The following is a 72,089-nucleotide window of genomic DNA, read 5'->3' as shown; positions in this document are numbered from 1 at the left end:
GGAGATCCAACCAGTCCATTCTGAAGGAGATCAGCCCTGGGATTTCTTTGGAAGGAATGATGCTAAAGCTGAAACTCCAGTACTTTGGCCACCTGATACGAAGAGTTGACTCATTGGAAAAGACTCTGATGCTGGGAGGGATTGGGGGCAGGAGGAGAAGGGGACGACAGAGGATGAGATGGCTGGATGGCATCACCGACTCGATGGACGTGAGTCTGAGTGAACTCTGGGAGTTGGTGATGGACAGGGAGGCCTGGTGTGTTGCGATTCATGGGGTCACAAAGAGTCGGACACGACTGAGCGACTGAACTGAACTGAACTGAACTAGTGCTAGGGGTTCACTTCAATGATATATATAACATCCTCAACTGCAAAGAGGCAATATCTTAAACACACACTCTTTGACTCCAGAATTTTATTTCTGAGAATGTATCCTAAAGCAAGAAAGTAAAACATAAATTCGCACAAATATTTAACTATAAGAATGCTCATTATGATACTAGTCATAATAACAAAGAAAAAACAAGCCATCTACACAGTCTGCTTCAAGGCAAACCATTAAGCAAAGTGTGATTCATAGAAGAGTATCATGCAGCTATTATAACAAAAATATTCAATAACAAGAAAGATGTTCATGATATAGAAAGCGATTAAAGAAAGGTTATAGAACATACAATATTTAGAATTATGTACATATTTGATAAACTATAAAGGTATATATCAAAATATTATAAAATTATGGCAAAATTGTAGGAGGCTGTACTTTGTACCTTACTGGTAAATTCTGAAATATTTATAATAAACAGTTACTTTTGAAATGATTTTTTTAAATAAAGTTTATAATTCAATCTTTACTAAGATATTATTAACATAAAGAGTGAAAATGTATCAAGACAATTCTTTTTAAAGTATTCTAAAAAACTAAGATAAAACAAATATTCAGGTGGGTTTTTCTCAGCCTACTCTCAGTTTTTCTTTTTTACTAACTCGGTTCTTTATATATCACACCTCTGCATCCATTCATCCGTTAACGGATACTTAGATCATTTCTGTATCTTCGCCACTGTAAACCATGCTGCAGTGAACAAGGTAGGCACAAACATCTGTTCAGATTAGTTTTGTTTTCTTTTTTTCTGATAAATATCCAAGAGTACGTGGTGATGTAAAGAAATAGCCAGAAAAGCTGATTTGGTCAAAAGCCGGTTAGGCACTTTTCTTAATTTATAGAGAGAAGTAATGAAGTTTTCATCAGTTCCTGCTATCCTATTCATGTTTGTGTGTAGGAGATTATTACTAACTCCATACCCAGTGGTCTATCCCTAAGGCCCTGAGCTGATGGCCCCAAACACCTTCAGAGGAGAGCCATGGGGGCCTCAGTGGTCTGACTCCCAGTGGGCACTGGCCACGGAGAGGCGGTGTCTTAGTCCATCTGGGCTGCTGTAACAAACTATAACAGACAGAATGACTTACAACCAGCAGTTACTTATTTCTCACATTTTGACAGCTGGAAGCCCAGGGTCAGCGTGCCAGCATTAGCCTTTTGAGGACAATCCTCTTCTGGGTTTCAGAATTACTGCATCTTCCCATGGCAGATGGAGAAGGAAATGGCCACCCACTCCAGTATTCTTGCCTGGAGAATCCCAGGGACAGAGGAGCCTGGCAGGCTACAGTCCATCAGGTCGCAAGAGTTGGACACGACTTAGCGACTGGATCACCCGTGGCAGAAAGAGGGCACCAGCTCTCCAGGGTCCTGTTATAAGGGTCCTTCCACAATCATGACCTAATCACCTCCCGAATGCCCCAGCTCCTAATGCTGACACATTGGGGGTTAAGAGTTCAACATAAGGATTTTGGAGGGACACAAACATTCAGTCCATTGCAAGCAGGTTCTCTCTCCAGATTCTTTCCTAGTTAAAGACACAAATGTTTCTGTCTTGTTAAACATTCTACATACCCAGAGTCAGCCAATTAACTGAAAAGCTGAAAACCACAAGTAGAATTTTTAGCAGAGCAGTACTTTAATAAATGAAAAAAATATATAGCCTAATGCTCCTTCTTACCACCATCATTTCCAGTATGCACACTTTTATTTTAGGTGAAAAAAATACTTGAGGAAAGGGGATGAAAATTGGAACAAGAAACGAGAGTACCTTCAAGGACACATGTCTGACCCTGTGACCAAAACCTAGAGAATAATCTCCCTTCACCTCTATGCCTAGCCCTTGACTACCAGGATCATTCTAGGCCCCCTGCCTAGCCAAGGCTTTCTCCCAGGGAAGTTCAGGAAACCCCTACTCCCGCAGCAAACAGTGGCTACTGATCAGTGCATTAACAATTTAAAGGTAATGAACAGTCAAATCTGCCTCTTTCTGAGCTCTCTCTAGGCGCCAAACAACGAGCTAGATTGTCTGTCTGCTGATCTCATTTGGCTCACAACGATGCTATGGAGCAGGGTCCATAACTGCTGTTGTCTGTTGTCCCTATTTTAAGGCAGAAAAAAAAACTGAGTCTCAGAGATCTCAAATAATTCATCCAAGATCTCAAGGCTACCGAGTGGTGGACCTGAGACTCTTGTCACCCTCCCACCTCCCCTCTGTACCCTCCTCTCTCCAGTCTATCTTCTGGTCTGGCTGAGCTGGTTGTAGTTCACCTGAAGGCACCAGGCATTTCATGTCTCTGTGCCTTTCCTGAAGTTGTGGTCCCTGTTCAGAGAGTCCTGGCCTCCCACCCCCTTGTTTGGCTGGCTGACTCCCACTCATTATGTAAGACCAGGTTGACAGTTCTGCATTCACGAAACCCTCCTAAACCAAACTCTCAGATTAAATCATTCTTGACCTTCTCCGGGCATGCCACAACCATGCTTATCTCTAGGTTTCATAGATACGATTTTCCCTCCACCAAAACAGTCTTTATTTACATGCACACACAAACACATGTACATGTGTGCTCATATGCACGCACATAAATGCCTCTTTCCCCTAATCCCACTTCTCCTTCAGGTATCCTGCAAGTCTGGCACTCTGAGAAATCTTCCCTGAGCCATGCCCACAGCCACACACATGGGACTTCTTTCCTATCACACCGTCCATACCGGTTTGTCATCGTTTCTACATAACAACTGAACTCCTTCAAGGCAGTGACAGTCTCACCATCCTCGGGTAAGAGTCAGGCACATAACAGGTGTTTAATAAGTGTTACTTGAATAAGTGAATGCTCCCTCTATCTGCTTCTTCTTATTTGTGCCCCTAAACTATGGAAACAAAGAATTATGTGTCCCAATATCGTGTTTCCACTTTGGTTGAATAGTCATTGAAACCAGAGGTCTCACGGTTTTATGGTAGGAAATGAAGAATCCTGAAATTCTTCCCAGGACTTCTTTTAAGAATGAAACACTCTGGGGTGGACAATATCATTTTTCCAAAGACTAGAAGAAACCTGGATGGGGGAAGGTGGAGAGCAATAGTCAAGAGGAAGAAAGATCTTACTGAAAATTAAAGCTATTATATATCCAATAATCATGAAAAGGAGCTTATTTCCAGGAAATATGAGATATCCTCAAATATACATATTTGCATATTTAATATATCTCATATATGAGATACTCCTTCAACAACAAAGGTTCATGGTGATATAATTATTACCTTGACATGAAGATGTTTTCTTTGTTTGTTTGCTTTGGGGAATTGTATTTACTCACCTTGTATTTGTCATGCAAAATTAAACTTATTTAATATGCTTATAGGGCTTCCCTGGTGGCTCAGATGGTAAAGAATCTGCCTACAGTGTAGAAGACCTGGGTTCAATCCCTGGGTCAGAAAGATCCCCTGGAGAAGAGCACGCAACCCACTCCAGTATTCTTGCCTGGAGAATCTCATGGACAGAGGAGCCTAGCAGGCTACAGTTCATAAAGTCGCAAAGAGCTGGACACAACTGAAGCAACTTAGCACGCATGCACTCACATACCATGCTTACAATCTCATCCATCTCATCTTATTTAATCCAAATGGTAATTTAAACGGCCCAAGTTCTCTTGGAATCAGGAAAAACATTTGCAAGTTTGTTCTTCTTTAGTTTATGTAATTAAAAATAAATTACTACATATGAGTCATTTTTCAAACTCAATGTAGGTTAATATCAACAGTGATAAGTTACGTTGAAAGCATGAACCCTTGATATGATGTGGTGAAAATGACACTATCTCTGTGGTTTTCCTCCTCAAAACCTGTAACTCTAGTCTAATCATTAGAAAAATATCAAAGTCCAACGAAGGGTATTCTATAAAACACCTGACCATTTCACCTCAAAACTGCCAGCATTATCAAAAACAAGAAAAGTCTGTAAAGCGGCCACAGCCAAGAGGAGTCTGAGGAGATATGATGACTAAAATGTAATGTAATACCCTGGATAAGATCCTGGAACAGGGGAAAAAAAAGCATTAGGTAAAAACTGAGGAAATATGAATAATATATGAAATTTTGTTAATAATCTTACACCAATAATGGTTCATTAATTATGGCAAATGTACCATACTAATATAAGATGTCAGTAAGGGGAAAATTGGTCATAGGTATATGGGAACTCTTTGTACTTTGTAATTTTTCTGTAAATCTAAAGTTATTCTAAAATTTCTAAAATAAGTATTTTTTTAAAGAAACTCAATGTAGAATTATAACGTTTTTCTATGTCTTCTTTTTCTTCCCATTCCAAAATGATTGCTGTCCTGTTCTGCTTCTATCCTCTCTTCTTTTCCTTCCCAGTTTTAATAAGCACAGGCCTCAAGCAACTCCCCCAAGTGATCCTATAAATGGCTGGCAGCAACAGGCTGAGAGCAGGTGAGTACAGATGGTAGGCTGATTGGATTAATGATCCAACTTTTCATGCTCATGTATCACGCCCTTTGTCACGAGCTTCTTAGTTTATTTCTCCACTCCTTGAATCTGGGCTGGCCCACTGACGTGCTTTGGCTAATGAGATGTTAGCAAACAGGAAGCAATCAGAGAGTTGAAAAAGGGTTTGAGCATTTCAACTTGATTCTTCTATTTCTGCCCCTGCCATGTGACCTGGCCTGAACTAGACGGCTGCTGGAGGATGAGAGTCATGTGGAGCAGAGCAGAGGCATGCCAGCCCAGATCAGCCAGCAGTCAGCCTACTCCCAGACATGTGAGCATGCGCCCCCAAGACCAGCAGAGCTACGGAACTGACTCACCGCTGTCCACAAACGCCTGAGCAAACCCAGCCAGGGTCAAGTCCAACCCAGACCATCTGAATCGCACTGACTCCTGAGCTAAATAAATATTTTGTGGTTGGTTGTCACATATTTTTGTGGCAATACACAGCTGATGCAACACCAACTAACATGCAAATATTGGTCCATTTCAACTGGAAAGAGATTCCTTGGTAGCAAAGACAGATGAATGGAAATTCCAGGAACTCCTTCCCCAAGAAGAAGAGAGCAACAGCATCCCATGACCAGGCCTTTAATTACCAATCCTAGCTTCATCTCTAACCACTTCCAGCATTTATCCTTATACTCGATATCCTTATACTCAATATACAGCTCCTTCATGTGTAAAATACTGACAATGACAGTATGTATCTCATAAGAGTTGTGAGGCTCACATTTAGGTAGATCTAAATTGCTAAGAATATCTGGTACGTATAGTAGATACTCAACAAATGTTAACCAGTGGTTGTGGTAGTAGCAACAGCAGTAGAATTCTCAGACTGTCTACCCAGGAAGTTCTTTCCACTCTTTTTCACCTGGACAATTTCTAATCCTACTGTAAGCCTCTTGTCATCGCCTCCAAGAAGCCATGCTTGGCCCTGGCACAACCTATCCTTGCACTCTTCCTTTGAACTCATAGAACTCAGTATTCCAACCTTCCCCTGAAGCTTGAGACATGATTTGATTTGCAAACAACCTCTATGTACTAATAACTGCCTTTCTGCCCAAACTGCAAGTTTCTTGAGGACAGAGACTATACCTCATTGTTTACTGAGTAAGGCAAATATATTCAGAGCTACAGACGCTATGCCTCTTATGACCTGGATTAGATTGTCTTGAATCCCCATCACTCATCTTGAGGAAAGCTGGGGCACATCCTCGAGTTTCCTGACAATTCCCAGGGAACTGACATTTTCCTGAACCCTCTGAGCCCCAGCTCCTACCATCAGAATCAGTTCGTTTACACCTTGTCCTGCTTATTGGAGGCACTCCCTCGCTTCCTTAACAGTCGACGCAGGTCTGGAATTGACTCATTTCCTCACTTGCTGTGCATGAGCTCACAGGACCTTGACACGTGCAGCGGACTCTGTGAGACGCTTACAGAGATGACAGGAGTGAGGATGGTGCTGCATGACAATAGCCAAGCATATTGAATGCCATGGTAGACAACCCTGGGCTTCAAACGTTCCTCAGCCGCTGCTTCCCTGCCAGCATCAACCCTCATGCCTCTCTTCTCTCCTCGCCCTCTATACCCAAATTCCTGCCGGCTTGTTACTCTGACTCTTTCAGCTCCTTCTTTCTCCTTATCTCTAACTAGACCCCTTAACCTTGAAGTGAAGAGTCAAATCACTGGGAAAAAAACCCTGATGCTGGGAAAGATTTCAGGCAAAAGGAGAAGGGGGCAGCAGAAGATGAGATGGTTAGATAGCATCACCAACTCAAAAGACATGAATCTGAGCAAACTCCTGGAGACAGTGGAGGACAGAGGAGCCCGGTGTGCTGCAGTCCATTGGGTCACAAAGAGTCAGACACAACTTAGCAACTGAACAACAGCGAACAGACCCCTTAGGGAGGGGTCACTCACAACCCCAGGTGCTACTTATCCCCAGGAGGAATTTATGGGTAAGTTTCTAATTCTCTTCTTACACTGCTACCCAGAACAGCACCAAGTTCATGGTAGGTACCTTATCAATTTAAGTCCAATTTTCAGGAAACATCTAGACAGACTCAGGTAAGAATGGACTCACGTAAGACTTACGAGAAAGGAAACAAAGTCCAAACAACAGACTGAGAGGTTTCCTCATGATTCTTATAAACCTTAGTCTTATGAAATTTTTCATCAACCAAAGGGATGAAATCTAATTGATGCCAAGCTACATGCAATGGAGAGCAGGCATTAAAAGCAAGGTCTTCAAAGTTCAGATGACCTGGGATCAAATTTTAGTTTTCTAAATAACCATCTTCATCACCAAGTAATTAGCTTCTCTGAGCTCCAACATCCTTAGCCATAAAATGCAAATGATGGTACACAGGCCACGGCCTTGTTAGAAAGAGTAAATGAGAAGTAAGCAAACGTCCCACACAGTCCTAGCCCCTAGTGAGTGTGCAACAAGAGTTTCTCTCATCTCATGGGAAGATGAGTCTTCATACCTAGGAATCCCAGGAAAGAAAGACACCCCAAGAGATAGAATAGAGGTCCTATGGTATTCTCTTATCTCTCTCTTATGCATCCAGAATTGTACTAGTTACAAACCACCCTTGGAAGAAATGAAAAAAATGGTTGGTTGCTCAAATCATTTTCTGTGTTAGTGGCACAGATGAGGCTCCTGGTTGAGAAAGGCTGGGATGGAAGGAGGCAGGACTAAGGAGCTGGGTTTCGAGACATACAATATGAGAAGGAGAGTTTCTTAGATTATTTTAGGCCTGGGAGGAAAAGAATGATCTAAAACTTTAAATACTTGAAATTCCCTATGATCACCTCACCTAAGCCTCTCCTATGGTTCCTCTTCTCTCAGAAAAATCACATCAAGGTCCCAACGTGAATGGCAGGTCTCAAGATTCCTGAAAGACTTTTTTACCTTAATTTCAATTGTGGTTTTTATCACAGACCAGTACTATCAGGATTAAAGATGGCACTCATCTTGCAACTTTTAACTTGTGCCAATAACCAAAAAGCATGCTTTCCAGGGAGCTCAGTGAGTGTCATATATGACCAGCGATAAAGCAAGTCCATATATAGGGAGAAGCTTACAATCACTGACAAAATATCAATAAAAATCTCCAATTCTCATGTATATTGTAATAACTTAATCAAAATCTTCGTGCTCATCTTCAACATCACTGTCTTTGTCATCAGTAGAGCCATTTTTTTTTTTGGAGTCATCAAACTCAGTTCTTCAGAGTGTATCATCTGTAATTCTGCTTCAGAACTATGAGCTGATCCACAAATCATACTCACACCTCAAATGCAATCCAAGGCAACAAGTTCCATTTTCAGAATACTGGATGACTTTGTTTTTCTTTATCTTCTGGTGCATAATTGTGATGCTCAAAGCATAAGCACACTAATTCTATTGTTTAATAAAACCATCTGTTTCATTTTCACCCATCACTTACATTCTAGGAAGGCAGAACCCAAGAAAAATAACTGAATATGGTTAGATTTATTTGCTTGTCATTCTAAATGACTACATCATGTTGTATTTGGGCATACAGAGTAATATTTTTTATGAAGTCTGTTTCATCTTACAAATAGCACAAATGTATTACAATATACTTTTTGTGCAGTACAAGTTCAAGCTTGTTAAATTTTTACAATTAATATAGCATACAAATTCTGCATTTTTGCTTCTTAATCTTTGCTTAAACTGTAAGGCCCTCATCACTGTAAATAAAACATGTCTACATCATTCATTCTCCCCAAATACATCTCTCTTGTCTTGTCTTTTTGCTTTCTCATTCGCCACTCTGAAATTCCTTCACTCATTCGTGGAACGCATCAAGCACCTTAGCTCATGAACCCATGAACATCAGAAGAAAGACTGACCTTATGTTGCGATGACTTAACAGCATGGGATTCAAATTTATTTCATAACATTCGTCATTTTCACTAAACTTATGTATGATCTTTTCTTGTTCTAGTTCAAGTAGAGTTGAGTAATTTTTCCTGTTCTCTAAACAGTGTTTAGATTAGGTTCCTTTATCAGTCTCTTGACTTTTCAGATAGCTCTCATTGTGACCAAAAATAGAAAGGCTGGAATGAACCAAGCAATGAAGGGGAATTCAGAACCCGGCCCGGGTCCATGCAACAAGTTCATGCTAGAAAAACGGTGACAAAGAATAGGCAACAAGAGAAACTGGCTAGCTATTTGAACCCTACATGTTAGGCAATTGGGAACCACCAAATAATTTTTTTAGCTGACAACAGACATTAAAAACAAAAATCCACAAGCCATTTAGTATAACATGGCCTTTGGGATCAGAGAAAAGAATGCATTCATATCTTGTCACTTAATGATAAGATCTTAGACTGCTCACTTCCCATAAGCTTCCACTATTTAAATGAACATAATTATATAGACTTCAAAGAGTTGGGGAAGGATTTTAAAAGACAATGACCATAAAATGCTTAGCATCAGTTCAGCTCAGTTCAGTCGCTCAGTCATGTACGACTCTGCAACCCCAGGAATCGCAGCAACCAGGCCTCCCTGTCCATCACCAACTCCCGGAGTTCACTCAAACTCACGTCCATCGAGTCCGTGATGCCATCCAGTCATCTCATCCTCGGTTGTCCCCTTCTCCTCCTGCCCACAATCTCTCCCAGCATCAAAGTCTTCTCCAATGAGTCAACTCTTCGCGTGAGGTGGCCAAAGTACTGGACTTTCGGCTTCAGCATCATTCCCTCCAAAGAAATCCCAGGGCTGATCTCCTTCAGAATGGACTGGTTGGATCTCTTGCAGTCCAAGGGACTCTCAAGAGTCTTCTCCAACACCTCAGTTCAAAAGCATCAATTCTTTGGCTCTCAGCCTTCTTCACAGTCCAACTCTCACAGCCATACATGACCACAGGAAAAACCATAGCCTTGACTAGACAGACCTTAGTCGGCAAAGTAATGTCTCTGCTTTTGAATATGCTATCTAGGTTGGTCATAACTTTTCTTCCAAGGAGTAAGCATCTTTTAATTTCATGGCTGCAGTCACCATCTGCAGTGATTTTGGAGCCCACAAAAATAAAGTCTGACAGTTTCCACTGTTTCCCCGTCGATTTCCCATGAAGTGATGGGACCAGATGCCATGATCTTCGTTTTCTGAATGTTGAGCTTTAAGCCAACTTTTCCACTCTCTTCTTTCACTTTCATCAAGAGGCTTTTTAGTTCCTCTTCACTTTCTGCCATAAGGGTTGTGTCATCTGCATATCTGCGGTCATTGATATTTCTCCTGGCAATCTTGATTCCAGCTTGTGTTTCTTCCAATCCAGCGTTTCTCATGATGTACTCTGCATAGAAGTTAAATAAGCAGGGTGACAATATACAGTCTTGACGTACTCCTTTTCCTATTTGGAACCAGTCTGTTGTTCCATGTCCAGTTCTAACTGTTGCTTCCTGACCTGCATACAGATTTCTCAAGAGGCAGGTTAGGTGGTCTGGTATTCCCATCTCTTGAAGAATTTTCCACAGTTGATTGTGATCCACACAGTCAAAGGCTTTGGCATAGTCAATAAAGCAGAAATAGATGTTTTTCTGGAACTCTCTTGCTTTTTCCATGATCCAGCGGATGTTGGCAATTTGATCTCTGGTTCCTCTGCCTTTTCTAGAACCAGCTTGAACATCAGAAAGTTCACGGTTCACGTATTGCTGAAGCCTGGCTTGGAGAATTTTGAGCATTACTTTAGTAGTGTGTGAGTTGAGTGCAATTGTGCAGCAGTTTGAGAATTCTTTGGCATTGCCTTTCTTTGGGATTGGAATGAACACTGACCTTTTCCAGTCCTGTGGCCACTGCTGAGTTTTCCAAACTTGCTGGCCTATTGAGTGCAGCACTTTCACAGCATCATCTTTCAGGATTTGAAATAGCTCAACTGGAATTCCATCACCTCCACTAGCTTTGTTCGTAGTGATTCTTTCTAAGGCCCACTTGACTTCACATTCCAGGATGTCTGGCTCTAGATGAGTGATCACACCATCGTGATTATCCGGATCGTGAAGATCCTTTTTGTACAATTCTTCTGTGTATTCTTGCCATCTCTTCTTAATATCTTCTGCTTCTGTTAGGTCCCTACCATTTCTGTCCTTTATCAAGCCCATCTTTGCATGAAATGTTCCCTTGGTGTCTCTCATTTTCTTGAAGAGATCTCTAGTCTTTCCCATTGTGTTGTTTTCCTCTATTTCTTTGCATTGATCACTGAAGAAAGCTTTCTTGGAACCCCATGCCCGAGGCCAGGGCTGCGACTGGGAGCAGCAACCCCACGCCCAAGGCTAGGGGCGGTAGCCGGGAGGGGCAACCCCACATCCAAGGAGTGGTGGCTGTGCGGGGGCAGGAGGGCCTAGAGGAGCCATCCCACACTGAAGGTCAGGAAGGGCAGTGGGAGGAGATACCCTTCATCCAAGGTAAGGAGCAGCGGCTGTGCTTTGCTGGAGTAGCCGTGAAGAGATACCCCACGCCCAAGGTAAGAGAAATTCAAGTAAGATGGTAGGTGTTGCAAGAGGGCATCAAAGGGCAGAGACACTGAAACCATACTCACAGAAATCTAGTCAATCTAATCACACTAGGACCACAGCCTTGTCTAACTCAATGAAATTAAGCCATGCCCGTGGGGCAACCCATGACAGGTGGGTCATGGTGGAGAGGTCTGACAGATTGTGGTCTGCTGGAGAAGGGAATGACAAACCACTTCAATATTCTTGCCTTGAAACCCCATGAACAGTATGAAAAGGCAAAATGATAGGATACTGAAAGAGGTACTCCCCAGGTCAGTAGGTGCCCAATATGCTACTGGAGGTCAGTGGAGAAATAACTCCAGAAAGAATGAAGGGATGGAGCCAAAGCAAAAACAATACCCAGCTGTGGATGTGACTGGTGATAGAAGCAAGGTCCAATGCTGTAAAGAGCAATATTGCATAGGAACCTGGAATGTCAGGTCCATGAATCAAGGCAAACTGGAAGTGGTCAAACAGGAGATGGCAACAGTGAACGTCGACATTCTAGGAATCAGTGAACTACAATGGACTGGAATGGGTGAATTTAACTCAGATGACCATTATATCTACTACTGCGGGCAAGAATCCCTTAGAAGAAATGGAGTAGCCATCATGGTCAACAGAAGAGTCTGAAATGCAGTACTTGGGTGCAATCTCAAAAAAGACCGAATGATCTCTGTTCGTTTCCAAGGCAAACCATTCAATATTACAGTAATCCAAGTCTATGCCCCAACCAGTAACACTGAAGAAGCTGAAGTTGAACGGTTCTATGAAGACCTACAAGATCTTTTAGAACTAACACCCAAAAAAGATGTCCTTTTCATTATAGGGGACTGGAATGCAAAACTAGGAAGTCAAGAAACACCTGGAGTAACACGTAAATTTGGCCTTGGAATGCGGAATGAAGCAGGGCAAAGACTAATAGAGTTTTGCCAAGAAAATGTACTGGTCATAGCAAACACCCTCTTCCAACAACACAAGAGAAGACTCTACACATGGACATCACCAGATGGTCAACACCGAAATCAGATTGATTATATTCTCTGCAGCTAAAGATGGAGAAGCTCAATACAGTCAACAAAAACAAGACCAGGAGCTGACTGTGGCTCAGATCATGAACTCCTTATTACCAAATTCAGACTTAAATTGAAGAAAGTAGGGAAAACCGCTAGACCTTTCAGGTATGACCTAAATAAAATCCCTTATGATTATACAGTGGAAGTGAGAAACAGATTCAAGGGCCTAGATCTGATAGATAGAGTGCCTGATGAACTATGGACTGAGGTTCGTGACATTGTACAGGAGACAGGGATCAAGACCATCCCCATGGAAAAGAAATGCAAAAAAGCAAAATGGCTGTCTGGGGAGGCCTTACTAAGAGCTGTGAAAAGAAGAGAAGCAAAAAGCAAAGGAAAAAAGGAAAGATATAAGCATCTGAATGCTTAGCATAGCACCTGGCATAAAATAGGTGCTCGATAAATGGTGACTGTCAAATCATATTATGAAGTCATGTTTGGGGAAAATTAATCTACCAGAGGGGGTTATGCATGAGGGATTAGAGGCAGAGAGATCATCGTAGCTTACAGGAAAGTTGGGAGGATGGGTTGGAATCCTGCAAGGTTTAGGGATAAAGAGGACAGAGGGGCCAAGACATAGGCAAGACTAAGGAGGACCCTGATAGTCGAGCCCCAGCTGATCAGCTACTGAGAGAACATCAGTGCCTCCAGAAGGTGTGTCAGGACAGGGGGGAAGAGGAGGGGAAAGAAAAGCACTACAGATGACCCAGAGAGCCCAGCTAAGCAGCTGAACAAGGAAACCTCAGTGCTATTCAGAGGGAAGGTCAGGATAGGGAGAAGAGGAGGATAAACTTGCTTCTAGATACAGTGGGTTTAAGGTCATGGTGTTAAAGCCAAGGAAATGTTTACTAGAAAGCTGGAAACATGAAACTCTTGGGAGATAAGTTACAGGGAGGAAAAGAGGCTCTGGAACATCTTCCACTGAGGGAAGGATTGAGATGGTGGAAACAGAACTCTCCACAAAGTGGGGCATCTGGAGCATGCGGAGTTGATGCGACAGATGTTCTTATCCATTGGCTTTATTCTGCTCTGATTTTCCTTCCTTCTCAACTCAAAATTCCAGGAGAACAGAGAGACCGTGAGCAGGGATGCTTATCAATGTATCTCCAAAGCCAAGTTCAGGGTTGGGCATGGAGCAGGCTTTCCTTGAATATTGTTCTTCTAATCCATCACACACCTGAAGGAGGGCATGGCAACCCACTCCAGTATTCTTGCCTTGAGAATCCCCATGGACAGAGGAGCCTGGAGAACTACAGTCCAGGGTGTCGCAAAGAGCTGGACATGATTGAGCGACTAAGCACAATCCATCACACATGGGATAAGCACAGAGACCATGACAAGTCCAGGCTCAAGGCTAAACATTTTATGTTCCTGTCTTAAACTCAACAGCTCTTTGAGGGGTATGTTGTTGTGCTATTACTATGTTCACCTAAATGACAGCAGTTTATGCAACACGAGATCTCCAAGATCTTGCAGCTATTGGTCTCTCTGATTATCTGAGGCAGTTCTGAAGCTCTAATCATCCCTTCCGAGGTCTTTGATTCATATACACTAGGGAAATAAATTACTAATGGAAAACATCTTTCAAGACATATAGAGTTTTGCTTGGCAGCAGAACTACAGGCAGCTGGTCGTGGGCAGGGATTTCAGAGAAGGGGAGGATGCCGTCAAAGGCAATGAAATGGTCAAGACCTCCGGAGGACAAAAGCACTGCTCCCCCCGTGTGTGTGACTCCACCTTGGGGAAACCACTCCATTTGCCAGGATTACTGAAACAGGACCCCATTGGGACAGGGGGAGGGGGTCTATCAAAGAGGATTTAGTCCATGTCCTTGATAGAAGGGCAAGGAAGGCACCCTGAGGAGGAAGCCAGGTTAGCTGAGACCACACCTGCTTCTGCAGCCCCTCCCTGCCGGGCTGAGGGCTCTCCAAGCTCATGCCTCACCAGCTCTGCAGGGCTCTCTCCTCTCTTTCATTTCTAGACTCCTAGCCTGATGTTTGCTAGTGCCAAAGTGCCACTCTCATTCCACTGGAATGAATGCCATCTTCTGGGCATACTTTTCAAGTAGAATCAATACTCACCTCTCTTTACAAATGGCAAGAGGGGAAGAGCAGGCAGCCATGGAAAGCCCAAATCTTCTGATCACTGAGAACCAATCACAGTCGGATGAAGCTGTGGTCAGACTCATTCAACAATCAAGCTTCCTGAGGGACTTTCCTCTGTAGGTTTCTAGGCTTTGCAAGATGTTTCTCCCACCGTCACAACAGGGGAAATGATCCCAGCTAGCCTAAGGAAATCAACATTGCATAGATCAAAATGATTGATCCCTTCTACCTACCACAAGAGTTCTATTGTCTGAGCCAAAATATAGGCTTCAGGAAATATCTCATTAGCAACTTCAATGTGGCTGCAGTAAACCACTCTAGAATGGTCCGACCTTGCCCTTGAAGAAGAAAAACAAAAATTTCCCCAGCAACTAGCTGTGCCTCTCCTCACTCCAAAGAAGTATGAAATCATAATAAATCATACACCTCCCTTCAAACATCAAAAGCTGTCCACGGGGTGTAGAACAGAATTACCTGTGTGAGTGGTTGATCTGTAGCTGAGATAACTCCCAAACATAGGGATTTAAACCACAAACCCAAACAGGAAACCACGATTTGAGGAAACCACATACACGCTGGTCTCCAATCGGCTAGCCCTGGAAGCAGGAACAATCTGAGGCTCTTGTCCAGGGCCACTTCTCCTATTGGGCAGCAGTATCAAAGCTGACAACTGGTGACCCAGCTTCTTCTGAAAGACGGGAGAGAAAGGGAGTTCTGACAACCCTAGAGGAGGAAATTGCCAGACCTGGGCAAGGCCTGGTACCTGCAGGAGGGCACACAGTCACCACCCAGTTTTCTCAACATCATAACCTCAGAGCAAGACCTGTGTGTCACCAGACCGAAAGCTGACTCATGGCTGACCAACTCCTCAAAAGCAGGGATCTTGCCGGGCTTGTCCACTGCTGGATCCCCAGCACCTAAGATAGTGCCTCGGGCTCAACATGCACTCGAAAATTTGTTTGGATGGATGAATAGATGCCCCAATTTTGGTTTCCATTTGGTATTAGTGATTCATTTTAGTGAAAGATGCCTGATATATCACTGATCCATATATATCCATCTCATCTGGGGGTGCACATGTGCAGGGTGGTCCATAGGGTGTCCACAACTTTCCTCCCACCAGCATGTCAGAAAAAGTACTGATTAGGGGTCAGATGGACCTGGCCTCAAAGCCTGGCCCTACCTCTTTCTCTCTGGGTAAATTTGGGCAAGTTATTCCACTTCCCTGCACTGTGGGTTTCCATCAGTAAAATGGAAACAGTAACACTGACCTCATAGGGTCTTGGTGAGAATTAAACAAAACGGAGTATATCAAACGATTCACAGTGCCTGGCCCATAGTAAGTGTTAAAGGTTATATGCCACTGCTGGTGCTATATCACCACCAAGGAAGAGGGAGGAAGGGCGGCCAGAGTGGCCACCCTCCTAATGTCTAATGCCTCCATTCTTCTGCATTCCTCTCCAGACATCATTACCCTTCTGCCCAAGTTCCTGCTGGCAGGATGAAGACCAAGCTGTGCATTCAGGATTTCAGAGCCACTTATCACAAACCTTCACCTATCTTTGCCAGTGCTGGGCTAGAGAAGGTTTAATAACTGGTTCTCTAAGGGAAAAAACAGAGAAGGCAATGGCAACCCACTCCAGTACTCTTGCCTGGAGAATCCCATGAACGGAGGAGCCTGGTAGGCTGTGGTCCATGGGGTCCCTAAGAGTAGGACATGACTGAGCGACTTCACTTTCACTTTTCACTTTCCTGCATTGGAGAAGGAAATGGCAACCCACTCCAGTATTCTTGCCTAGAGAATCCCAGGGGTCAGGGGAGCCTGCTGGGCTGCCGTCTATGGGGTCGCACAGAGTTGGACACAACTGATGAGACTTAGCAGCAGCAACAGCAAGGGAGAAAAAGGGGCCTTGATTTGTAGCTTTTGCCAGTTTCCATGGTGTAAATATTTCCCCCATGTCCAATGTCAAACTGCTGAAGATGTGGAGCACAAAGTTGGTAAGCGATGACTAATGCCTATCACTATATTGTATTTTCACCATTCAGATACAACAGATGCAAATTACCTGAAGAGTAAAGTAATCATAGTAACGGCAAAATGTAGCAAAATAATTAAGAAGTGGTGTCTTGAATATTCCCTACCTCAATAGTGGCTGTGTTTCACAACCAGCCTGCAAAATTCCTGAAACTTTAACAAATGGGCCAGTGAGAACTGACTCCAGCACAGTGTTGACTCTGGTCTGCTTCTGCACACAGGAGCAGTATCACCAGAATGGAGTCCAGGCAAATTTAGCGGGCCTGAACATCAAAAAACTTCAAAGACGAGCAAGACGTCCCCAGAATTCAAGGCAAGTTTTAGGGAGACAAATTTGACTTTCTATAAAAATGCCTCTAGCAGAAAGTAGTCAATCTTTGGGGTCTTTGAATGAGGAGATTAATTGACTTCCTAGGTTCAGGGAAAACCCAGCATAAGTCAGTACACTGGAACACCAGAGACTGGATCTGTAAAGCTGGGGTGAGGGAGAAAAGAAGCGTGGGTCACCACCTGCCTCTGCTGCCACGTGGCTATGTATCTTCAGGCAAGTGACTTCATCTCCCACAGCCTCAATTTCATCATCTGCAAAATGGGGACAGTACCTACTTGTAAGTGTGGCTGTGAGGCTGCTGAGCTCATATATTCCAACTGACTCTCTGAACTGCAAAGCATCATAAACACATAAGGCATGTCTTCTCTGTGGGGGATGAGACAGAAACCAGAGTGAGAAAGAGCTGGGTGGGAAGGAGGAAGAAGGCAACCAATTTAGACAGGGGACAATGGAAGAAACCAGGAAGAAGAGGCTGGGAGTAGGAGGAAGATAAGGGAAGTGGGGGTGAGAGAGGGCAGAAAGCAGCCCATTGCATGTGGAGTCATTCCTCAATGTTTTTCCAACCCTCTGGCCACACTCACTGGTTCTGCCTTATTTCTTAATAGTTTCCCTGCTCATCTAGGATGCTTTTACACCATCCCAAACATCAAGAATGGATTCTGGCTTTCCTAGCCTGTACCCTATGGGCTTCCTGACCCACATGTATTCCTTCCTCATCATGGGTGGAATCGTCTTAACTACAGTTGGCATTAGCATTATCTGACGCCCGGAGCTCTGTTTTGACAAAAATCCTTCTTGAGCTCAACCATGTTACTGTCTCTGTCAGACACAAAGCTGGAAATACTGCTGGGCCTTGAATGAGAAAAAAATGAAAATCAATTTCAAATCAAGACAATGGTTTGCTTTAGGGGTGCCTTTGTTAAGCAGGCATTTTCATGCAAGGATTCTTAAGACCCGTCTCTTTCAAAAATACTGCATTCTCTGGCCAAAGTCGGGGTAGAAATGGGACAGACAGTTGATGTTAAGCGCTGAGGCTTTTCAGCAACAGAATAGGCAATTCAGGAGATGAGTGTCTTCTCATTACAGGAAGGACGAAGAAGAGACATCTTCAGCGTGTCAGAGCGGTGTAGAGAATACCCACGAGGTTGGCTTCTCAAGATTCTTCCAAACTTGAGACTCTGCTACAATCATTCAAATATACCAGCCTTGGCTCCCATCCTTCAGGCTTCCCAGCATAGTTTCTTCACCCTTTGGCAGGGCTGTTATGAAAACTGGGACATTCCCTCCCTGCCATAGACTCAGCCAATAGGATTACGAGGAGTAAGCAAAATGGCATTTCTCCTGAGGACACTCATTTACCAGGGTATCTCCAATCTCAACCATAGTTACACTTTATTTTTGCCTTTGAGGCCACCATAAGAAACTTGGGTTCGGAAATATTTAACTTGATTTGACTTTATAGACGGGGAATCCCAGGCCCCTCATTCCATCTCCCTGGCCTCTGCCTTAATCATCTCTCACCTGGACAAGTGCCACCGACTTCCACCAGCGGCCTTCCCACCAGCCACTCTCACTCCAACCCATCCTCTGCATGGGAATTATTATTTGGAGATGCAAATGTAACTGTGTTCCTCCTCTGCCTACAATTTTTCCATAGCTCATCACTAGGAGCTTCTGTGCACAGGAACAGAAGTCCCAGTGAACCTGGTTTCACTGGATCTGTATGACCTGTGCCCTCCTCCTGCCCTGCTTTCTTCCCCATACAGCCTGTGCTGGAGCTGCACCCCATCGCAATTGACTGTCCAAAGACACCACGCGCCTTCCTGCCTTCACGCTTTCAGGAAGTTACTCTCTCTTTTGAGAACAGTGCCATCTGGCCCACCATCAGCCCTACTCCCCTGGTAAAGGTCTCTTCTTCTCTTAATGCCTAACTCAAATACCACCTCTCCTTTAATGCCCTCCCAGAACCACTCAAGCAGGTTCAGTTCCCTCCCGCTTCCCTATTTCCACAGAATCTTGTATTGATATGGACCCTAGTTCTGCAGTCATCGCTCATCTCTGCCTACCTATCTGCATCTCCCAGGGTTGTGAGTGCTGAGATTGCGCTATACTCATCTCTAAGAGCTCCCAGGTGGCTCAGCAGTAAAGAGTCTTCCTGCAATGCAGGAGACGCAGGTTCGATCCCTGGGTTGGTTGGGAAGATCCCCTGGAGAAGGAAATGCAACCCACTCCAGTACTCTCGCCTGGGAAATTCCATGGGCAGAGGAGCCTACTGGGCTATAGTCCACGGGGTCATAAAAGAGTTGGACACAACTTAGCAGCTAAACAAAAAAATCCCCCAGAGGACTGGAAACAACACCCGGATCTTCTCAGAATGGCTTGTCCAAGGTCACACAAGTAGAAGAGGTCCCATGTGAACCAGCTCTTGATAAGCTCACTTCCTCACCTGCTTTCATTCAATCTCTCAGCCCTAATGTTTTCACCTTTCTTAATTTCTTGCTTCCACCCTTTTGTGGATAAAAATCTGACCTGAGCAGCCTGAAGCTCCAACTTTCAGTTTTACTGAGGTGCTCTTCCAAAGCAGTGCACTGAACATCCATGCTCCTCTCTCTGCACCTCCATCTGCCTCAGCGGTTTCTGGATTCTGCTCAGATCATCAAGAAGGCACACAACGCTACCCCCAGTACAAGCTTCCAGAATACTCCTTGGTCTTTACCACTTACACGTGCTGGATCTGGTTATGACCCACCCATCATAAACCATCCAGCAACACCTTCACAATCCACCCTGGTGTGAAGCTGGCTGTCCACAACAGTCCGAAAACAATCATGTTTGCAGATTTTCCTACAGAGAAACTTTAAAGAAAGGAAAGTGACGAAAGCCAAGTATTTTTCCCCAAATATTTTCATATCCATTGCTGAACTCAATCCTCTTCACAACCGCTTATCTTACCCACTTCATTTTACAGACCAACCACCAATCCAGAGAGGGTAGGGCTTTTGCCCAAGGTTGCACAGTTGGTTACAAGCAAAACTACAGACGTCTTCAGGGTCTCCCACCACCAGTTTTTTAAGGTTCTGTTCCGTCTGCAAGGAACAGCCACTCGTTTTCCTTCTTTCTTCTTTCTTTTGGCCCCTCACCTGCCTGCTCTGAGTTCCTACCAACATTCCAGGTACTGGGGACACTGGAGCGACGAAATGAAGTTTCTGCCCTCATGAAGCTTACGTTCTAGTTTCTTATGTAATTTTTTATGGACTCATCTGAGTCACAGGAAATATTTTTTTTTTTTCAGAGAAGTCACAGAAAATCAAAAGAGAATTCAATTCTGACTATTGCGTTGGACCACACAACATATCTTGATGCTTTGTAAGGCAAGACTCTGGCTCTCACGGAGAATGCCTCCAACTAGCATAACTGGATGGTTTAGCACAACTTGGGGGGGAGGATGGGGGGTGGGGAGGGTGAGGCAGAATCTGGTTGTAGAACCCCATATGGTAAGTCAAGGCATACAATTTAAAAAATAACCAAACTCTTTTTTCCTCCCAAAACACACAGTTTGATTTAGGAATGTACTGAATCTCAGCCCAAAAAGAACCCCTTGAATGCTTTAGTCCCTTTTTATCCTCTGGTTTGTTCAGTTCCTGCCAGTCACTGAAGGGCACAAGAATGAAGCTAGGTTCAGTTCTGATTGGTACATGAAGCCAGTCTCTGCCAACTAAGAGCTATGGTTGTACCAGATTATAGATAATCTTATATATCAGGTTATCTAAAATACCTGCTCTGAGTTCCTGTGTGAAACTAGGAAGTTCTTCCCCTTCCCTGGGCCTCTATTTCTCCATATGAGACTAGGTAGGCACCAGTTCCAGTGATGGCTATGGACTCTGCGAAGTTAAATTTTCCTGGACCTCATATTCATGTATTCAGTAGGCATCTGTTAAACACCGCCTATCACTTGTCACTGTGCTGAGTGATATGGACACAGCTGTGACCAAGATGGACTTGATCCCAACCTTCACAGACTGATTCTTTGGAGCAAATTTCTCTTTCTCCCATTCTGTTTCTTAAGACTATACAAGGTATGGCCCTGGTGGAGCAAAAACTCAAAGTCAAGTCTGTTGTGAGATCTCTCTTCAAGGAGCTCTGAGTAGCAGGAGAACATATATATATATCCCATTTATCACAACCAAGGTGGAAAGTGTACAGTAGCTTAAAGAGGTACAGTGAAATGCCACAAGATCAGATTAGAGAAGAGAAACCTATGGGCCCTCTATGATCTAGCAAACATCTGCTCAGATCCAGTTCAGCAGTGCTAAGTGCTTTCATAGATGGGGCCTTTTTGGACCTTCGCCACAGCCACATTGCAGTCCCCACTTTACTGATAAGAGACTTCAAGCACAAGGAGGTTCAAATGACTGGTTTCAGACCAGATTGCTAACAAGTGCTGAGATCCACATCCAGGTCTGTCCGTGTCCATAGCCTTTGCTGGCGTGCCATATGAAGTTCCCTCTTTCGGTTCCAGGCACTCACTAGGGCCTACAGGTTTTAGCACCATGGGGAGCTCTTACGGAGAAAGAACAAAGAGAAAATTGGTTTCCAGTCTCATCATTTTGGTCTGAAAAAAGATGTGATTCTGACCCTACCCAACTTTTTCACACTTGCTGGCATGGGTTTGGAGAGAAAGAATTTGAATCCAATGAAGACAGGTTTGCATCCAGCAGAGGAACAGGGACCTGACAGGTTAAAAGGCACGGAGGGAGCTGCGATTCTCGAGGGGCTCCAGGAGCGGAGAGCGTGCTGGGAAATGAGGCTGGCTAGTGAGCCGGGTGCAGACCACGAGCAGCTTTAATTAGATCTCACTCATTCAATTCAGCAATTTGGCTGAAAATTAGTCTGAAGTCCCTGAGGCCATATCGGGCAGGATGGAAGACGGATGGATATGAGTCTGAATTAGACATTCACCAAAGATAAACCAAGGCTTCATAGTACTCAGATGGTCTTCCAGGTATCAACAATAAGAGGTTTCTACTAATTAAGATAAAATTTTTGTTTATTTTAGTCTCATAATGTGAATGGCATGGCAAGGGGAAGGCTTGGAGCATCTGCAATTTCCTGAAGCTCATTTGTGGTTTTGAGAAGTTAGAGGGGTGAGCATAGCTGAGGGTGTGAGAACACTGCTTAAGAGCCAGCCAGGCATGAACACAAATCTTGACTCTGCCGTCTCCTCGCTATTTGACTCTGCAGCTTCCGACATGTCTCTATCCCTCTACTTGTTCCACGGGAAAGGGGGAAACAACACTGGCCTCTTTCACATAGCTTTTGCAAAGTTGAGTGAAATTATATATGTAAACTTACCTAGCACTTTGCTTACACGAAGTTAACAACAAATCATAACTGATACTAAACGAACGTGAGCTAAAGGGAAAACTAACCATTTATCACTTAGTGGATACCAGGTGCTATATAGGCGTTATTTTATTAATATTTAATCCTCCCAGCAATACTTCTGCAGAGATGTTGTCATCACAAACTAGCATGTTAAGAAACTGAAGTTCCAGGCAGTTATGCCTGATTATTTTTTTTTTAATCATTTTATTTATTTTTGGCTGTGCTGGGTCTTTGTTGCTGAGCGGGCTTTTCTCTAGTTGTAGTGAGTGGGGGCTACTCTGCAGCTGTGGTGTGAGGGCTTCTCACTGCCGTGACTTCTCGAGGTGCAGAGTACGCGCTCTAGAGCAGTGGGCTCCAGAGCACAGACTCAGTAGCGTGGTGCACGGGCTTAATTGCTCCGCAGCATGTGGGATCCTCCGAGGCCAAGGATCAAACCCATGTCTCCTTCATTGGCAGGCAGAGTCTTTACCACTGAGCCACCAGGGAAGCCCTAATCATTTGGTTTTGATCTCAGTTTGGTTGCTCATAATCTAGAGCCCAGCTGCCATGGGTTAAACTCCTCACCCCACCACTTCTAACTTTGTTAATCAACATAACTTTGTAGCTTATAAATTCTCTGATACTCAGTTTTCTCACCCATAAACTGTGAACCCTTCTGCCCACAGCTGTCATAAGAATTAATAAGATAACATAGGTAACATGACCAACCCACACAGACCATTCATAAACAGTGTTATCCTTGTGATAAATTTACACAGCTATGAAGAGGTGGAACTGTAATCTGAACCTATGTCCAAAGCCGAGGTTCCTTCCTCTGTATCACATGCTGGGAAACAACCCCAGTGTGCAACTCTACATTCAATAGAAGATGACATGACCTCCAAAGATGGGGAATTTCCCAAAAGAATCCAGCTGGTCCAGAAGTCTTTCTAAACCCAGCCCCTGCTTCAAATTCCTACTATTAGTTTCATTTCATTAGGTTAAAGCTCAACTAAAAGCCAAATGTTTCTGCTAGGAGGTAAACACATTATTTCTTACTGAAGTGTTACAATCTTATGTTTGCATTAGATGGCTATCAGCAAGCAGGAATCAGGATACAGGAAGTGTAAAACCAAAGACATGTCAAGGTTCAATGAAATAAAGACTCCCATCAGGAGTTGAACAGACATGGGTAGGCTCCCAGAGTAAGGCAGGACAGACTGGGAGAAATAATAACTGATGTTGATTAGTAATTTCTAGAACTCTATTGTATAGGAGAGTGCCTATGGCTAACAAAGCTGTATTGTACACAGAATCCGCCAAGAGGGTGGATACGATGTTAAGTGTTCTCATCACCAAATACTAATCATCATCATGATAAATGGAGCAGGAGTAAACGCTAGGAGGTGAAGGATGTGGCTCTGCCCTTGACAGTAGTAATGGTTTCACAGGGGTACACTTAACCCCAAACCCACTGAGTTATATGCATCCCTGCTGGCTCAGTGGTAGAGAATCTGCCTGCCAACGAGGAGACACAGGTTCAGTCCCTGGGTCGGGAAGATCTCCTGGAGAAGGAAGTGGTTACCCACTCCAGTATTCATGCCTGGGATATTCCATGGACAGAGGATCCTGGCAGGCTACAGTCCATGGGGTTGTCGGAAAGTTGGACACGACTTAGCGACTAAACAACAATAACAACAAAATATGTATCCCTTTTCACATGTCATCATACCTCAACAAAGCAGCTCAAAAAAAAGAAAGAAAGAAATTTGGTCAATAAGAGGCCCTACTCTAGCTGTGCAACCTCAGCTAAGCCTCTTCCCTCTTCTGAGTCTCCAATTCCCCTCTCTAACAAAGGACTCAGACCAAACGTCCCTAAGCACTTTCCAGTTCTGACAGTCTCTGCTTCTGGGGAGGGGAGAATGTCCAAAAATGACTGAATGAGACAGTCCTTCCCAAGGCAGCTTGAGGGGTTTTTAGGGAGAGGCCCAAGTTGGGGATAGACCATCTTGAGCAAGCAGAGGCCCGAAGCACATGGGCTGATTGTAGTTGCCAGACCACAAATCCTCATCCCCAGTTCTAAGCTCACTCCATCTCCCTGATTACTCTTAACACCAAAACTGAACTTGGAAGGATCCAAAACCTTCTGGCCTTGCATTATCTATTACTTCAGATGAGGAGGCTGTAATCCATGGAAGTCAAGCTGATCCCTCAAACATCCTACTTTTGGATTCATATAGAACTTATTAAAAAACATCTCTATATGGCAAAGTTGACAATGACCTTTAAACCCAACTCTCGTCCAGTCCTCCCTTGGATTCCTACTCTAATTCCTCTGGAGCCATGATTCTCAGCCAGGGTCAACTGTGTCTCCACAGGGGCCATCTGGCAATGTCAAGAGACATTCTTGCTTGTCACAGTGCCACAAAGAACTACTGGCATCTAGTGAAGGCATGCTGCCAAGGATCCCACAAGGTACAGAGTAGCTCCCACAAAAAAGAATTATCTGGCCCAAAATGTCAATAACATTGAGAAATCCTGCTCTAAAACATACCAAAAGCCCATCTAGTTTTTCAAGTTACAGTATCTGAAACACTCATTCATAAACTTTTTGACAGCAAAGCTGAAAGTGAATCCCAGGTCACATAACTCCTGGTTCTTTGATCCTCTTCATCTGACATTTATAACACAAAAAGAAACAGAAGCTCCTTGTCAGGAATGAAGGTGATTTATTGTCTATTTAAATGTCAAAGATAAAGCTACTTGAGTCACATTTCCACCAAACAAGATAATCTTCCTGTTGAATCCCTGGAGATTCATGGAAAGAGGGGCCTCTGAGCCAAATTCTGGACCAGTTTCTATCAGTTTCTATTACCTCACTGTCTTGTTTCCTTCCTCTTTTGGACAGCCACTCTAACTTGGGCAACACTGAGTACCATTCATTTGTGCTACAAACATTTATTACAACAAGGCCTTTGCTGGATACTAGGGATTACAGCAAAAGGCACAGTGGCCACCCAGAAAAGTCGCAGTCTAGCAGGGGGAGACAGACCTGTGCACAGTGGTGGCAACACAGCATAGTAACTACCTTAGTGAGGGAGCCCCAGGAGATGCCTGACAGCTTAGGGACCAGAGAAGGCTCCAAAGGCCGGGAGCTCTGAGATGCTGCTGCTGCTAAGTCGCTTCAGGCATGTCCGACTCTGTGTGAGCCCAGAGACAGCAGCCCACCAGGCTCCCCCATCCCTGGGATTCTCCAGGCAAGAACACTGGAGTGGGTTGCCATTTCCTTCTCCAATGCATCAAAGTGAAAAGCGAAAGTGAAGTCGCTCAGTTGTGCCCGACTCTTAGCAACCCCATGGAACTGCAGCCCACCAGGCTCCTCCGTCCATGGGATTTTTCAGGCAAGAATACTGGAGTGGACTGCCATTGCTCTGAGCTGAGGCTTATGGAATTATCTAGGTCAGAGCAAAAGTGGCAGCCAAGTGTTCTCTACTAGGCGAAAACAGACGCAGATGGCTAAAGGGAAGGGTGAGCATGGCTCTGTGAGAAAGTGTTCGTGGTTCCATATGGCTGAAACAGATAAAAAGATGGCGAGAGAGGCCAAAAGTGAGGATGAAGAGAAGATGGAGCCAGAATGAGAAATGCTTCCATGCCAATTAAGGAAGTAGGCTTTATCCTGAGAATAAAAACGCAGCCAAGGATTATTCTGGCTGTACTTTTGGGATGGATTGTAAAGGCAAGTGTGGAGGCAGCAAGACTGGTTTTATGAATTCATCTGCAAAGCAGAAATAGACAACAAACAGAGAACAAATACATGGATACCAAGGCGGGGAAGCAGTGGTGGGGCTGGGGGTAGGGTGGATTTGAGAGACTGGGACCGACATACATACACTAGCGTGTATGAAACAGCTAACTAATGAGAATTGACAGTGCAGCATGGGGAACTCTGCTCAACGCTCTGTGGTGACCTAAATGGGAAGGAACTCCAAGGAAGAGGGGATAATATGTATATGTATGGCTGACTCCCTTTGCTGAACAGCAGAAACTGACACAACATTGTAAAGCAAGCATGCTCTTAACAGAAAAAGAAGAGAGGGGCGGGCGGAGGGGGAGGTGCTGGTTTGACAGCACTCTCAGCACCCTGATGCTAGGTATGGCAGCCTGACTCTGGGGCCGGGGTGGGAGCGGAGGAGGCTGAGAGATATAGATAAATGCAGGCAGGTCTCGCAGGTATGCTGAACTGCCCAGTTACTGCTTGGCGATGAGGGGTGGAGTTGGGAGAAGTCAAGAATGACTCCCAGAATCCTGGCTTAGGTGACTGGGGTCAATGACAAAGGGAACACAATGGAGAAGTAGATTAGGGGCAGTACAACTCTTTCAGCTCTGGTCATACTGAGTACGGATTTTCTGAAAACTGCTATGTTGGTCTGGAGCTCAGAAGAAAGGCCTTGACACCCAAGAGAGGGTGGGCCCAGTAATGAGGTGATACACTATGGCGTGAGGGCTGCAGGGCTCACACACCCAGGGCTTCAGGGAAGCAATGAAAGCAATAGCAAGTTTTTTCCATTGTCGTTGAGCATGCGGTCTAACTGGGGAAGGACCTGGTGTGTCTCTTTCCTCCAAGGATCTACAAGGCTGGTATTACCCTCGATTCAACAATGGAAGAAATGGAGCTCAGTGAGGGGCCGATGATCAGCTCATCAGTTTGAAGTTGATATTCTAGATGAGATTTGTCTGTTTCCAAATTCTGTGTTCTGGCTAAATAAACACCACTGCTGTACTTTTCAAAACACTGCCCTTGTATTTCTAAACATTTAATGTGATGAAGCATCACAAGTGCTAATGTTGGGAACACATGGATTCAAATCCCAGCTTTATCATTTATTAGTAGCTCAACATCCTCATTTGCAAAACAGAGGCTATTATCACCTACCTCACCAGGATATTGTGAGGACTGAATAAAATTCCAGCATGGAAATCCCAGCACTGTGGCTGGCACAAAGGACTCAACAAAGATGGTCAGTATCTCAACCAGCGCAACTGTGCTCCCCTCCCCGCGCCCCCTGGGATGTTTGGCAATATCTGGGAGCATTTTTAGTTGTTACGACTTGAGGGAGAGCTGCTTCTGACATTTGTGGCTGGAGGCCAAAGTTGCCATTAAACATTCTACAATACACAGGACAGCAAAGAACTATCGGCCATGCAATGCCAATCATGCCAAGGTTGAGAAATCCTACTTCAATGCAATACAAACTATCTAAACTAGGGGGGAATGAAATTTGTTAGGTTAAAGATGATATAACTTAACCTATTCATTTCACAGAAGAGAAGACGGAGATCAAAAAGGGAAAGGGATTCGTGTCCCAAGAAGGGATCACACGGAGAAGAGGAGGCTACCTCCAGAAGCTTCCCGTGGGGAGGTTTCTACACCCTTCCCACCACCCTATCTGGGGAGAGTGGCCAGGGCACTGCTTTCCTGGCCTCTCTGAAGATGAGAAAGGAAGGTACAGGGGTCCAGTGTGAGGGCATGCGGTCTCAGTCTTCCAGTGGCCATGCTCCAATCCGTCCTGGTTGTCAGGGAAGCAGTCAGGAATACATGTTGCACTTTATGAGCAACATGTCATTTATTCTTTAGGACACGTCATTCTATTGTTGTCATACCTCTGCGGCTAAGAAGGCAACATGGTTTGCCCAAGTTTACACAACCGAGGAATGCAGCCGGGACTGGGAGCCAGACAGTGAGGTTCCTAAGTTCACACTGATCCGCCTCTCAAAACTCCCCAGAGAGACCAACATTTCTTTGTTTACAAGGAGCAGAGCTAGCTTCTTCTGAAAACATGGTTTAGGTGTCACTAAAACTACTTTCTGGTATTTTCAATCAAAATCATCAGAAAGCATATTTCACTGGATTAGCCCTCTCTCTGGGCACACAGATGAGAACTGTGGATCTGGTGGAGTTCTCAGACCACTTTTTTTTCCCCAGAAATCAGAAATAACAAGTTTGTGACTGGTCTCCTGACTCCTTGACCATTTGAAACAGAAAAGCAAAAGGAAAAAACACTAGCTCTTAATGCCTCTTACTCAGAGATGGGCAGAGACTTAACCTTGGGACAGTTTCCTTCTGAGACAAAGATATTTGCATGAAGTGATTCCCCAAAAGATTGTGAAGAAAAGGTTTTCTTGTCTCCCTTCGCCCACGAAAGCAAATGGGAGTCTGGATTGCTAAAATAGCAACTTAAAAGGGGTAAGTAAAACTGGAGAATGAAAAAGAAAAGCTATTTGCAGATCTCCAGCCCAAACAACAGTTTCATTTCTATAAATTTTCAAGCCAAAACCCAAAGCTTCACTTTCCTTTTTAAACAAGGAAAGAGATACTTACTGTTTCCCCAATTTCCCTTTAATAGGAGCCATCTTTCAGCAAGAATGCTTTTGACTCATTCATTTATTCTATAGCTCACCTCATCCCCAGAACTATTTTGGTATTTTGAAGCAACAAGCAAAAGTACATGCAATATTGAGGAGGGGTGGAAAAAAATTAAAGTCTTGTGCAAATGAGTGTCCAGTAGGAAGATGAGCCAGAGGATATCAGTCAACAGCAACAAACTTGTTATAACAAGGTTCCTGGAAGCCAACTCAATGAGGAAAATAAATCTATTACCAGGCTCACAATGCCCATAAGAAAAAATACACATTAGTCATTTAGGTAAAAAACAAGAAGATTTTTTTCCTTAACATGATGTGAAAAATAAACTTTTGCTGTTGAGACACTGAGGTTCTCGGAGGTTGGCTAATGCAGCAACTAGCATTAACACCTGACAAATCCCCACCCTATCCCTTTCCACTTCCTCCCTCTTGCAAGCACTCAGTTAAGTGCTGAATGAAGGACTGAATGAAGCCACTTCAGGCTTTCTGACTGGCAGGTGATGTTCCTTAATCTCGCTATTAGGTCAGGATGCTACAACTTTTATTCCCTAGACCAGAGTATATTCCCTAGGCCTGACTGACATTTTGTGTGCATGCTGTTTAAGTCATATCCAAGGCTTTGCGACCCCAGGGACTGTAGCCAACCAGGCTTCTCTGTCCATGGGATTCTCCAGGCAAGAATACTAGAATGGGTTGCCATTTCCCTCACCAGGGACCCAAGGATCAAATCCGCGTCTCTTACCACTGAGCCCCAGGGAAGCCCAATATTGAGATTTTAGACTGGATAATTTGTTGGGGGTGGGCAAGGGAAGCTGTCCTATGCATTGTTGTATGAGATTTAGCAGCATCTCTGGTCTCTATTCATGGAATGCCAGTAGCATCCCTCTCCAAGGTGTGACAATCAAAAATGCCTCCAGGTTAACTAATACAAACAATACTGTAAATTAAATATACCTAATTTTTTTTTAAATGCCTGCCAGTATTGCCAAATGTTGCCCAGTTGAGATCACTACCCTACAAAAAGGATCCAAAAGGACAAATTATACATCCCTCTCTCCCAGCCATCCCCATACCACTAATCCAAAACACAATAAACAAAGAGGGGCAGGATAACCATGATAAATACCTGCTTGGAAAGAAAGGGAAACATATGAGAGTTGTAAGTCTAGAGTGGTTCTGAAATCTTGCTAGGCAGACTTCAGGAAGCCTCCTGCTCTGGCTAAGAGGGAATGATGTCCTCTCAGAGCCATCAGTGAGTGTCCATTGTTCTCATGACCCCAGAGTCCACCTTTGGGAGCCACGCATGACCTTTCTTAGAGTGAGTATTAGGGATTATGTTCTGCTGGACGCTGTATCTTTTTCTTTGGCAAAAAGTTTGGAATCCCAATAGTTGTTTTAAGCCTGAAAGATTTTCTAGACCAGGCTTATGATTTCTTTAGCATTGCATTTCACTACTATAATAGGTTTCTGATCTATTTCCACTGACCACAGCCAAAGCTTTTTTTAAGATACAGTTCTCAAATCTGTCCTTTTCCTTTGCTTTCTCGCTCCCTAGCTTCCTTCCCTCTTAAGCTAATGGCAGCTATCTTGAGACTATATGGAAAAAACCAATGAGAAATCTGCTCTTTTCATTTGATCCATCCGCCAAGTTATTTTTCCAACTGAGAGGTCTTACTGGACCTTTTCCACCTAAATCCTTATAGAATCTCATCTTATATTGTGTGATGTCTTAAGCAGTATGCAATCCTATTTCAAAGCCTCTAATTTCTGGACTCTCTCTTCTTAATTTCTGCTTGCAATCCACCTAAGAATTTCCTGAGCTCTTCTCATACTTATAACACCTTGTCAAATGCAGCCAGGCCATCATCATTCTATTTTCCTACATCTTCCCTGGAAAGACAAGTACACTAAGCTCAGGATCTGCATTTTCAAGTCATCACAAGGAACAGCTTACAAATACCTTGCCACTGAATACTCTTACCTCCATCTTTCCGGTCTCCAACACACTTTCCCATTACCTGTCCCAATCACTAAGATATCATATAATTTATGTTTTTGTTATGGAACACTTCACTTCTTATAGAAATTTCTGCATTAAAATAATTAACAGTAGCTGTCAAAACAGATAAGTCCTACAGTTTCAGTGGCTTAAAAGAATAGGGATTTATTTCTCATTCATTCAAAGCCCAATGAAGATAAGATGTCCTTTTCCATCTCAGAGCTACAGAAGAGCCAACTGCTTCAAGAGCCCAAGTGATAAAAAATGAGATTTTAAAAAGGCATTGAATGATAAAGCCCAGTAAAACCTAGGTAGAAAAATCAAATTAAAGGTGTGCTTCCTCTCTCTCTCTCTCTCTCTTTCTCTCTCGGCCTTTGGTAAAGCGAGTAGACACATGTTCTAACTATAAGATGGAAGAAGACCATTGATAGTTGTGTTCACCAAGTGTTCCATAAACATCACCTCCCTGCAAGCTTCTTATCCAGTACTAGCTCCTAAACATCAAAAGGAACATCAATAAATTTGGGAGACCTTAATCAAGGGACTAGCTTCGAGAGCCTGAGACTGTAGTGTGGGAGAAGCGACTGTAGCGAACCGCAGCTTCCTTCACAAATATCCGCGGCCCCTTCCTGACTGCAGAATTTTCCTTCTCACCTCTCTGACAGGAGGCTCTGACTAATGCAGCAGGATTGAGGGTGAAATGTGTCAATTCCGCTGGAAGCTTTCAGGACCAGGGTACAGAGGCCTGTGTTCTCATTTTCTTCAACAAATATAGTTGGCAATGCTTTATTTTTTTGTTGTTGTTGGCTTTGCTTTGTAAACCTTTTAATGCATTCATTTTAAATCTGGGGGCGGAGAGGAGAGAGCAGTTAACCTGAACTTCCCTCTGAAGAAATGACAAAAACATGTTGGGTGTCCCATCCCCTCCCTCACCTCCAGCGGCCAAATAAGTACCTGCTAGGAGGTCACTTGCGCTGCCTCTGAAACCCTGAACTAGATATCAAGTGTTCAGATTATGCGCATGACACAGAGTGGGCCGTAGACACCTGGCAGACCGACCATCACTGGGTCTGAACAGTTCCGTCGGGTGTCGTGAAAAGGGCGCAGGGGTTCTGGCTGCGCTCGGCCGCCAGCAGGACGCGAGTGCTGCACAGAATTCAGCGCAAATGGAAGGCTGCCTGCAATCTGTCCAGGAAGCCCTCGGGAGCTGGGACGCTGGGACGCCCTCCTTCAGGCTTTGTATTTGTGTGTTTCCACTTGCGAGCTGGCTGGGACGTCTGGCGATGTCCGAGGGGTCTGCGGCCAGGGTGTGACAGTGTCCGGTGGACTGCGGGGTAAGGCCCGGCCACCCGTATGGACCTCAGGTCAGTGGAGAAGCCAAAGGACTCGTGACGGCCAGCAAAGCTTTCATGACCAACACGGGGGTGGCGACCACCTGGGAGACCCCAAGGACATGGTCCGTCTTATTCATGGACAGTAGACCTCCACCAAGTGGATGGGCTCCAGGAGCCGGGGCTGGCGGTCAGCACGTGCCGTAGACGCAGCGCCCGGCGCGGGGCGGGGGCCCATCCGAGGCCGTCCACGTGCTGCGTCACATCGCAGGCATCAAAGCACACGCTCTGCGGTCCTCCCCCAGTGCCCCCACCTTGGTGGACCAGCTGGCGCTCAGAGAGAGAGGCGAGGCTTGGCCAGATGGGATCCCAGAATGAAGATGAACCCGAGCAGTGGGTCTGGCTCACAAAGTGAACATACAGCGTGAGCAAAGGACAAAGATTCTCTCCTCAGCCACCTCTAGTCAGGCTCCTATGAACTGTCTTCTCAAACAGGCTTTGATTTTTGAGCTTCAGTGTTCATCTTTGCATTGCCGAATACCACCAAGTCAGTTTAGCTAGACTCCTCCATCCTCCATGTCTGATGGCTCTCAACATTTGGTCAGGTGTTCATCCTCCACCACTTCCCAGGGGATGTGTAATCACCCTGGCCTGCCTTCAGTGAGAATCGTGTTAGATCTTATTAGCCAGAATCGCCTTACTTCTGATATTTCTTCTTAGCTATTTTCCATCCACTGATCCCCATTTCCACTTGCCTATGCTATGTTAAGAGCTGAATCCAGTCTCTGCAGGGCCTTGAGGTGGTCCTACACCCATTGAAATACCACTTGTCCCCTGAATGAAGTCTCCTTGCCATTCTTTAACAAGTGTCATGAATGACTTTTTTCTTTACTACAAGGAATAAATGTTTGTTCCTGAGAGCCCCTGAGCTGTTGAGATTGTTTGTTACCATAGCATAACTTAGCCTGTCCTGACTGGGTACACCAGGGGAGGAACTGCAGATGGTGGTCCTGAAGAAGAGAGACTCCATGGGAACACAGCCATTGTCATCAATAGCCTGAAGAGTCAAGTGGAAAGGCAGCACCGAATTTGCTCGTGTGATGTTCCCAAACTGAAAGTCGCAGAGGTGGCTCAGCCTGAGCCTCCCAGAATAATATTCTGAGAGTTAGTACTAAGTGGCTGGTCTTTGGAGTTCCCTGGAGGGCCGTAAACAGAGTGAAATGGGAGGACGGGACATGGTATGCAGGCCTCTTCTGGGACTGTGGTTACAGGGAAAGTCTATGTCACAGGCGACCTTTTACCCTGGGCTTTCCACCTGTCAGTGAGGAAAGCCCAGAGACTTAGGACTCCCCAGCACCTCAGGTAAGCCAAAGAATCCCTCTTCCCAGGAGGCCCACAGGGCCAGAACACAGTCCTTCTCAGGAAGTTTGTATGTTTTTTCTCCATGAAACAGCTACCAATTGGGAGTTTGCATCACTGTCCTTTCTTATTCTCTGTCCCCATCTCTCGGCCTCTCTGATTTCCTCTTTCATTGCCCTGGTTTCTGTGCACCTTTGGATCTCCACGGCATTATCTCTGTGTGGCTGTGGCTTTGGGTTTTTCTTTTGTGTATTTCGGTCTCCATCTCAGTCTGTCTCTCTGCTTCAGGGTATGTTCTCCTCCCTCTCAGTCTTCACCCTGTCTCTCCCTCACATACACTGTGATGTTCATACCACTCAGAAGTTTTTTGATGATCCCCAAGAAACCAGTCCTTGGGCTTCTCTCTCACCAGAACTGGGACTAAAACTATCTGCTTGTTCAGCCACACCTTCCATCTCTTGATTCTTTTTTATCACTTCTTTTTCATCCCTAGAGTAGAGCTCCTCCTACAACCAGACATTACTCCTCTTTAGCCCCAAAGGCTGGAAACATTGTGCTCAATCTCTCCCTTCTAAATTCCAAAATCATCTCTGGCCCTGGTTCCAGGGCAGTGCCTTGCCCTCCTTCGCTGCCTGAGCTCTCTGTCCAGAAATATTCCCCAGAAAGCCCATGACAAGGGTGTGGCCACTGCGGACTTTCTTGGGCGTGAAGGGTGGAGGTTTACAGGCTCTAAACAGAATGTCCCTGACCACGGACACCCACCCTGACCTCAGCAGCTGCCCAGCCTTCTACTGCAGCTTCATTCCTGCTCCTCCTCCACACAGTCCTCTGCATGTGTCTGATGGCTCCCGCCCCATGCCTTGGCTCTGAGCCTGACCTCCAGTGGCCACACCCTCTGTGCATGGCAGTGTGACGGGATGTCAGGAGCAGAGCACAGGCCTAGGAACTTGGGGCGGGGTCCAATTTAAACTTCAGCTCCAGCTCTACAACTCACTTTTTGGGTAATTCTGAGCAAGTTGCTCACCCCTCCGTTGCCTCGTTCGTACTCTTAGAAATTGGAGTCACGGTGCCTATCCGCCAGTGCTGTGTGATAATCAAGCAAGATCGTGCATAGGAAGTTCTTGATGCAGAGCTGATGGTGAAACATTTATTCCTGTTCTACTTCTTCACCACCCAAACCCCAGGCCCCACGTCGTCTCCCCTGTCTGACATAGAGCTGGTAGACACCAAGACAGCAAAATCGACAATCTGCTTTCCGAGTCTGCTCTGATGGGTGAGCAGCCATGCAGTTCTGGTTGTTGCTTACCTTGACTATCCCCACCCCATCATTACCACCACTCCTCCCCACTCTCCCCTTCCCTCTCTATGCAGGCAACCCACTTCAAGGACCAAACTAAACCACCCCCCCTCATCTCTGATCTCCCCTGAACCCCATCCAGGCAGTGAGAATCTGTCATTACTTTGAGGTCCCAGTCACTGGGCGCTGACAGCAAGGTGAAATGCATGGTGTTCCCCCAGCTTTAAAGTAGCATCTCCAGTCTTCCCTGAACTTGGGAGACTTGACAATGAAAAAGGCAGAGTCTCTGCCCTTGAGATGTTCACAGGCTGGTGGGTGGGAGAGCTCTGTAAATAAACCAGGACAATACAGTGTGATACAACTTCAGTAACTGAGGTGTGGGCTGGACATACTGAGAGGAGGGAGCGCTAGCTCTGCCTGGGGCTGCCACTGTGGATGCGGCTCTGCAGCTGAGCCCTCTGCTCCTCTCCTGCCAGATCCACCTGATGCAATGCTGCACGAGGAGCCAGTATTGCCCATGTTGAGAGAAAATAAGCCAAGGACAAAATATTATCAGTCTTCAACCTCAGATCTGGGTCAAATATGCATATCCAGCCTCTGGCTGAGTCTGGGCCACGAGGGTAGGTATCCGAGGAATAGGGGAATGCCCACACCCACAGCCAGGCTTCACAACATAGCCACATTCTTGGTTGAAACTGAGTAATACCAGAAAGGTCAGAGAAGAAAGAAAGACTTCAAGGAAATAGTCTGGTTGTTCGGCCAGGACAACTCAGATTCCATCTTCCCTACTCCAAATTTGTTCCAACACTTTCTTCACCCAAGCACTCTCCTCCCAACCAGAACATTTCATGTATCCAAAGAGGTCTCCTCTATTTTTTTTTCTGTAATTGAGTTGTCAACAAATACACAATCAGGCCGTTTAAGGGAATGCTGATTTAAGGGAAGGCTTAACAATGGGACCAGGTTCAACCAGACTTCATTTTCTAACAACATCAGTTGCTGGACCAGAACTAAGAACTAAGAAGAAATCAAAACATTCCTTTGTAAGACCAAAGCAGTCACTCTGAAATCTATGTGTTGAGGCTCATCCACATGACTTGTTGGAGAGTCTTTCAGGAACACACACAGCATCCACTGATTCTTGTTTTTTTCTCTGTTTTTGGATCTCATAAAGCCAGAATTGGAATTGTCATAATCCCTGGATCATGTTACACACGTCATTGTCTATGCTTGGACTGCCTTTTAATTAGTCAGTTAATTAATTAGTAATGTTAGTAATAACATTACCAATTAACGCATGACATAAAAGGAAAGCCAGGACCTTGAGGGGTATCATATGAAGCCTCTTGCCACCACCCATTTACTGTCCCAGCTCAGGGTATTCCTCATCCTAAGTCCTGTGTTCATCATTGTTTTATTCTCCTTTATAATTACCTGTATCATACGTGTGTGTGTGTGTGCACACACGCATTGTTTTTAACTTCATATAACCTGGCTATATATAACCTCTGCGAATTTACCTTTCCACTTAAAACATTCTGTTAAGATTCCTCCATATCGAGGCATGCTGTGCTGTTCCTTCTTTTGAACAGCTGTATAATGCCTTATTTGGTGCCTTCCACACACTCTATTCACCACCTTGCCTGGTGACATCCAGGTTTTTGCCTCCATGGTGACTGCCATGGCAGAGGTTCTCATATGAATCTCCCGTTGAACATGTGCAAGAGTTTCTCTTCGGCATGTGCTTAGGAGTAGATTAGTTAGCTCTAACCTGCTTGAGAATTATGATAAATCTAAAGGGCATGAAGACCTAAATCCAAGATTGTAAACCAGAAAACTCCTAGAGGAAAAACTGACAGAACACCCTTTGACATAAAATCATAGGAATATTTTTTTTGAATCTGCCTCCTAAACCAAATCTGTCTCCTAAAGGGGCTTCCCTACTAACTCAGTTGGTAAAGAATCTGCGTGCAGTGCAGGAGACCCGGGTTCAATTCCTGGGTCAGGAAGTTCCCCTGGAGAAGGAAATGACCACCCACCCCAGTATTCTTGCCTGGAGAATCCCATGAACAGAGGAGCCTGGCAGGTTACAGTCCATGGGGTCACAAGAGTAGGACGCGACTTAGTGACTAAACCTCCACCACCACCACTTAAAGCAAAGGAAATGAAAGGAAAAACAAATTAATAGGACCTAATTAGACCTAAATCTTTTGCACAGCAGAAGACCATTGATGAAATGAGAAAAAGTCTAGTAAATGGGAGAAAATATTTGCAAATGGTATGATTGATAAAGGGTTAATATCCAAAATAAATAAATAGTTCATATGACTCCACATCATAAATAGAAACAACTCACTTTAAAAATGGGCAGAAGACCTGAATGAATTGAAGACCTCTTCTCCAGAGAAGCCAAGCAGATGGCCAACAGGTACGTGAAAAGATGTTCCACACCAATAATCATCAGTTCAGTTCAGTTCAGTGCAGTCGCTCAGTCGTGTCCGACTCTTCGCAACCCCATGAATCACAGCACGCCAGGCCTCCCTGTCCATCACCAACTCCCGGAGTTCACTCAATCTCACGTCCATCGAGTCGGTGATGCCATCCAGCCATCTCATCCTCTGTGGTCCCCTTCTCCTCCTGCCCCCAATCCCTCCCAGCATCAGAGTCTTTTCCAGTGAGTCAACTCTTTGCATGAGGTGGCCAGAGTACTGGAGTTTCAGCTTTAGCATCATTCCTTCCAATGAACACTCAGGACTGATCTCCTTCAGAATGGACTGGTTGGATCTCCTTGCAGTCCAAGGAACTCAAGAGTCTTCTCCAACACCACAGTTCAAATAATCAGGGATATGCAATTCAAAATCACAGTGAGAGAGTGCTGCTTACCTGCCATAATGAGTGTCATCAAAAAGAACACAAATAACAAACGTCAGGGAGGATGAAGGGAAAAGATTGCAAATAGCCAAAACAATCTTGAGAAAGAAAAACGGAGCTGGAGAAATCAGGCTCCCTGACTTCAAATTGTATTACAAGCTACACTAATCAATAAATATAGCATTCGCATGAAAACAGGAATCAATGGAAATCAGTGGGAAAGGATAGGAAGTCCACAGATAAATCCAAGCACCTATGGGCATCTAAACTATGACAAAGGAGATCGGAGTACACTGTGGAGAAAAGACAACATCTTCAATAAATGGTGCTAGGGAAACCTGACAACTACATGCAGAACAGTAAAACTGAAATACTTCCTAATACCATACACAAAATAAACTCAAAATGGACTAAAGACCTAAATATAAGACTGGACACTATAAAATTCTTAGAGGAAAACATAGGCAAAGCACTCTTTGACATAAATTGCAGCAAGTTTTCCATTCACCTCCTAGAGTAATGAAAAATAAACATAAAAATAAACAAATGGGATCTAATTAAATGTAAAAGCTTTTGCAGAGCAAAGAAAACCACCAGCAAGATGAAAATGCAACTTTCAGAATGGGAGAAAATATTTGCAAATGAAGCAACTGATAAGGGATTAGTCTCCAAAAGATCCAAAAATCACATTCAACTCAATATTAAACAAACAAACAATCAATCCAATCAAAAAATAGGTGGAAGACCTAAATATGCCCCTTGGTGCTGGTTTAGACACTAAGTCATGTCCGACTCTTGCAACCCCTGCCAGGCTCCTCTGCTCATGGGATTCTCCAGGCAAGAATACTGGAGTGGGTTGCCATTTCCTTCTGCAGACCTAAATATACATTTCTCCGAAGAAGACATACAGATGGCCAACAGGCACATGACAAGATGCTCACTATCGTTAATTATCGCGTGTGTGCTTAGTCACTCAGTCATGTCAGTAATTATTAGAGAAATGCAAATCAAAACAATAATGAGGTATCATCTCACCTTGGTGGGAATGGCCATCATCAAAAAATCTACAAACAATAAATGCTCTAGAGGGTATGGAGGAAGGGACCCCTCTTCATTGTTGGTAGGAATGGAAATTGGCACAGCCACTATGGAGAACAGTATGGAGGTTTCCTAAAAAACTAAAAATACAACTACGACTATCCAGCAATCCCACTCCTGGGCATATGCGCCAGTGTTTACTGCAGCACTGTTTATAATAGCCAGGACATGGAAGCAAACTGAATGTTCATCAGCAGAGGAACAGACAGAGTAGATGTGGCATACATATACAGTGGAATATTATTCAGCCACATAAAGGAACAACACTGGGACACTTATCAAGATGTGGGTGGACCTAGAGACTGTCATACAGAGTGAAGTAAGAAAAACAAATATCACATATTAATACATATATATGGAATCTAGAAAGATGGTACAGATGAACCTATTTGCAAAGTGAAATAGAGGAGCAGACACAGAGGATAAATGTATGGATACCAAGTGGGGAAAGGAGAGATGGGATGACCTAGGAGACTGGGAATGAGACATACACACTACTATGCATAAAATATAATAGGTAACTAATGAGAATCTCCAGAGAAGGAAATGGCAACCCACTCCAGTATTCTTATCTGGAGAATCCCGTGGACAGAGAAGCCTGGTGGGCTGCTGTCCATGGGGTCGCACGGAGTCAGACACGACTGAAGCGACTTAGCAGCAGCAGCAGCAATGAGAATCTACTGCACAGCACAGGGAACTCTACTCAGTTCTCTAAGGTGACCTAGATGAGAAGAAAATTCAGAAAAGAGGGGAAATATGTATTTATGTAGCTGGTTCACTTTGCCATACAGCAGAGACTAACACAACCTTGTAAACAACTATGTGTGCGTGCTCAGTTGCTAAGTCATGTCGAACTCTTTGCAGCCCCATGGACTGTAACTGGCCAGGCTCCTCTGTCTATGGAATTTCTCAGGCAAGAATATTGCAGTAGATTGCCATTTCATTCTCCAAGGGATCTTCCTGACCCATGGATCAAACCCAGGTCTCCTGCATTGGCAGGCAAATTCTTTACCACTGAGCAGAAAACAACTATACTGCAAATAAATAAATAAATAAGTGTCATCAAAGATGTAAAGAAAAGGGAACCCTCATACACTGTTCACTGTTGGCAGAATGTAAATTGCTACAGCCACTGTGGAAAACAGTTGGAGAGTTCTTAAAAACCTAAAAATAGAACTACCATATGACATGTATGATACATACTTCTGGGCACATATCTGAAAAAAATAAAAACACTAATTTGAAAAGACCCATGCACCCCATTCATAGCAGCATTATTTACAATTGCCAAGATATGAAATCAACCTAAGTGTCCATCAACAGAAGAAGATGTGGTATAAACATACCACATGTAAAGTAGATACAGTATTTTATTACAATGGAATAATACTCAGTCAAAAAAAGAGAATGGAGTTTTACCACTTGTAACAACATAGATGAGCTTGCAGGGTGTTATGCTAAGTGAGATAAGTCAGTCAGAGAAAGACAAATACTACATGATATCATTCATATGTGGAATCTTAAAAATATAACCAACTAGTGACTATAACAAAAAATAAGCAGACCCAGATGCAGAGAACAAACAAAGTGGTTACCGAGGGGGAGAGGGAAGAACGGAGAGCTGATGAGAAATTAAGAGGTACAAACTATTAAGCATAAACTACAAGGATGTATTGTCCAACTCGGGGAAGATAGCCAATATTTTGTAATGACTATAAACCTTTGAAAATTGTGAATCACTATATTGTAGGCTTGTACAATATTATACACAACTCTGCGGTGGTAGTGGTTTAGCTGTAAATTATGTTCAACTCTTGTGACCCATGGACTGTAGCCTGCCCCGCTGCTCCATCCATGGATTTCCCAGGAAAAATACCGAAGTGGGTTGCCATTTCCTTCTCCAGGAGATCTTTCCAACCCAAGGATTGAACCCAAGTCTCCTGCTTGGCAGAAGGATTCTTTACCACTGAGCCACTTTGATATAAATAAATAAATAAATAAATAAACAAATTTTTTAAAGGAAGAAAAGTTCTTTCATCAAATAGCTTATTTCCCAACAGAACCAGAAAGGGGAAGCTCTGCAGCCAAGAACACCATTCCAGGAAGGTGGAGATGTGCCCTGGATTAGCAATCTCCTGGGAAGACTGGGTGTTGCACAAGTCAAGACATACTAAGATGTCAAGAAGTAATTACTGAAAAAAATGACTGGTTTTCCCGATTTGGGAAGCAGCAAGGAAAACTGCTCCTCCCTATTCCAGCTCCCCATGCTAATTCCTCGTTGCACATTGCAGGGAAGTTGCATGGTACGGTGTGGGAAAGGGCTACTCAGCAAACAAGGGTGTGTAGAGATGGGTAGGGGGAGTAACCAGTGAAAAGACACAGAGAGACCCTGAAAACATTGATGCCGAAAGCACTCTCAGCAATAATCACAAAGCTCAACTCCTTGTCCCCATTTTACAGATGCAGAGACCAAGGCCTGAAGAGGAGAAATGATCTAGACTTATCCTGTCTCAGTGAGACCAAGAATTGTAACAGACATCAACTTCAATCATCTCTCTAATAACTTCATTTCTCCTAAAATATCCCCCAGTAAGTGGTTATTCAGGTCTTATTTAGTCATTGGGCAGAGAGCTGCCACCTTTGGAAGCAGCATGGTTTATCTTTGAAGAGTATTGATACAGGCTTAAAATTGAGCTGAAATATGCCTCTTAGTAAGTTCCGCTCCTTCAACTCTATGGTTGCTACACAGACTGGCAAAATAATAACAGCACAATGATAATAATGTGTGTGCGCATGCTCAGTTACCTAGCTGTGTCCGGCTCTGTGGGAACCCATGGACTAGCCCGCCAGGCTTCTCTGTCCATGGAACTGGATCTTCCCAACCCAGGGATCAAACCCACATCTCTTGTGTCTCCAGCATTGGCAAGTGGATTCTTTACCACTGCACCATCTGGGAAGGCCTAATGGTAATAATCAATAATGTCAGATATGCAGATGACACCACCCTTATGGCAGAAAGTGAAGAGGAACTAAAAAGCCTCTTGATGAAGGTGAAAGAGGAGAGTGAAAAAGTTGGCTTAAAGCTCAACATTCAGGAAACGAAGATCACGGCACCTGGTCCCATCACTTCATGGGAAATAGATCGGGAAACAGTGGAAACAGTGTCAGACTTCATTTTGGGGGGCTCCAAAATCACTGCAGATGGTGATTGCAGCCATGAAATTAAAAGATGCTTACTCCTTGGAAGGAAAGTTATGACCAACCTAGATAGCATATTGAAAAGCAGAGACATTACTTTGCCAACAAAGGTCTGTCTAGTCAAGGCTATGGTTTTTCCAGTGGTCATGTATGGATGTGAGAGTTGGACTATTAAAAAAAGCTGAGCGCTGAAGAATTGATGCTTTTGAACTGTGGTGTTGGAGAAGACTCTTGAGAGTCCCTTGGACTGCAAGGAGATCCAACCAGTCCATTCTGAAGAAGATCAGCCCTGGGATTTCTTTGGAGGGAATGATGCTAAAGCTGAAACTCCAGTACTTTGGCCACCTGATGCAAAGAGTTGACTCATTGGAAAAGACTCTGATGCTGGGAGGGATTGAGGGCAGGAGGAGAAGGGGATGACAGAGGATGAGATGGCTGGATGGCATCACTGATTCAATGGATGTGAGTTTGAGTGAACTCCGGGAGTTGGTGATGGACAGGGAGGCCTGGCGTGCTGTGATTCATGGGGTCGCAAAGAGTCAGACACGACTGAGCGACTGAACTGAACTGAAGTGGATGATAATAATACAAATCCACAATCCAAAAATGTGAGGAAAAAAAAAAACAAACAAAACCCTAAAAATGTGAGACGCAAATGTAAGACGCTGATATGATGCATTTGGCACCAAACCTAACTTGAAAACATAAGTGTGTGGGTGTGTAGATAAATCTCGCTCAATATGAGCTGGCTTACAGAAATATCTCTGTGTTTGATTAGAGCACTGTTCCAGACCCACTAGAAAAGTGTTACGTAATATAAGACATCTGGAATGGATAGTTATGATGAAGCATATATATTATTAATATGGGTCAAGAATGGTCTGATATTGGCAATTTCTTATGGTTCAGTTTAATGTTTTTCTAAAATCTGGTCCTGATGACGACCTAGGGCTTTTGGTGACAGAGTCTGCGGCTCTAAAGCACATGTTCCAGCTTTCTTGTGTGTTTAGCTTAGGTTTTGTGAGTGCATTGCTATTTAACCCATGAAATCACGTGTACAACACTCTGCTTTGTAACTGGACTTGCATTATCTCTTTTTTCTGTTACCACCCATTTCATATTAGCTGCACGGTTAGTCAGCTTATCATTAAATTAACTGTGAATTATTCTAGCGGCCTGTGAAGTAACTAGTCCATTTTGTGGTCTTTTGCCACACTGTTTTTATAATTTGCATCATTGGCTACTTAGTTGATATTTAAACGTCTTTGACAATTTCTCTGTGGTTTCATGCTTGATTTCTTCCCGAGTATTTGTTAAGGAACAGTTCCGTATGTTTTCCTTGCTGTTGGAGTTCTCTGATGTGTGTCTGCTTTCATCATTGGTTTTGATTCCCTGTCTCATACAGCTGTCTGCTTAGTCGTCATCAATCCAGACCCCCCTCCCCGCCCCCGAGGCTGTAGTTTCCCCATCCATCTCCCTTCCCCCTTCCCCCCACTTGCTCTGGTCATAGCCGTGCTGTGGTCCACAGCGTGTGTCCCCTTGGTGGGGTTTTTGCTTTGTCTTCATGTCTCATTAAATGGTGTTTTTCCCCCAGAGCAGTAAGTTGAGTTGGTGTATCACTATGCAGTTACAGGAGAAGGCAATGGCAACCCACTCCAGTACTCTTGCCTGGAAAATCCCACAGACGGAGGAGCCTGGTAGGCTGCAGTCCGCGGGGTCGCACAGAGTCGGACATGACTGAAGCGGCTTAGCAAGGACTTTTCACTGACAATCTGTAATCAAAAGAGGAGCCTCCACTTTTTGGCACCAGTTATGTGATGGATTCTACCCCAAGAGTGACTCAAAAATAAATGTCTTCTCCCAAGTCTTTCCCCGGGACTCCAGACTTGTCATCCAACTGCCTCCTTGTAATGTCCTCTCCGCTTACAGTCTAAAATCACCTTAAAGGGTGCACATCTTGACCTGAGATGTGGAACTCCCACAGTCTTCCTTGTCTCCAGGAAGAGCATCTCCATTCTTCTGATGCTCCAGGCAAGAACTTGGACCCAGACTTTTTTCTTCTCTCTCATTCACATTCAGCTCAGTAAGAAATTATGTCTGCTCTATTTCAAAATATATCTGGAATCTGCCATTTCTTGTGACCCTCCCTGCCACCACCCTATCCAGTTCACCATTACTCCTCACCTAGTTTACTTCAATAGTTTCTAACCTAGTCTCTCTGATTCCATCCTTCTCCTTTCAGGCTGTTCTCAACATAGCTACCAGGATGATCCTTTTGAAGTTGAAATCAGAACCTGCCAACTTTCTGCAACGCATCTTCTAAGACTTCCCATCTCCCAGAAGGAGAAGCCAAGTCTTGCCCGGGTCCCACCCCGAAAGGCCCTGTGTGGTCAGGCTCCTGTGACACTGTTCCAGTCTTCACAACCACCTTGATGCTCCTTAAACACACCTGCTTCAAGGTCAGGAGCAATCTTCTATGATACCAGACACCCACAGGGCTTCTCCTCATTCCAGGTCTTCAATCAAATGTCCACTCTCAGGAAAAGTTGCTTTTTCTGACCACCTTATTTTAAATTACAACTAGGGTAACTCCCTAGCTCTCTTTTCTGTTTTTTTTTTAATTTGTTTTCTAAAGCACTAAGGCCATCTACTATACCATAAATTCAACTTATTTTTTGTGGTCTACTGGCCATCTCCCCACACTACACTATAAGCTTCATGAAACCAGGGATTTTTATGTGTTTTCATCACTGCTTTAGCCCATCACTTAGAACACTATCTTACACTCAAGTATAGTAACTCATTATTTCTCTGTAAGCTACTTACCTCTGCCTTGGAATTGAGACTCTCCTGCACTGAGAATCAAGGAGGAAGGGAGAAGTACATTGTAATAGCCAAAACAGATGTTTGTCTCACCGAAGAGGTTATACAGATAGCAATAAAGTGCATGAAAAGATGTTCAATGTTGTTAGCCATTAGGGAAATGGAAATTAAAACCACAATGAGACAACCCTATACACTTAACATAAGAGCTTAAAAACTGTAGTAACTCTAAGTTCTGGAAACAGGATGCAGAAAGGATGTTGGCTCTTTCACACATTGCTGTGGGAAGTAAAATGATACAACCACTCTGGAACAGAGTCTGGCAGTTGCCTATAAACTAAAGGCAACTGTGCCAACTGCATGACTCAGGAATTTCCCTCTTGGGCATTTAGTCTAGAGAAATGAAAACATGTTCACACAAGAATCTGTACACCCATACATTCATAGCAGCTTTATTCTGCTCTCAAAGCTCTAAACAGGAAATAACCCAAATGTTTAACTGGTTAAACAAACTGTGGTCCATCCATACCATGGAACTCCATTCAGCAACTAAAAGAAATGAAGTATTATTTATGTAATAATTTGGACAGAGCTCAAGGAAATGATGCTTAGCAAAAAAAAAAAAAAAAGCGAACCTCTAAAGGACACAGACCGCATGATTCATTTATATGGTGTTTGGCAAATAGCATAATCACCAAGTTGGAGAGAAAATTTGTGATTGTCAGGGTGTAAGGGAGAAAGACTCTTGAGAGTCCCTTGGACTGCAAGGAGATCCAACCAGTCCATTCTAAAGATCAGTCCTGGGTGTTCTTCGGAAGGACTGATGCTGAAGCTGAAACTCCAGTACTTTGGCCACCTCATGCGAAGAGTTGACTCATTGGAAAAGACTCTGATGCTGGGAGGGATTGGGGGCAGGAGGAGAAGGGGACGACAGAGGATGAGATGGCTGGATGGCATCACTGATTCGATGGACGTGAGTTTGAGTGAACTCCGGGAGGCCTGGCGTGCTGCGATTCATGGGGTCTCGAAGAGTCGGACACGACTGAGCAACTGAACTGAACTGAGCTGAAGGGAGAAAGGGGGAGGATGGCAGCTGTGACTACATAATGCAGCGTGCTGGATTTTTGTGGTAGATATTTTTCTGTATCTTGACTGTAGTGATGGTCCCAGGAATCTATACATGTGATAAATATCACAGGACTAAACACAAATACACAAACAGCGCATATAAAGCTGGTAGAATCAGAATATCAATGTCAACTTCCTGATCATGATATTATATTATACTTAGGCAAGATGCTGTTTTGGGGGAAAGCTGAGTAAAGGGTATAAAGAACCTCTCTGTATTTTTTCCTCTGTTCCTGAGGACTCTCCAGGCAAGAATAGTGGAGTAGGTTGCCATGCCCTCCTCCAGGGATCTTCCCAACCCAGGTCTCCTGTATTGCAGGCAGATTCTTCACAGACTGAGGCACCAGGGAAGTGCATTTTTTCCTTACAGCTCTATGTAAATGTACCTCTACAATTATCTCAAATAGTTGTCTAATAGGTCTATGCCCTAACACTCTTATCCTCTTCCCACAGGAAGTTCCCCAGGCACAAATTCAGAATCCACTGACCCTTACTTTAAACAGAATTATAAAAAGGCTGTGTGTTGCGTTCTATGTTGCTTCGGTTGTGTCCAACTCTGCGATCCCATGGACATAGCCCACCAAGCTCCTTTGTCCATGGAATTCTCCAGGCAAGAGTACTGGAGTGAAGTTGCTACTTCCTCCTGCAGGGGATTTTCCCGACCCAGGGATTGAAGCTGTGTCTCTTACGTCTCCTGCATTGGCAAGTGGGTTCTTTACCACCAGTGCCACCTGGGAAGCCCGTAACAAGCTTATTTACCACATTTTGCAGATAATCAGATACATCAGAATGAGGAGAGTGTCCTGGAGTTCTGAAGGTCGCACAACCACGAGACTAAAACTGAGGTCTCCAGATACCCTGTCTGGTGTTTTCATTATTCACCATTTTTCAAGACCTGCTTATACTGAAGGTCTTGATAATACATACCTCTTCATTTGAACCCATACATTTACCACTTTTAAGACCGTGGCTTGATCAAGCACACCAACTGTCTGAAAAAGAACTACAAGGTTAAGTACAAGTTTATAAACTCCTCCAAGATGATTTGATACTAAGTGTGACTACATGTTTAAAAGTTACAATAGCAAAGATTTAGGTTAATCTCAAGGAAAAGTTTCTTATTAGATTTGTTAAACCAAGAATAGGTAACCAAGGAACACACCCTTGGCTGGGATTCTTTGAGAATATGTTAGATGCTTATTTCAACAGGTGTTGGTTAAGATTCTATGGTGTGACAGTTACTACTTTAGAAGCAACAGGAAGGGACATGTCTGCCACCTTAGATTTTATACTTTACTGAGCATGATGAAACAGTTACAGTCTAGTATGAAATAGTCAATGACAGGGGAAGAATGGGAGGCTATAAGAATATAGAGGAGCATCTCACCCCATCCTGGAGGCAGTGAGGTGCAGGGAAGGTTTCTATGTGAAGTTAAAAAAAAAATAGGGGTGTGGTGATATGAAAGGAAAGAAGTGGAAGCTTTCCCAGTGGAGGAACAGCAAATACAACGGGGCTGCTAGTCCACAGTGCATTCGAGGGAAGCACAGCTTGGAAAATAGCAAGAGAAAAGCTGGACGTTGAGGAGAGGTGACGGTGGGCAGGTCATGCAAGGTTTTCCCAAGTAGCCTGAAGGGTTCCAGCTGTGATAGAAGCAGAAGTAGCCGCTGAATGGAGGCACGAGTCAGACTGGTCTCCACCATATGCCACAGGACACCCTTACGTTTTCCTCTTTCTGTAACCGGTCTTTTTGTAGGGCCCTCTCTTCTTCTCCAGTATCACCCTCCCTAAGTTTCAGGGTCTTGTTCCAACACCACCTCTTTCTCCAGGAAGCCTCTGCAATCTGTACCTGGAAGGGATGACAGTCTGGGTAGAATGGGTGTGGGTGTCCATGGACGCGCAGTGTAGTGCAGTGGTTGGGAGTCTGGAGCCAGCCTGCCCCGGTGCCAAGCCTGCTTCCACCCCTTATTCTCTGCTCGTTCATTTCCTTATCTGTCAGGTGGGAAGAGCAGCATTTCTACACCAAAAGGTCATGTCAGGACGGGAAATTTCATTGATACATTTCACTCTCTCAGAAGAGTGACTGGCGCAAAGCCAGCATTTAATCAGTGCTAGCCTTTGTTACATGTGATGGCCTCCAGGCACACCCAGCTTGGGCTCAGTCAACTTTGGACTCATCAGAGGGTGTCCTCCCCATTTAGACAGTCACCTCTTATTACCTCATCCTCTTGCCTCAGACAAACACAGGTTGGTCAACACAAACTAAAAATACACATTCCTTTCATAAGCAACTGTGTGAAAGAAGCTTAAAACATGATTTGGAGGAACTAGATCGTCTTCCTAGCTCCTGTGTCTTAATCCCTGGCTGACCTAGGGCAGGTGCCTTTTCATTTCAGGACGTCAGTCATCCCATCTGTGCAATGGGAATAAGCTCCTAGGAGACCTAAAGAAGCAGAGGGCTTGGCAGCACTTTGCAAAGTGGTGATGCAAACATGATTTCCATCTGCCCGTCCGCAAGCCACAGGGCACACCTCCCCATCCTCACTTTCACTTCCGGAAGACACACTCCCAGACTGGCACGTGGGCAGGCCTCCAGCAGCCCAGGGAGCAGGTGTTTTCATTGGCTCCACCCACTGACTTGGATTCTCTTTCTCCTCCTCCAGGGACTTTCCTGACTTCCTTCTATAGATGAAGGAAGGAGCACATGAGCACACTGTATATAAATATGCTTGGGAAAGCTTTCTTCTTCTTCTCCTTCTCTTTTTTTTTTTTCTTAAACCAAACTTGGTTTCTGTTGTAGGCGGTGCATTCCCTAGCGGGGTGGGGTGGGGCCAAGTGTGTTGTGGAAAGGGGAGGGGGGGCGGGCAAGGGGAGGAGTAGGCAGTGATTAATTCATCCACTGTGAGAGCTGGGCTTCTATTTAATGGGGGGGTCTCTCTGCCCAGAAGGAGTTGGAGGCAACTCTAGGAGCAGCAGGAGCATGGCAGAGGGCCTGACACTGGGCTTCGGGGAAACGGCCAGGGTGGAAATGCTGCCGGAGGACGGCGGCTGCAGGCCCAAGGCCAGGGCTGGGCTGGCATCCAGGAGGAGCAGTGCACACTGGCCTCTGACCTGCTGCCTGCTGTCGATCCCCATCCTGGCCGCACTCACCACCTACCTGCTCGTCGGCCAGCTCCGGGCTCAAGGAGAGGCCTGTGAGCTCCAGGTAAGTGAGACTTCTCTGTGACCTGGGGGTCCACAGACCTCCGGAGGCCACCTGGCCGCTACTGCAACTCTGGACAGAGCTCCAGGATCTGTCCCGGTGCTTGCTTCCACATGCAGAGGAGAGGCAGAAGGTGAGGGGTGGCGAAGTCCAAGCTGGTTTTTACTCTTAACATTTCCAGGGTATGAATTGTGCCTTTGGATGTTTATTTTGGAAAGAACTTCAAGCCACATATTTAGATATTTATAATGTACTGATAATTTGGGGATATTCCTTTTCTTTAAAAAAAAGCTAAATTATTGGGAGGGTGGAGTGCGAAACTAATACATAGTTGTCGAAAAAAGATTGAAAATACAGATAAAGGGAAAAAGATAATTATCATTACCCATAATGCATGGAGGTGACCACAATTAACATTTTGGGGTATATAACTTCATATTTTTCAATAAGATGAGTTTATTTTTGAGTCTCCTAATATACTGTGATTTTATTTATTGTTAGTAAATTCACAGCAGCATGATGACATAGATGGTTGTATTATATTGCTGTATATGTATGTGTTATAATGTATTTAATCAACCCCCTTTCTTGGGTTTGGAAATATTCTTTATCAAAGCTCCAAAGAGAACCTCCTACTTGATTATTTATCTCTCCGGTCTTGGTCGGGGTGGGGTGTCAGGGAGCTTAGTCAGAGAACATTAGGTCTAGGAAAGCAATGATGCAATGGTTCGAGAGTGCTGACAGGTGATGGGGGAAAACAGTTCCAGACTAGAAACTCCAAAAACCTCAAAGCCTGAAGAATGTGTCATTCAAGCAATACCCTTCAAATAAAAAAAAAAAAAAACTCTCCTGCATAATCTGTGATAAGTTATTTAACTTCAGTCCAAAGCATTAAATTCCAGAGGGGAAAACAGGTTCTTCAGCTGGCTTAACTGGAAACCTGTTCTCTAAGCACTGCTGGTGACTTGAAGGCAGAGACACGCTGAACCAGCCGGGGTGAGCGTGACTCTCACCGCCCTTCAGGGTCAGCAGAGACTGGGGCCTGAGACTGACACTGGCTGAGATTCGGACGCCAGCATCCATGGCCACATGCCACCATTCAGGAAACGTAGAACAGGCAGACAACCCGAATTGCTGCTCATAATTACAGGAGAACAGGAGGGCATGGGGGTCTGGGCTGTGACCCCTAGACCACCGTGGGGCTGTTTCCTACGAAGTCAGACTGTAGAGTCCAGTCAACATTCTGGACTCTGCCCCTCTTTAGCCAGAAAGAGTCGGGTGCTCTTGAATGAGGCACTAAGTGCTTTCCACCCTGAGCTCTCCTTGGTTCTGATGCAAAACCCTGTCTCTGCCCCAAATGACTGCCCAAGGGGTGTTGATCTAAAAGTCCATCAGGCGGGATGCTGTGGTCCCAGGGGGGAAGTGATGTACCCAGTCAGGAAGAGAGTCGAGCCACAAGCTGGCACCTGACAGGAAGCTCTGTGAGTGGAAGAACCACGTGCCTGCCCTGTTGTAGGCACTCAAGAGACACAGAAGTTAATACTCCGTTCTGTCATTGCTAAATCAATCTCCCTGGAGAGTAGACATGCGGGGACTTTTGGAGCTGTGGTTTGGTCAGGCTATACAACTTCTTGGTCAGAAAAAAGAGAAAGGGAAATGAGGTTAACGCTGGGGAGGAACTGGAGTCCTGAAAAGAAACACCAGCCCTGTTCAAAGAAGAGACTTAAATAAGAATGTTTAAAGAATTTAAAAGGGGTTCAAAGAAAGGTCAATTTGCTAAGACAGATTAATGGGAAGCACAGGGCTGGCAGCATCCTGGTGCAACCAACGGTATAGAGCTGGTCGCTGCCTCTTGACCTGAAGAGGCAAACAGAGGGAGGCACTTTAAAAGAGCCCAAGGAGACCTAACTTATAGGAGAGGGCCTGCCTGGAGGGACAGCAGGGAGGCAACAGAAAGTGGGCAAGGGAAACTCTGAAGTGTCTGGTCCCAGCCTCTCATCCCATTGGGCAGAACTCAGCTGGAAGTAGGGTTCCAAAGAGCCAGGCAGGCAGCCTGCCAGGAGGGCAGACCCGCCAGGCACAGGACAGAAAGTGGACCCAGAGAGGCTAGCAGACAATAACCAGCTCAGAGGGGATGGAAGACAGTGGGATTCGAGAAGGAAAATCAGTTTACCAGGACAGCTTGGGTAGACATCGCAATGAAATGTCAGGGTTCTTAGCCGCCCGACTTTGAAGCCCAGCTCAGTAGCTTCCAGTTGTGTGCATAAGCATGAGGCTTCTGTGTGTGTGTGTTTGCCTGTTTCTCTTTCTGCCAGAAAGGATTCTAATACCTGTGCTCTGACGGCACTAATAAAGCACGTGCAGGTGCAGTTTACATGCTGGAAATGTGGGGAGAGCCGCAGGAACACGTTCAGAGGACTTGCCAGCACCGGCTGTCATGCAGAGTCCATCCAAACTTCCTGTAATTGGAGTGACAGCTGTGGTCGCTGATTGGTTTTCTCCAGAGGAAAAGCCAACTTCTAATTTCTCTATGATAGCAGGTAGTTTTGCAACTCGGAGCAAAGTGCCCACCTAAATTAGGTACCTACCTTTGCACTGTAACTGGGAGGTGGGGGCATTATCTTTCCTGATGTTCACATTTCAGAGACATGCTCCTAGGTCCAGGGAGGGGGTGGCGAGAAGAGACCTATGTGGTCTTTGAAAGAGTTTCTATACATTTCAAAGCAGAGAGAAAGCACTTATGAGTTTTCCAACATAAATGCTCGAGGAAAGAGGAAGGGAAAGAAATTTCCCTTATTTTGAACAGGGGGAACAAAGCTTCTTATTTTTCATTTGCACTTGTCCTTATGACCTAGATCCACATCTCAAACCCAGATCTGTCTCCCTCAGACCCTGACCTGTGATCTGCCCCACTGTGATCTGCCTGAGGGGACTGCCCCAGATGCACCTGGGGGCAAATCACCACCTTCCCCACCCTCCTCTCCAGGGGCTTCCCTTCTGTGTCCCTGTCCGCTCCTCCTCCTCCTCTTTACCACCCCCACCCAACCCCACAACCACCATCTTCTGCCAACAGCCTTCAATGAGATCCATGGAATCTGAGCTTGTTTAAAGAAAGATTTTTCAGGCCCAGGCAAATCAATGCTAACACAAGAAAAATTAAGAGAGGAGGGTCACCCAGACCTTCAAATACACTCACAGGCCTGAAGAGCTGGCTGAGCAGCAGAGGATAAACTGATGATAACACATTAGAGACAATAATGATGATATGCTATGAGCTCCCATCTCACACGTGTAGGGAGAGTTCACAAGCATGATCCCACTGGATGTTCATCCCAACCTAGAGAGGCGGTGAGAGGGGGAAGAGAGGCATTTGGCAGACGGGGAACTTGGAGCGAAAGCATCAGTGGAGCACCCAAGGTCGCAGACTAGGAGGATGGAGCAAAGCCTCAGAGTTGACAAATCCAAGGTGCCTTGGTTTCTTTGTCACCTCCCCTCCTCCACCACCCCATCCACAATCAAGCTTTCAGCCAACAAAAGCACTTTCCATTTGCCCCTTTGCATGGATGAAAGAGGGGATCACCTTCATGTACTGGGGAGTTGAGGAGCATGGGGAATAGGAGAACTCTGCAAAATGAGAGATCCTGTAAAGAGGGGCCTGACCCTGACTCTCCCCACGGGAGCCGCAGTGATTCTTGGGAACCTCTTCACCGCACCGCGTCCTGGCCCCACCGCAGTGGCTTCATCTTTCACCCCTCCCCCTTCTTTCCTGCCTCTGGCTCCTCAGCCCCTCTGGCTCCCGGAGGCCCCCTCAGGGCTCCAGTGCTCTTGCGCTCCAGGTCCTCACCTGGCCTCTTCCCCCTGTGAGGGTTGCACTGAGAGACCTCCTCATTCCACCCACGGAACAACCGTAGGAGGCCAGCATCCCTAAGGATCTTTTCTAATCTACCTCAGAAGAGAGCTGAGGCTTGAGAAGAGGAGGCTCAAAGGGGCTTGAAAGGAAGAGAGTGAGCAACGCGCAGAAGCTCCCCGAGTTTCCGTTTTCCCATCATTACCCATCCCACAGAAGAGCCCTGAGGATTCTAAGGAAAATCCATAAAGCCCCTCGAAAGTACTTGGCAATCTAGGCACTGTTGGGTGTTTGTCCCTTCCTTTCCCTTAGTAGAAGAGAGATTTATAGAAATTAAAAGATGGAAATGCCCTTAGTCCAAAGGTCAACAGCTATGACCCACGGGCCAGATCTCACCCACTGTGTTTGGTGGAAACACAGCCACACCCATGCGCTTACACAATGAACACGTTCACACTGGACACATTACACACTGGATGTTTTCATACAAAGAGCAGAGTAAGTATTTGCGTCAGGCCCTGTGGTCTGCAGAGTTAATATTTACTATGTGGCCCTTTCCAGGAAGTGTCTGCTGACCCTTGATCTAGTCGAATGTTCTCATCTTACAGTTCAGGAAACCAAGAATCAGAGAAGGGAAGGAAAAATCCAGGGTCACAGAGCAGGTTAGGGGCAGGCCTAGACTTAGATCCTATGTCTGTGTTTGCTTGGCCTCACTCTACCAGAAAACAGGACCAATTCCTTTCTTGCTGGCTCCCTAGACTAGACTTTGGAAAAGCAACAGCAACTTGTGAGTAGTCTTCCAGGTTTTTCTTAGCAGCAACAAAAATGGTCACCAACACTGTTAAAAAAAGAAAATACTTTCAACGGGACTCTTCCTTCAGGAAATGTGTTAGGAAAGATTCAGTGTGACATATTGTCCAGTAAGTTGAAGAGAAGAAATAAAAATGAGATTTGAGAAGGTTGGGCTAGTTGCCTTTAGTCGAAGTGATCATAAATATAGCATCAATTAAATATATCATGGTCCTTTCGTGCAATGGGAAACTAAAATGAAGCATATCTGTATGAAAGGGTGGGAATTTCTTGAAGATGTATGTTAGGTAAAAAAACCGAAGTACATAACAGCATATGGAATGTGAAATACTTCATTTTCTGAAAAAACAATATATATTAATATATATGAATATGTCTATAAATGCTTAGACTATCTCAAGGAAGATGATCAAATAGACTGATAACTCTGTTAGTATCCAAGTGGGGAAACTGGGTGGCTGGGTAACAAAGGAAATAGGGAGATATTCTTGAACCCATAACATTTTGGACAAAATATATTTGTTACCTATACAGGAAAAAAAAAAGAAAGAAAGATAGACACAGTGAAGCATTTGAGACTCTTGAAGCATGCTAGATAGATTTGCATCGTGGAAAAACCGTGAGTCAAAAATTCAAACTCAATTTGAATTCTGGCTTAGCCACTTCTTAGCCATGTTACCTAATCTTCCTGGGCCTCAGCTTTTTAATGTATGAAATAGGGATAATTAGAAATAAAACACTTAAAGTATCTGGCAGGGTGTGGAGTATTAGCAGTTGTAGCAGCTAGGCCCCGGGAATTTCCCTGCTTATGGAAATTACGTCACAAGAGGACGATTTCAGCAGCCTTCCTGGAATCTGCCATCAGCAGTCCAGAGAGCAGGTTCTGGCACTGGAAGGCTCTTCTTGGTCTCTGATATTTGTGAGCAGTCTCCATACCTCCTTCTCCACGCTGGTCTTGCCCCCTTCACCCACACTCCAATCCTTCTTTTCCCAGCTGCTGTTGAACAAGGCCTGGGCGTTCTTTTGGCCTTTAGTGGCGGTCTATGTCCCCGACTCTGGCCCACAGGTACCCGGAGCCTAGGCCTTCATCTTCCCTCCAGCACAGAGTCTGCGCTCCAGGCATAACTGAATGCACCGCACTGGCTCAGCCCGAACTCAGCACAGATCCACAGGCCGAGCCCTCAGCGCTGTGTGATGAAGAGTCAGGAATGCCACGGGAGGCATGGCTGCCCAGGGCTGTACCATCGTCAGCTTCGGTCCTTTCCTCCAGGTCCTACTTCTAGAATCATCTGCATGCACTCTCCTCACCTCTCCTCGGTCCCCTCCAATCTCAGTTCCTGAAAATCCCTGCAAGGCTCCTGGTTCTTGTTCCCTGCACCCTTCTTTCTCCTACACATGGCCCCTGAGACGTCCTGGTTTTGCTCCAGATCAGCGGGACCCAACAGTGATGCCAGCTCAGGCTTCAGCATGGTACACACTATAGGGAAAGCCATGGCCCTTCCAGGCCACAACTGTGACCTTATTATAATTTATGGGCTTCCCTGGAGACTCAGCGGTAAAGAACCCACCTGCAATGTGGGAGATCTGGGTTCAATCCCTGGGCTAGGAAGATCCCATGGAGGAGGGCATGGCAACCCACTCCAGTATTCTTGTCTGGAGACTCCCCATGGACAGAGGTACCTGGTGGGCTACAGTCCTTGGGGTCACAAAGAGTTAGACATGACTGAGCGACTAAGCACATTATAATTTATTATATACCAGACTCCATTCTAAGCTTTTTCATATTCAGAGTTTTGAGACAAGCACATGAGGTCACGCCTATAAAGTTCTTAATGTGGGATCCAGCATGTAACACGTGCAATGAATGTTTACTGTTGATGTTTAGTGCGTCATCTCAGTTAATCCGTGAAATCACACAATGAAGAAAGTACTGCTATTATCTCTGTTTTAGAGAAGATGAATCTGAGGCTTAGAAAATCTAAACCACACACAGAGCGATATTGGGATCAGAACCCCCATGCATGTTCGTTGCTCTTAACCGTGATGCTAGTCTGCCTTTGAGTATAAAGCCAGCAAATTATTCACTTTCTGGGGTAGTCAGAGAGGATTTAACAATGATACCCTAGAAAATACCTTTCACATAATAAGTGCTCAAAAATACGACTTCCCTTTCTCCTCTGGGGACACCTAGCAGTCCCTAGCATACAGAAGGCACTCATAAGTGTTTCCTGGATGGAGAGAAGAATGGAAGAATGCACAAGGTACCTGACCTCCCTAAGCCTTAAACTCCCCATCTATAAAACAGAGACAGTAACATATTTTCTTCCTAGCATTACGTTGAGAATTCTGCACAACGTCCAGAAAGCTATTGCCTTATGGTAGATGCTCCACAGACATCATTTCTCTGCTGAGGCCACCTTTAAGTGTTTTATTTCACTGAAGCTGTTCCCTCTGTTGGATGAAAGGATTAAGCCCCTTTGCTTGTCTAGAGGAAACAGTTGAGAGAAGTGCTTTTTGTAAACTGCAGAACCCTGAGCACTCAGTGGCTGCCTCTGCTGTAGCCTCAGGTAGTCTGGGCACAACTGGAGGAGAAGCCCAGCCCATTCCTAAGGTCAAACCAGAGGCAAAGTGCAGAGAATCCAGAGGAGGTGAGGGTGTGCTGCAGAAATGAAAGGATGGGAGGGCAACTGAGCTGGTATGTGAATTGCACACTTCCGCTGGAGCTCCTGGCTACTCACTCCATGATCCATCCATTCCCTCTTTAAAATAAACACACATTACTCAAGGCCAGCGTCCTCTTCTAAGAGAGCACAGGCAGCCCTGTGGCAGCAGCACCGTGGCTCTCAGAGGTGACCCCCCAGCCTGGTGTTCTTAACGAGACCCTGCAGCTGAAAGCAGCAACAAGCATGGGGTTTGAATGGGTGAGGCTATATCCCAATCCTTCAACTCCTATAGACTCTGCAAGGGCAGGAGTCTAGAAGCAAACTGTAGACTAAGGAGGCCTCTCCTGCTGGGAGAAAGAGAGAGCCATCCAGAGCATCAAAAGGATCCAAACGTGCCACTAGTCATACAGAGACCCAGGGGTGGCTTCTGTTCACCACTGCAGTGGTGGAGATGAAGGGAAGGTATGTGGAACTGTTGTAGCCACACGTGCTGGGAAACAAATTCACTCAGAAGGACAATGCAGATAGTGGAGTGCAGTTTATTACACCGGTGGGCCCAAGGCAGTCTCCTCTTACCCAAGGACCCGGACCAGTTTTGGTGAAAACCTTATATACCCTAAGTGTACGTGCCCAAACCCACCTCCCCAAATTCCCTGAAACTAGTCTGAACAAAGGAAAAAGAAAGATACAATCAAAGTTAACCCGTGATTCATATGCCTTAAGCCTGAGTACTGGCGTGGGTTGCCTTCTCCAGATAGTTAACAGTGGACAGTTATCAATAGGCTTGAGGTCATATCCCAATAAGCATAATAGAATGTATGATTCTATTCGGTTGTACAGATAATTAGGGTATTCTTTTAGGCTATGGAGAGCCCTGGGGCTCTTCCTTCCGAGGGCCTGGTTTTCCAGTTGGTATGTCATTTCCATAGATACCGGGCATAGAGCTCAAAGTCCATTAGTCTGGCCCAAGATGGAGTCCTGCTTTCAAGATAGAGCCTGTTCTGTTTCCTCCTTCAGAACCAACAACACATACCGTAAGGATTGACTGAGCCCAAACAAAGAAGGAAAATGTCGGCTTTCTACTCTACGCACATGGTCTTTCTTAGCCATCACAACAGTCTTGGGAGGAAAGAATCTGTTCACTTTTATTGATGAGACTGTCTCATTGAGGTTGTCACGTGTACGTGCTCAGTCACGTCCAACTCTCTGCAACCCTATGGACTGTAGCCCATCAGGCTCTTCTGTCCATGGGATTCTCCAGGCAAGAATACTGGGATGGGTTGCCAGTTCCTCCTCCAGGGGATCTTCCTGATTCAGGGACTGAACCCGCGTCTCCGGCATCTCCTGCATTGCAGGTGGATTCTTTACCGCTGTGGACACTAGGAAATAATACAGCTGAGATTTCCACCTTTTGTTGGGCTGCAAACACCACATTCTTTGCCTTGCACCACTTGGAGTGTTCCATGTAAAGCTCCATCCAGTGTACCTTGGAGGTGGATGAAATGAAATGGCTTTGGCATCAAACGTTTCCAGGTTGGGTATATCCTTGTGCAAGTACCAACAGGAAATTGCAAAAGGAAAAGGCAAGGCAACAAGCATCTGTGTATTTCTCCTAGAAGTTCTAGGAGAATGTTATGGGTCATAAAGCATTTATGTCTTTGCAACTGTGGTATTTATGATGGTAAGAAATAGATGTCTCTTCCTGTTTATGAATTTACTATGGAGTGAGTACAGACTATGGGAGAAAGGATAAGTGGGTCACTAGTTAAAATATGCTCAAGGGATTTTCCTGGGGAAATGCCAATAAGAGAATCTCAAAGACCACATCACTTCAGGCTCATCCACCACGTAGTCGGCTAATGTTTATGGGGCTCCTGACATGCGCCAGTCTGTACTTGGTCTAAAGGTTCAGATCCCTCACCCTCTTTGCCTTTGACTTATAAAGATGATAAACAGGTTGATAACCTCTCCTGAGAGCAGCTGGAGTACTAGATGAGGCAAGCACAAAAGCACTAATAGTGCCTGGCACCAAGGAGCCCTCAGCTAGACTGCAGTCTCCTCCTTCCCCCCATCCTTCCTTTTTCCTTGTTGGAGGTATTACAGAATTTCCAAAATGTCTGAAGTAATAGGTCATGGTTAGTTGGAGTTGCTGCTGCTGCTAACTCACTTCAGTCGTGTCCGACTTTGTGCGAACCTATGAACTGCAGCTTGCCAGGTTCTCTGTCCATGGGGTTTTCCAGGTAAGAACACTGGAGTGGGGTACCATTTCCTTCTCCAGGGGATCTTCCCAACCCAGGGATCAAACTGGGTCTCTTGTGTCTCAGCTGCACTGGCAGGCAGGTTCTCTGCCACTCAGTTTCCCAGATGGAGCAGTGGTAGACAGTCTGCCTGCCAATGCAGCTAAGACACAAGAGACGCTGGTTCAACCTGCGGGTTGGGAAGATCCCCTGGAGGAGGGCAAGGCAACCCACTCCAGAGTTCTTGGCTGGAAAACCCATGGACAGAGGAGCCTGGTAGGCTACGGGCCACAGAATCGCAAAGAGTGGATCCTGACTGAGCATGCACACGCTATGCACACACTATGGAATCTATGTGCACCGCCCCCTCAAAAAAAAAAAAAAAAAAAGCAAGAAGGGAAAAAAAATCAAATGCAAGTGAAAATTCCCTGATCTATAAGAAATATCTTCCCTGGTGACTCAGATGGTAAAGAATCTTCGTGCAATGCAGGAGACCCAGGATCAATCCCTTGGTTGGGAAGATCCCCTGGTTGGGAAGATCCCCTGGAGGAAGAAATGGCAACCCACTCTAGTATTCTTTCCTGGAAAATTCCATAGACAGAGGAGCCTGGCAGGCTATGGTCCATGGGTTCCCAGAGAATCACAAGTGACTGAGCAACTAATACTTTCACTTTTACTTTTATTAACTAACTTTATAAGAACTAAAGGGGAAAAAGCATGAGTTTGCTTTGCTCGGGCTAATAAATACCAAAGTAGCAAGCATCCTACTTTCCCATGAACATATATACTGGTGTGCAGAGACATTTGCATCTTCTGATTCTGATCCTGGCCAGCTTCCACAACTTTCAACAAATATTTCTAGGGCTGTGACTAAGCAGAGAGCAGAGCCTGATGAAAATAACCTCTGGAGGCCTCTGTACTAAACGACTATGGCTATCCACATCCACCTAATCTTTTTTTTTTTTTTTTCAGATTTAAACAAAATCTCAAAACTTTGCATTTAGAATACATGCAAAGTTTTGGATTTCCTTTTTATATATAAATTTATTTATTTTAATTGGAGGCTAATTACTTTACAATATTGTATTGGTTTTCATACATCAAGTTGTAAAATTCTGGCTAAAGTCACTGAAACTGAATCTTACTCCATCTTCTGCTCTCTCTTCTGTCGGTCATTCTGGTGCATGGGCATCAATTGGACAATCCAGTGGGAGAGCCAGGCACTGTCTGAGGTGCTAGGAATGTGGGGATGAGCAAGCCAGACCAAGTCTTGCTAGAGAGACGAAGCAATCAGCCCACAAATAAGCAACAACTCTTCAGGGAGTGATAAACGCTCTTAAGGGGAAATAAAACTTGGATCCTTGTTCTCAGCCAGCGATTTGAGAAGGCATTTAATGGGAAATAGAGATGGGAAAGAGAATTATATTTCTCAGGGGTGCTCTTGGATTCCATATCTATTCAGATTTGTGAGCTAATGTTGCAGTAACCAGCACTTCTCAGGAGCCATCATCTCCTTGGTACCCCAGAATAACCAAAAGTGATAAACAGGAGTCAGGGTTGGAAGACAGTAAGCCACTTACTGACATTTTTCCTAAGCAACCACCTTGAGAGCAACAGGCATTGAGCCAGGACACGGGCATAAACCTTGCCTTGAAAACTTTCTGTTTCATCCTCTCAAATCTCCTGTTTATTCATTCCTGCTTCTCATCACAGTCATCTTCCTTCCATGATAGAGTGATTATTAAGAGAAAAAGTGGACTTTCCTGGTGTTACTGTGCATAAGAATCCTCCTGCCAATGCCAGGGACACGAGTTCAATCCCTGATGCAGGAAGACTCCACATGTCATGGAGCAACTAGGTCCATGGGCCACAACCACTGGGCACGTGCTCTAGCGTCCATGAGTTGCAACGACTGAGCCGGCGTGCCCTAGAGCCTGTGCTCCTCAGCAAGAGAAGCCGCCGCAATAAGAAGGCCACGCACCACAACACAGAGAAGCCCCCGCTTGCCACAACTAGAGAAAGCCTGCGTGCAGCAACGAAGACTCAGTACAACCAAAAATAGAAATAGATAAATCATTTTTTAAAGAAAGAGAGAGACATAGCAATGGAAGGCTTTAGATGCTGTTCGTGGAAAGAGAGTCCCAGCTGACCCTCTTCTTGGAGACCCTTGGAATGTTTTGTTCTTCAAACCTGCCAACGGGCAGGCACTATCACAGCCTCCAGATGTTTGGTAGCATGCTGGGTGGGCCACTTCAAACCCACACACATCCATCCATATATGAAAATAAAATGTGTGCCCAAGTTACAGAAATCCAGCAGAGCAAATAGGGAAATGTGTTCACTCCCAAATTCTTGCTAAAGACAATCGGACTCTGAGCCATGAGAAATGCTCCAGACTCTTAGCTGAAAGTCTGCTTAGACAAAAATAAGCAAGATGTTCACAAAGATCTCTCAGTGAAGAACTCAATGAAGTAGAAGGCCAACCGGGGAAGGTACTGTTTCCTACACCAGGGGATGCAACCAGGCTACCCAGTTCTGTCTGAAAACTCACCTTCAGTTTCCTGCCTTGCCAAAGGGTCAAGTCCTTTATCAGCTGTGTCAATAACAAGTAAGAAACAGCTACAGAGTAAGCTCATTTCTAGGCTGCTTCCCTGCCTATCAAGCTCATCCAAGGTCTTCATGCTGGATAAGTCATCATGTTGATTGGGTTTAAGTGTTCAAAGACGACTGTGCTCATGGCGCTATGCTAAAAGCATATGATGTGTTCATTTGGCAGCAATGCTCTGTTGAGCCTCTTCACTCTTGCACAAGCTTCCGGCCTTGTCCAAAACGGTCATTATCTTTATTACATGGCTAATACCTGTAAGACTCAGTTCAAGGGTAATTCCCCCTAATTCCCCCACTTCTGGGCCAAGTTCCTGTTTTCTGGACTCTGTGTTTCCCTCACTGCCACAGTGCATGGAACCTCTAGCACTTATCCATCCACCTCAGCAGATGAGGAACTTGCCCAGAAGTTAGAAGGAATAATGGCTGAGGACTTAGGATTCTGGAGTCAGTTGGCCTGGGCTAAAGCCCTGCTCCTCCACTTTCCAGGTATAAGACACTGGGCAAGTTTCTTAGTGTCCCTAGGCCTAATTTTCAATATGAGGATATAAAGAGCATCCACTGCAGAGACTCACTGCCAGGATGAAGGAGGTAATGCACATGAAGGGCTTAGCACAGCACAGTGCCGCTCCTCAGGGAATAAATAAGGCTGTACTTACGGCCTTTTTCGGGTCTCTTGAATCATTCACTTAGTTGCCGCTCATGCCTGGAGTAGAGAGAACCTGCTGCTTCTCTTGCTCAGTCGCTCAGTCGTGTCCGACTCTTTGTGACCCCGGGGACTGTGGCCCAGCAGTCTCCTCTGTCCATGAGATTCTCCAGGCAAGAATAGTGGAGCGGGTTTCCATGCCCTCCTGCAGGGGATCTTCCTGATGCAGGGATCAAACCTGTGTCTCAAGTGTCCCCTGCACTGCTGGTGGATTCTTGACCGCTGAGCCACCAGGGAAGCCAGAGAACGTGGAAAGGGATAAATAGTGGATAACAAGGCTGGGGTGGGAGCTGGGACTTTAATTCCAACATAAGCATTTAGCACTGTGTCTGAAAGGTTAGAGGGGGCACTGAAGGTTTAAGAACAGAGTTGTGTCTCAGAGTGATGCTTCAGAAAAAGCCCTTTGAAGGCAGCTTAAGAAATGGGTTCAAAAAAAGAAGGAACCAGGTGGAGGAAGACCTGTTAGGAGGCTGTGGGAAGGATCCAGGAGAGCAGTGTGCTGAAACCTGGAGTAGAGGCATGAATGACAAAATTTTCAAAATAAAAATAATACTTGGGTTTGTGTAAGAAGAAAGAAGCCAGCAAATTTCAGGCTTGGTAACTGAAGAGAAGCAGTAGTGGCACCATCAACACAACACACAACTAGGAAGTGGAGAAAAGGGCGCTGGGAGGGGAGAGAGTCATTAGGCAATGCGGGTGGGGGGCTTCCTGTAGATGTCAGGCAACGTGTCTTGGGAGTCGCACAAGCCTGGCGGCCTGGGCTCTAACAAGATCACTGTTATCACAGAACTGCTCCGACCTAGACCCACCAACAACCCAGCTACATCCATAAGACCACATGTACCTAGGCAGAAAATCCACATATACAACATGTGTAGACACACAGATGCAAAAACACATTGACTTACACCCTCTCCCACTGATAAAACTGTCTTCTCTCTTACTCACACAGTTTCTCATTCACAAGCACACACACACATACACACATGAATTTTAAAATGTAAAATTAACCAAGTGTTCATGGTGACACTATGTTCAGTGGTCACGTGGACTATGTAGCTACAAGAACCAAATCAAAAGACCCTGAGTTGAGTCAAAATTGTAGCAGAGAAGAGAACATTGGATAATGTAAGACAGTGATCTTATTCCTAAACTAAGAACTTAGTTTTGCTCCTGAGTTCGTATGCAGGTCTTATGAGTGGTGGTTCTTCATTTCCCAGGCCTTCTCCACACTGACTCATACGTTTTCTTCATCTCTGACCCAGGGGTTATCTGTTGCTGGGGATGTTATTATTCCCATTTTTCAAATGAAAATGCCAAAGCTCAGAGTGGAAGTATCTTGCTCAAGATTATACTGTTAATAAATGGTAGAACCAGGATTCAAATCCAGTCTGTCTACCCCCCAAAGCAGTTACTCTTTAACTACCCTTTGGTATCTGAAATGGCTCACAAACTAGGGTTGCAAGAATGGAAAAGTCTTCATGTATTACAAAGCAATAAGGCAGAATTATGGACGGTGATGATGAGAGAGTATAGTCATTTATTTTTCAGTCTCATTTTTTGCAACAGTTCCAATTTTTAAATTGTGCTGAAGAAAAGAAAATAAAGCAACTGTGGCTATTTGTTCAAATAACAGAAGCAATGATAAGATGTCAGAGTGCCCTAGAATGGAGCAGGAAAAGCTCTCAGGACAAAATTTTAAAGCTGAGCTTCAGGGACAAGCCTAGGAGAGAGAAAGGTCACTGGGGTGCTGGAAGAGGAAAGGAGAGAGCTTAGGTGCAAGACTTCCATCAACCCAATATTCCCATGCCCATCTCCCTTATCTCTGAGGACCAAGGCTGGGTAGCAGCAGCATCTTAACTGTGCTCATGATATGGGCAGTGGGTCAAAAGGACCACAGATGACCTGAACCATGTCTTTCTTTCCCAACAGACTCCAAAAGAACAGGAGATTGGACCTTCGCATCAGCGAGCTTGTAAGTGTGTTCATATTTTATGCCATTTCTTGTGGGGTACAAGAACGTTTCTTGCAGTTCTGGTATGTGGGAAGTTCAGATGCAGACTCAGAGGAAAAGTGAGGCTCCTCCTCAGTCACTAGGAAGGCAGAATGGTGCCATGGCCAAGTGTATGGCCTGTGGAGTTGACAGTCTTGAATCAAATAATTTCACCTTCCTCGATCTCAGTTTACTCACCTATAAAAATGGTGATAATAGTACCAACCTCCCAAGGTTAGTGTGGATTAAGTTAACTCCTAGAAAGGTATTTTTGCAATACCTAGCACATCAAATGTATGCAGTAATTTTTCTTTTTATCATCAATAACGTCATCTTTATTACTACAGTTAGAACACAGTTATCCAATATAATCATCTCTGAGAACTGACAGGGAAACAGAGGTCCAGAGAGGGAAGGGGATTTGCCAAGGTCACGTAGCTACAGGGCAGTCCCCAGCTAATTCTGTTAGCACATTCAGATGGCTCAGAAAATACAGTTGAAGGGACAATGAAGAAGGCCAATCAGCTCCCACAGAACAGACAGAAGCAAAGGAAAGGCAAGATGAGCTTTGCTGAACACCAACCACGTGCCAGGAGTCATGTTGAGCACTCATCATCCATGGTAGGAATTGATGTGCCCATCTTAGATATGAGAAAACAGAGTTTCAGGTTGGATAACTTGGCCAAAGTCATGGGGTCAAGATTCACTTGGGGTCAAGATTATTTCTTCTGAGGCTGCCCTGCCCCTGGGTGGAGGGAACCCTGAACCAAGCTGGAGGAGAAGAATGCTTCTCTCCGGTTGCAGGCACCATGCAACTCCCCAAATGCTGTCTTCACTCCAGTCACGCTCCCACTCATACAAGCATTTTTCTCCTTTCCTTACAGATGTACCTCCTGGAACTGACAGGGAGAAACCAAGGGCACACCTGACAGGTAATATCTTCTGAGTGTGTTTTCGAAGAGGCTATGGGCCATGGACCTGAAGTTTCTTTCAGTGTTTGCCAAAACTCAAGTGTGTAGCTTTAAAACAGAAACCACATCCCTTGGTAACCAGACTCAGTCAAGGGTTTTCAGATTTCTTCCTCCCTTGAAGGGTCCAAAGCCCCTTTGTTTCTTGGGCATTTTCTTTCAGATTCTATCAGCTCTCCTCCTTCTCTATCATTTCTCCCTTCATTTTCACACTTGGTCATTCAGAAATGACTTTCCTCAGATTCAGAGAGTCATATAATTATAAATCTAGTCAAAGATGAATGCTCCCCTGAGTTGCCAATTTATTGAGTCCATCTGTGCTCTATTCAAGATGAAGTTATTGGACATTTACTTTCAGCTAGGTATTTCTAAAGAATTTTCATTTGTGAAAAGATTAAGAGCAATCTCTTAGCATCACCAGTTGGTCAGATTCCCAAGTTTAGTGTTGACAGTCCTGACACCTTGTGTCTGGAGTCACACATACTTCTAAGACTCCAGAAACGAAAGCAAGACAGTGCAGCAGGATGTATTAAAAACCCACTGAAATACTAGAGCGTTAAAAGAAGCATATTGTTCTGACCTACAACAAAGTCTGCAACCCACAAAGGGATATCCCTGTGGCCCACATTTGCCTTAATGTTTGACCAAGTGGGAACTGTGGTGAGTCCTAAGTGAGGATGAGGGCCAGGGAGATGTCAGTTGCTATCACTCACCACTTACCTATGAAAATGGGAGATACTGAACAGGCTTGGCAGGAAAATCCTAGAAACCAAGTATGGAGATGCCACTCCTTTTCCTATTGAGTGGGGGGAATGGAAATTGGAACAGGAATCTATGCCAGGTTTACTGAGCTTTTAATATGTCTCAAGCACTGCTGTTTTCCCTAGTGGCTCAGGTGGTAACAAATCTGCCTGCAACGCAGGAGACCCGGGTTCGATCCCTGGGTCAGGAAGATTCCCTGGAGAAGTGAATGCCAACCCACTCTAGTATTCTTGCGTGCAGAATTCCATGAAGAGAGGAGCCGGGCGAGCTACAGTCCATGGGGTCTCGGAGAGTCAGACACAACTGAGCGACTAACACTTTTGAAAACTAAACACTATGTAGACATTTTACATTCACGATCTCTTTCAAGCTGCATATCAGCCCAATAAGATGGGGAAACGGAGGCTCAGACAACTAAATTCACTTTCCCAAGTCACAGGACGAGGAAGAGTTGAGATTTGAGACTGATTCCAACTATTTCCACTACAACATACTCGCTACTCAAAGTCTTGCCTGCTGCTGTGTTGACCTAGCTAACTGCATACCAATTTAACATAACTGACCTTGTCTAGAAAATATATGCTTTTGCTTCTAATCATCTGAAATTAAGCTTTTTTTTTTTCTCTCTAATTTTTGACTGCACTTGGCATACGGGATCTTAATTCACTGACCAGGAATGGAACCTGTGTCCCCTGAAGTGGAAACGTGGTGTCTTAACCACTGGACTTCCAGGGATGTTCCAGGAAATGACTTTTTAAAAATCTATTGCATCACCCACAAAGAAGGAGTAGAGACTATTAGAGGTGACTGGTAAAAATGGCTTTTACAGATTTTGCAGAGAAACAACAGAGCTGCCAGGGCCCGCTCAGTGCAGGGATCAGGAAAGACCACACACATTCTAAACATGTGTCGTAATCACAGAAGAAGTCACAATGTAGTCAGCAATGGGAAAGACACTTTAGAAAATCCGGGAACCAGGTTTTGGTCACTTAACAAGTGAGAAGTTTGCTGAACACTTCTTTAAACATAACCTATCCCCAAACTGTGGCCAACAGTACATAATGGTTATTGCTATGAATTTCAAAAGCAGTTGTAGGAAATTAAAATGTGTTTTTATTTTTTCTGAAAAGTACCAGTTTTATTGCAGGTTATCTTATTTGCAATCAATGGTTTGAATCAATGGTTTGATTCTATTCATTTTTTTCTGCTATCGACAAAGCCTCATAAAAAGCGTTCATTCCTATGTTCTATATAATGTATGTGAAAATGAAAATGTTAGTCGCTCAGCTGTGTCCAACTTGCAAGCCCATGGACTGTAGCCCGCCAGGCTCCTCTGTCCACAGGATTCTCCAGGCAAGAAAGCTGTGGTGGGTAGCCATTCCCTTCTCCAGGGCATCCTCTCGACCCAGGGATCAAACCAAGGTCTTCTAAATTGCAGGCAGATACTTTACTGTCTGAGCCACCATTTTAAATAATGCAAACATAAAAACATAATAAAGTATATATATATAATGAAAAAGGTTTATTTTTTAATGTCAAAATGAAAGAAGTTAGCTTATTTGGGGAAAGAGAATAAATATATATAGAAGTAACACTGTACCCAGCCATCACGATAAAAACGTCCACATTTCTTCCACTCGTCTGCTGTTTAGAACAAGACTATGAGAGAGCTTTGTCTCCAGTTCACAGACAGGAGACTGAGTTTCAGACAGAAGAGCCTCCATGTTATAGAGTCAGGATTAGAACAGGGCCTCGGGGGCCCAGAGTCCTGGTCTCTTTCACTCCTCAAGTCTGTGGTTTTTTGGCTTACATTTTGGCCCTTTTGATGTGGGAGAAGCATTGCAAAATCTTTTGGATCTCTGGTGTTCTGCATGCTAAATTTTTATTAATTACTGCCTGTGTTTCACGTGGCTTTGGAATAGGCATTGGAAGGGAGTGATAGGGTACATGACTCTCTCTGACATCTCTCTCAGTAGCAGAGCATTTCTGAAACCAAAAGGCTAGTAAAAGTGAATGTAGTTTAGAGGATGTTCCTAACATACATTATCTCTTAATCCTTTCCACTGGTATTATCTCCTTTTCATTTTCATTTTTTTAATTTTTTTTTGTTGTTTTAAGGAAAAGTACAAAAAAAACAAATCCTCTTTAATAAATACTTTATGCAAAAAGATTATGCAAAATACTTTATGCAAAGTGGGGAGGTCGGAGAGGGAAGAGACTTGAAAACTGAAGGACCTCGGACCATAAAGTCTGCAAGTTTCTCAAAAGATAGGCTGAAGGGTTTTCCTTTTATAGAAGGGAGTACATACAGCTAAAAAGAACCATGTATGGGGAAGTAGAATGGAAGTTTGGCTTGATCAGCTCAGTGAATGCTTTATCCTGAGGCCAGCATATTTTCAGGAGGCTGGCTCAGGTTGAGGATCAGGTTGAAGGTGGACAGAATTTCAGGTGCCTGGAGAAAGGAGAGTAGGAGATTTTTTTTTAACCTTCTTTGGTTTCCAAGATCACAGGGCTCAGAAAAAATTCAAATTTATCAAACAGGAAAATTCAAGTCCAGAGAGGCAAAATGATTTGCTTGAGGTCACCTGCCTAAGATGCTACTCTCTGAACAGAAGTGTATGTCCATTCACACATCCTCTACTCATTCCTTCTCAAGGAGACTGTTAGCGTTGGTTTTATCCAATCTCTTTACTCTTTGAAAATGAGGTAAGATTCTTCTTAGCAAATTCCTTAGGTTCTGACACAAGCAATGAAACCACCCTCTTGTCTTTGCAGTTGTGAGACAGACTCCCATGCAGCCCTTGAAAAATCAGTTCCCAGCTCTACACTGGGAACATGAACTTGGCTTGGCCTTCACCAAGAACCGGATGAATTACACCAACAAATTCCTGGTGATCCCAGAGTCGGGAGACTACTTTGTTTACTCCCAGGTGACCTTCCGAGGGACCATATCTGAGTGTGGTGAAATCAGCAAAGGGAGGCAACCAAACAAGCCAGACTCCATCATTGTGGTCATCACCAAGGTAACAGACAGCTACCCCGAACCAACCCAGCTCTTAATGGGGACCAAGTCAGTGTGTGAAATAGGCAGCAACTGGTTCCAGCCCATCTACCTAGGGGCCATGTTCTCCTTGAACGAAGGGGACAAGCTGATGGTGAATGTCAGTGATATCTCTTTGGTAGATTACACAAAAGAAGATAAAACCTTCTTTGGAGCCTTCTTGCTATAGTGGTGAGACAGATGTCATTGTACGGAGGTCCTCTGCTTCTTAGGTCCTAATTTTCCTCACTCGTAATTATAACCAGGAGGCTTTGTCGGAGCATTGATAGAGACAGCGGTTAAGAAATTTAGGGGCCAAAAATTCATACTTTGTGTACCTGACGGATGAGAATACTAATCAGAAAAAAGGCAGAAGAGAGCAGACCTATTATCAGAGCTGCCTGGAAGAGCGGTGAGTTTCTAAACATTAAAACACTGATCACCAAATGAATGGAACATTTCCATGCCTGGCTCCTATGCATTTGTCAAGAAGAGGGCCTAGGTACTGTTCAATTTTATTATGCAGCATTTGCTTCAGTTCAGGAAACTTAAAAACAAAATTCAAAGCCCCAGAAATAGTCCAAACACTTCAGAGGCAAAATCCTTCATCAGTTCCCCCAAACACATACTTTAATGCCTTACCGAAAAAAAGAAAAAAGAACTGATATTTCTTATAAATGTTCTTCAAGAAAAGGAATTCATTTCCATGCCATCTGTGCCAAATGAGAAAAACTACCTTTCTTTTTATTATGTACACATGCATCAAAACAAGCAACTGTGAGTTCCACATGCATATTAAAAATACAACACACCTATTCAGCACAGTGTTCTTGAGTACCTTTTATGTGTGTGCTAAAGCAAACCACGCTACGAAGAACGAGACAGACTCTACCCAAATGTATATGGATACCTGGCTCCTGGGCAAATACCACTCAATGTATTTCAAGGTCTAATTCCAACTCCTAACAAATATCACCGGATACTGTTAAACATAAGATTTCTGGAGCTCTCCTCACTATGTAAGACAACCAGCTGATTCGGCCATTCAAGAAACTTGAAGACAAGAGTTCTAGCAAACAGACCAATCATATAACAAAGCTGATTGATCCCAAGAGACAATGGACTTATTCCCTGGAGGGAAAATGCCAATCACCAAATCTGGAGATGTTAACTGAGATGTGCTTTGAGGTTTGACTCACTTTATATGCAGAGTGTTATATGGGTACTTGGAAAATATTCAAAGGGATTTAAATGTGGAATTGGCTCATCAGCCCAGCCAAGGCGTCTTTCTTGAAGAAGAGGCAGAACACTGAGGTCCTTCCTGTGCTTCTATGAATTCATATCCTCTATGATCCTCAAATCTGTATGATTTTCCTGCACCCGTATGTCAAAGGTTGGAGGGACACTCTTGTTCTCTTAACCTCTCTTGATTTGTCTGTAAAGGAGGAATCCGTCAATTTGTTTCCCAGGATCAAATGAGCTCATGGGGATGAAACACATTAGCTTTGGGCATTCTGTGAAGCCCGCGAGTATTCAATGTGACCTGGGGAGTGGTCTCCAGCACCTTGGCCTTTGTTATAGATATCCCCTATTGTGAGAGACCTCACAGATGGGTCTGCAGGCAAACCTGGCAATGACATCACTCTTACTTGGGCTTCCCTGGTGGCTAAGCTGATAAAGAATCTGCCTGCAATGCAGAAGACCTGGGTTCGATCCCTGGGTTGGTACGATCCCTTGCAGAAGGGAACGGCTACTCACTCCAGTGTTCTGGCCTGGAGAATTCCATGGACTATTCCACAGGGTCACAGAGAGTCGGACACGACTGAGCAGCTTTCACTTCACTTCACTCTTACTCGTTACCGCAGAGGCAGAGACGTATATGACGGGCTTCCTGAACACGATGACTAGTGGAGCAGTACTTGACCGACACTTGTTGAGCTATACATAAGTAAATAAAAATTAATTTCTAATTTCTTAGTTGGGAGGTTAAGGCTCTGAAGCCCTCAGTTTCTCCAGTCAGCAAAGGGCTCAGCATGAGCAAAGAGCAGGGTGTGGTCCCTTCCACCTGGTTCAAAAGTTTCTTTACAAGGGAAGTGAAGCTTGAGCCCTGAAAGGAGGTGGGCGGGCAGCAGATGGCCTGGGGAAAGGGCATCTCAGTCAGAGGAATTACCCTTTACTTAAAGCAGAAAGGAAAGGTTTCTCAGTAACTACAAAACCAGCTTGATAAGAGAATGTTCCCTCCACCAGCTCCTAGAACAATAGTTATTTGCAATTCAGGAATGTTTTTATCAATGACTCCAGCCTGGCTCTAGATCAAAACTAACATTCTGTTAAGGAAATAAAATGCTCTGCCTGCATCTGCATGTGAGCACCAAGCAACTTGGGATGTGGAAAAGGATTTTCATAGAGGTGCCCAGGGTGGCCTGCTCACTTTCTCCTCCTCTGAAAAGAACCCCTTACCAAGGGCCTTCAAATCTTCCCTCTGTTCCACAGGGAATCTGGTGAATTTGGAAGTTTATCTGAAATATAGGAGTTTCCTACTCTCCTAAAAGACCTGAGGCTTTGGAAAAATCCCCACCACATATATGTTTTGCTCTTGATTATTGAAGATTGTATTTTGCTCAAGTTTTCATTGCTGAAATGAAATGTTAACGTCTCTGTTAATGCTGAATTTGTAAAATCCTCTTTGATATTCCTTTTATTGTTTAAGTAGGCCAAGTGGGACTCAAGTCAGAACTTCTGTTTCCTTGGCATTATTTCCATGACAAAAATTAGTACACTAGTTGTGAAAATGAGGTGAGGGAATGCTTTTTAAGTTTGTGATGGTCCCCTAAAAGGAGTAAATGCGGTGCATTCAAAGATTTAGAAGGGGAAAAGCAACATGCTTACATGCTTTGGGAAATAGTTAATTTAGGGAGAAAATGTTTTACTGGTTCTAAGTCTATGAGAAGGCTGAACTCAAATCAATTCCACAAACATTTACTGAGTACCTACTTGTCCTGGGGATACTAAGATAAATTATTTTCTCTTCAGATGTGTTCATTCTAACTGCTTAGTGCCCCCACTGTCGGTAGATCTTTTAATTTCTTTTGGTTGTATTAGCTAATTAATTTGCTAGCTTTAGGCATGTGGGTATTTTCTCATTATGAAAATGGGTACCATTTGATGAAGGATAATCATTAACAAAATGACTTGTGCTTACCCTAAGTGGTTTTTTAAATAGCTATTCAAGGACAGTTCTCCATAAATAAAAGGGGAGAAAACAAAGATACTTTTTATGGTAAAATCCACTAGCTAAGCCACATATAGAAAAAGGTTTTTATTATCTCCTGGATTAGAGAAGATAATCCATCAACACCAAAGACGCTATTAGATGTTTTGAAAAGCCTGTGTTTCTCAACCAG

At 44.5% G+C, this 72,089-nt stretch overlaps 1 protein-coding gene across 1 annotated transcript; it reads left to right on the top strand.

The window, feature by feature from the left end:
* Positions 48,771 to 70,367, top strand: TNFSF15 (tumor necrosis factor superfamily member 15). The gene is made up of 4 exons (XM_005684350.3): positions 48,771 to 49,058; positions 63,855 to 63,897; positions 64,800 to 64,847; positions 68,421 to 70,367. Exons 1-4 carry the CDS (start codon positions 48,777 to 48,779, stop codon positions 68,873 to 68,875), a joined length of 828 nt encoding a protein of 275 aa, XP_005684407.2. The 5' UTR covers positions 48,771 to 48,776; the 3' UTR covers positions 68,876 to 70,367.

This window comes from Capra hircus, chromosome 8, assembly GCF_001704415.2.
Source record: "Capra hircus breed San Clemente chromosome 8, ASM170441v1, whole genome shotgun sequence".
NCBI classification, from domain to species: domain Eukaryota; kingdom Metazoa; phylum Chordata; class Mammalia; order Artiodactyla; family Bovidae; genus Capra; species Capra hircus.
Note: the sequence above shows the minus strand (reverse complement) of the source record. Positions and strands in the feature narration are given on the sequence as shown.

Bases quoted from the DNA above. Each gene is read 5' to 3' on its own strand.
- TNFSF15 (XM_005684350.3), top strand. From the start codon at position 48,777: ATGGGGGGGTCTCTCTGCCCAGAAGGAGTTGGAGGCAACTCTAGGAGC. The intron at 49,059-63,854 runs GTAAGTGAGACT...CTTTCCCAACAG, and splicing joins GAGAGGCCTGTGAGCTCCAG to ACTCCAAAAGAACAGGAGAT. The intron at 63,898-64,799 runs GTAAGTGTGTTC...CTTTCCTTACAG, and splicing joins ACCTTCGCATCAGCGAGCTT to ATGTACCTCCTGGAACTGAC.